The 71,193-nt window shown below is 50.9% G+C and overlaps 1 long non-coding RNA gene across 2 annotated transcripts; it reads right to left on the reverse strand.

Moving 5' to 3' along the window:
- Positions 1-20,550: 20,550 nt before the first annotated feature.
- Positions 20,551-51,420, reverse strand: LOC308053922. 2 transcript variants are annotated; one of them, XR_013923857.1, is made up of 3 exons: positions 46,483-51,420; positions 36,250-46,161; positions 20,551-36,173 (listed from the first exon to the last, which is right to left on the reverse strand). It is a non-coding gene; the product is annotated as an uncharacterized lncRNA (long non-coding RNA). The 2 variants fall into 2 exon arrangements; XR_013923858.1 differs by having other exon boundaries at positions 36,250-51,420.
- Between the last annotated feature and the right edge of the window lie 19,773 nt (positions 51,421-71,193).

A 71,193-nucleotide genomic window follows, 5' to 3' on the forward strand; every position in this document is an offset into this window, starting at 1 on the left:
AAAAAAGGCTCACCCTCACTTTTGGCATGGTCTCTCCCATGAATACTAGAAAGCCTTTTCCCCGAGATTTTGGTCCCCAGGGATCACATTCCCCCCGCAGACCTGCACCCCGACACCTTGGCTTCACACCTGCAGCTCGTTGGGAGGAGGCTGGGCTGGGCTTGCCGAGCCGGGAGGAAAGCCTATTTGACTTCCACTAACGACGCGACGAGGACGTGAACCACAGTTACCTCATCTGAGCCTTAAATGGATTTTTCCATTAAGAGGGGATTTTTTTTGTCTTGTTTTATTGAAAAGGAATTTGCAGTAATTAGCTCTTACAGGGGAATTTCACTGTTCTCTCTCCTCCTCTAAAGAATAAAACACTTATTACAACACATGCTTAACGTGATATCCACTCCCAGAGATTTCTCTTTCCTCGTGCAATGATCAAGCCCTGCCTTTGGACTTTAAGGCCCTAAATCTTCCTGAAGACCTGAGCTGTGCCCTGGTCCCCTCTGGCTGGATCCGCGTTTATCTTTTCCCCGCAGTCCTCCATGCAGCTGGAAAGAAGAGTGCTTATAAAATGAGGGTTGTTTTTTTTTGGTTTTGTTTTTTTTTAATTTCCCTCTGCTTTGTTGGATTATTGTTGGTAGGAACTTTCCGTGTCCACTTCCATGGTCACTGCGAAAGCAGCCGCCCATTGCTGAGCCACAGAGAGCAAATTTTCCCTACAAAGGGATACCCCTCTCACTGCCTTTGCCTTTGTTAGGCTGGCCTATATTTAGATTGTTGGGCTTTGTCTTCCTCCTTGGAGGGCGGGCTGGAAGCGGGGCAGGCAGTCCCTGCCCACTGGCTCCCGTTGCCCATGCTGCAGCAGGGAGGCTGGGGCTGGCAGGTGCACGAGAGGTGCTGGGGCAGCAGTGGCTCTGGAGGGAAGAAGTGAAGGGCTTGGACCCCTGCAGCTACCAGACACAGGGTCTCACAGAAGGACACCCCCAAGCAGGTGACCAGGGCTGGCCCCAGCATCTCTGGAGAGCGTGGGCTGCGCCCCCCGCCATGCTCTGCTGGACAGTACCGCTTGTGGGGGTCAGGATGGCAGAAATTCCCCAGGGGGGCTGGAGGAAAAAGTTGCAGCAGAGGGACAGTCCTATTTTTAACTGTGCCTGTTTCCACAACTCTTCAGGCGCTCTTCCATGTCTTTTTATTAATTTAAAGTAAGAGGCCTTGGAGAACTCAGGACAATTCACATAAAAGGGCTTCCTGTTCTTGCTCCGGCTCCGGCAGTGATTTGTCAGCCTTCGGCATCCACCCAGGGCTGCCGGGAGCTGGTACCAAAACCCACATGGAAAGGAAACAGTTGGTGGTGCTGGCTCTGGCTGCAGCTGCAGATATTAATCCTTTACAGCCCCCAGCCAAGAAGACGAGACACCATGTATGCACACTCTGGAGCCTAGCTGTCCGGGACATTGCTGGGAGCTGGTGACACATCCCCAGCGCCCATCCCTGTCGCTGGGCATGAACTGGGAGCCCAGACCTCAGCAGTATGTTCACACTGTCACAGGTGCCTTCTTTGAATATGCAGCACACAGCCAGCAAGACCCAAACCTTCCAGCAGCCTCTGGGACCCACAGCCAGCCACCCATCCCACACCAGCATTCCCTGAGGAAACCTGTCCTCCTGGAAACCCCCATTAAGACCCACCAGGCTGTCTCCCCTGCTCCAGGATGGCAACAGTCTCCCATTCACTGTGCTGCCCTGCTGGCAAAATGCCCCTGGTATTCAGACTGCATTATCCTTTTCCCATTTCCATGCCTTTATATTACTCATTACAGCCCCTTGGGCTAACCTAAACAGCTCGCCTGCCTCCTTGGCATTTCAGCTGTCAGGAGACTCGCAGATGGTTCTCACATCACTCCCACTATCGGCTGGCCACGGGAGACATAGTTTAGCTGTTAATGCAGTTGAGAGTGGTATATGTTAGCTTCGTTTGAGCACAAAGATGAAAAACACTATGTGCTGTGAGCGCTTATTATTGTTGCTATTAGGCAGCCCTTTTAAACTTGCCGTATAAATCATGCCCTCCAGCTCTTTGATTATGTTCCTGGTTCTCCTCTGAACTCTCTCCAATCCATCAGCATCGTTCCAGGAATGAGTGCAATATCGCAGGTGCAGCTGGGGCAGCCTTTCTCCAAGAACCTCTCATCCTCTGCAGGTCCCAGCATGATGCTGGGCCAGCGGTGCCCGTGTGTAGCCCAACCGGCATGCAGGGACCTTGCCAGGGAGGACACCGTGGCTGTCGAGGTGCCTAGCCCCATGCACCGTGCCTGCAAAATGATCATGTTGCCAGAGCAATTTCAGACAATGCTTTGACATTAACGGCTTCTCTGGTTGCACTGTCATTTCCCATTAGAGGCCTTGGTAACTAGCACTTCATGAAGCTTTGCAGAATAATTTGTATGTTTAATACACCTCAAAAGCCCGTGTTGGGCTGCAATTAAGGCAGAGGGGAGGGAGCAGAGAGAAGAGGAAAAGCCTACCTCCCACTGGTTGCAAAGAACCTGCTGCTTTCTGCAGAGGGCTGCTTCAACTGAGGATGCCAGGGAAGCTGGAATTGGAGGCAAAAGCATGATTTGTCATTTCCAAACGTAAGCCAAAGACCGGGCTGGTGAGAAGAGAAATGAGAGACCTGGGAGCTCCTCATGGGAAATCACGATTTAAAGAGCTGAGCTGCCCTGGCCTGCTGGCAGCTGCGGAGCTGGGCTGGGAGCCGGGTGCCAGGGACACGGGACCGTGCAGGGTGGCGAGAGGGGAATGAGCAGCCAGGCAGAGCCAGCGCACAGGTCACTGTGGACAAGATGCTGTAGCCTGAGCCAAAAACCAGCTCCACGCTCCATACGGGGAATAGGAAATCTGTTTTTCTGAGCACCACTAGGCAGCTTTCCTTTGCCTCTTTTTTGCTTTTGTTATATGCAGGTGTTAGAGAAAATAAACCATGTTAGAGAAAGATAAGCAATGTTAGAGAAAATAAACAATGTTAGAGAAAATAAACTTGTTAGGTAGAGACCAGTCTGTGCCCCCTCCAGCCCTCGCAGGAGCCAGGTTTCAGAGGCGCACACCAGCATTTATTAACTCATCCCATCGCAACAGAAAACCACCCAGCGACGCATTTGCAGGGAACCCGCAGAGCTCTCCTTACTTCAGTAAATGCAAACACTGCTTCATGTGAGGAATTATGAACTGCTGGGAGCAGAAAAGTCTTGAGTGAATTATGCAGTGTGAATTATTCTCTGAGCTCAACACCGATCCAGATTTCGCTGCCGATGGAAGAGTTTCCACTCATTTCAGCTAGCGCAGGACCAGTGCCTTGGCTCAAAGGCAGCAAATGCTGCACATGACCTGCTCATCACTGGGGGCAGAACCAAGCCCACGTCTCCTCCTCCAGTGGTCGTCACATGTGGACTGGCCAGATGTCCGTGGTGCAGGAGTGTGGGCAGGACAGGGACAGGCTTCTTCAGTGATAGGGATGCTACAGCTCACCCACGCACCAGGCAGGAGGGATTACAGCAGGAATAAAGCTGGATCCCCATTGTAAAATTGTGCAGATTAAATATTTTTAAAACATAACCAAAAGTAGCAGTGTGTGGGAGCCAGGCATCCTCAGAAGCTGTCAGAAATGTTCCCTTTTTCCTCAGGGGCTTCATCAGAGGGTGCCAGCTCCTTCCTCAGCATCCTCACTTAACTGTGTGGGAATTTGCCTCGGGCAAAGCCAACGCAGTTGTTTCAGAAGCACACAAGCTGTCCTGCAGAGTCCATCAGGAAACCCATCAGGAGCTCAGATGGCTCTTGAGCAGCAGAGACATGAGACCATTCAAAGTCAAGTTGTCACTGAGCCTTGCAAAACCATCCCAGCTTTTCCCACCACTCCTTCCAGCCCTGCCAGGCTCCCTAAGCAAAACTTAAAGCTGCCATTGCCTCTGCAATGTGCTTGTCATACTGCTGTGAGTTAAACTGGGACTCATCAGCCAGAGACGTAGCACTCCTTATCATGGTCCTGGGCAACCCACTGTGCTGACCCAGCCCTGCTCTCGCTCAGTGCCCCATGCTCACCCAGGCTTTCAGGTTTGCGTGTGAGTGGGATCAATGGGGATGAACCCAGTGTCAGTGTAGACTGCACCATGGAAAATTTGAACAAACCTTTTAACATGCTCAGCTTGCGCTGTACCTCACCTCTTGTACTTGGCACCTGGGTGTCAAAAACTTCGTTTCCACGGTTCATTTTTTATTTTCCTTTTGCTGTAGATGACAGCAAATGGGCATCTTCACTGAGTCGTGCCACCTCTGCCTTCTGCTGCAGCTGCCCTAGAAACACAGAGCTCTCCTTATTGGGGCCATATTTTACTGACAGAAGCACGAGCCCCCTTCATTGCCAAATTTCCCAGCTCAGCTTTCCAGGCCTTTTTCAGAAGTTGCTGGGGACCCAAGTATCCTAGCCCCAGCTAGCCCTGCCTCCTCCCTCGCTGCAGGAGCTCTCCTACACACAGCCCCTGAGGCTGGGGAGGCTTCAGCAAGGAGCTCCTGCCTTTCCCAGCAAAGCCTCCTTCTCCAGCCCCAGAGTCCTCACCAGATCTTGTCTAGATGGTATTTTTTTTCCTGTGCTCTACTTATGTCTGTTCCTCCCAGTTAATCTCTCAGGGTTGCCCCCTACAAATCCCCCGAGCTGTGATTTATGCCCTTCATATACTTGTAGATAGTTATCATATCTTGCCATGGATGTCGGCTAGCCCCAGCTAGGCAGGTTTAGCTCTTTTAATCTCTCTTCATAAGTCAATCCCTTCAGCTGCTTAATCATTTTTGTTGTTCTCCTCCAAATTCCCAACGAGATGGTTTGTCTTGCAAGTGCCTGATGCATGGTCGTATATTTCCCAAAACTTCAGCAGCTTAACACAGAAATAACATTGAACGGAGATTGTGTACTCGCCTGCAACCCAAAGAGTTGTTAAGCTCCTGATGAAATACCAAACGGTTCCACGTGCTGGTGTGGGTCAAAGCCCCTGGCTCAGCTGTGAGAGCGTGGAGATGGGATGGAGTCTGGTGACGTTGGATGGCTCTTGTGGGAGCTGTGTCTGAAAGGGCATGTGCACAAGTTATATCAAAAATCCTTTTATGGCCAAAAAAGCTCCACTGCTGCCCACACACGTCACCCATGGTGGCAAGGATATGCCCCATGGTGTGGCACGCCAGCGGGGGTGGGGGGGGGCAGCACAGCCTGGCCAGGTGACGGTCACCCAAATGCGAAGCCCCATGCCACACTCGCAGCGTTTCATCACTCTTTTCTAGATCAGCCCATGAGAAGATGTGATGAGGGAGCTGCTTCCTAATTGCTTCTCTGCCCAACTTTATTGCATTTCTTTTAGAAGTGGGAGGTCTGTGGAGAGTGTAGGAAGGCTGGGGAAAGCCACCTGGATGAGGGGCCCATCAGAGAGGAGCAGGGCATATGGAAAAGGTTCAAGCAGGCTTTGATCCTGGTGGAGTCGTTTGGAGGAGGACAGGTGGGCGGTGGGAGTAGCTAGAGTGGGGAGGGAGCGCAGATGGGCTTTGACCTCACTCTGAAACATCAGAAACATGTTTAAGGCTTCATGTTAAAAATATTCCTGCTACCCCTGAATTCCTCAGTTTGCAAACATGCTCGTGCTGGAGTTTACAACCCAGGAGCCACAGGCCGTGGGCTGACAGCACGTGCACCTGCTATTTTAATAGAATAGTCTTCACCGTTTTTCTCAGCCTCCAAAATGAGGAGGGGAAACCTCCCCATCTTAAAACCAGGTCACAGGCACCAGCCTGTGAAGCTGGGGGAAGAGCCTGATCTTTACAGTCCCTTCCAACACAAACCATTCTATGATATCAAGAGCCGTCATGTGAAGAAATGGGGTGAAGGAAGAGTGAGGTGTCCAAGCCCTGCAGACATCTGGGAGACAGGAGAAGATATCAGACTCCCCTAGGCAGAGGGGTTCCTCTGGTGCCTGTTCCCATCATCGTGAGCCTGTTTCCCACACCAGCACTGGGATCCTCAGCAAGAAACTCTCATAAACAAAAAGCATGATGAAAAATAAGGCTGACAGCAAGAGATGAAGTGTGGGTGCAGGGGGGTCCCTGGGGAGAGGGGCAGGAGGGATGCACAGCGTAGGGGCTCTGCAGCAAGTGTGGAGAGGTCTTGGAAGTGGCTCAGTGCACTTGGAAGGGAAGAAGGGAGGACTCTGGCCTTTCTCCCAAGTCCAGGCAGCACAGCACAGCAACAAGCACAGCAAACCCTATAGTCAAGGATAAGAGCGCTGGTCCCTGCCTGTCCCCACATCTCAGTCCAGGAGGTCTCCCTGGGGTGCGTGGGGCCTTGATAGGACCCCAAAGCTGTGGACTTCTCTATTTCAGACAGGGGTGAGCCTCTGAGCAGACCAGGGTTAGTGTTTCACCGATAAGCCCCAGCAGCTCTGGGCTGGCTGGGTGGAACAGTTTACATTTTTCAGTAACATCCCTCTCCCTCGTCCTTCCCTGTTCCCTGATACTTATTATTTCCCATCATAATGCCTTTTTCATCATGAGATAAAACTCTCCCACTCCCCCTAATTGGAAACAATAGCTGCAGAGCCTGCCAGCCTCCGCCGATGGCCTTGCTAAAGCTGGGGGCTTTAGTTGCTGTTACAGCCAATGGACTCTCCTCCTTGTGCAAAGTTCCATTTTCACGTCCCTGGGAATGCGGAAGGGAGTCAGGAGGGTGTCCGAGCCCTCCCCTGGCTGCTCCCTGTGTCAGGGCAGGAGCACCGTGCAGGGGCTGGGCTGCATGCACCATGGCACATCCTCACAGCTGCCCTGCCTGGGGTCTCTGCCCCGTGCTCTCAAATCCACCCCTGGTTTGGAGAGGCAAATTATTAAAAAAAAAAAAAAAAAAAAAAGGATCTTCCAGTCCAGGAGACCTTGCCTGGGCTTTTACAGCAAAGCAGAGCACATTAGGATGAAAACCCTTCTGGAGTAAGGTGTGTCCAGGTGTAATCCAGTAAATCATGTACCACAGCCCTTCAGATCTGCTCATCCACACTTGTACCTCCAGAGCTCTGCAGAGATCATTTAACAGGGGAATGATGGAGGTCTGGGGACAAGGACCAGTGTGTCCCATCACCGCCACCTTTCTCACTGGAGGTTTTGGCCCTAGCCTGTCCTTGGGACAAGGCTGCATGTCCCGACATCGAGAACAGCGATGCTGCTGTGCCAGGGCAGAGGCCCTGCAGCTCGAGGGCTCAGTGGGGAATGCAGAGGAGCCCTGCATGGCGTGTGCTGGGCTGCCAGGAGCCATGCTTCTTCTGCTTGGCTGCAGCCACCTTAGATGGGAACAGCTGGCCCTGAGCCGATCCCCTGCAAATCTCACTGCTGGCTGTTCCATTTCAGCTGCCGAGCTGTAAACCTGGTTCTCCCCCTGCCAGACATCAGTTCGAAGGTGTCGGTGTCCCGAGGGCAGGATAGAGCAGACAGACAAAACACAGGGCGACCTGGGCAGTGTGGGCAATGTGCGGGGTCTGGGGCTGAGCTGCACCCAGCACAGCAGTTGGGGACCTCTGTCCCTGGCGCCTGGGGCTTGCAGCCAGGGCTTCCTAGGCAGGTGGCCAAACTCCAGTGGGAATCCAAGCCAGTTCCTCCTTTCCCCAGAGCTGGCAGCAGCAGGCAAGCCTTCCTGCCTGCCTGCAGACCCTGCATGCTGACCCTTGGAGAGCACAGCAGCAGCTTGGGAACCTGCTCCTTCCTGGACACCGAATGGCCCCTGCTTCCCCAACCTCTTGGTCTAATGGAAACTCTATCTCTGCAAACACTTGCTCCCTTTATATCTTTCTCTTTTTTTTATGGGGAGGCCTTGGAGGAGAGGGAATCAGAGGGGGTTGGCACTTCCTCCCTCCCCCTTGTCTCTCCAAAATAAAGGGATGCAGCTGGTGTGGCAGCAGTTTCTGGAGCAGTATGGATGGGGTGAGAAAGTCATTACCTGCCTTAGGTTTCACTGTGGGAATGGCTGCACCTTTCACTGGGATATGCTTGTGTCTGGGGGGACTCGAGAGGGGGAAGCGAGGGGGAGGTAGGAGCAAAGGGGCAAAAAAGGTCTGTAACCAAAAAGGAAAGAAAAGAAGAGGATTTTTTTTTTTTTTTTTTTTGCATGTAGACATGTAGAGTCTGAAATAAATTACCTGTCTCCAAAAACAGTGCATTAGGAGGAATAATCGATTGAACACGCCACAAACTCTTATTTTATGGCTCTGTAAGCCTGACTGGTGCTGAGGAAGTGGGGGAAGAGAGAAGCTGTTAAATACAATAGAGGGGACACTTCAGGGGGATGATGTTTTTGTCTTTCCTTTCTTCTTTCTTTTTTTTTTTTTTGTTCCTCTCCTTTCTCATTTTGTGGTGGGTTTTTTTGTTTCGCTTTTTCTAATCTCTCCTTGGGGACTTTCCCCTTTGTTCTGTTGGGGGGAAGAGAACTGGATTGTGTTTCTCCTGCTCCTGACTGAAAGAAATTACATCAGCCCAATGTGTTTAAGCATCTTCTCCCTTCTGCACTCCCTCCCTGCCCCAAACTGCTTAGTAATTTAGAGTTTAATAAGGGATAATTATTTTTTTCCCCCTATTTGTGACTGTGAAGCACGGAAGCTTGGCATGGCAGCAGCAGAGAGGAAGCAGTGGGATGCATTGGGTTGGTTTCTCTCTACAGCTTGCAGCAGTCCCTGTACCACTTCTCTGGCACCCCCAGACACAAGCCCATCACAGGGACAACTTTCCTGAATCCCTTTGCAACAGGACTGCAAACTGCACCTGGAGCTCTCCCTGGCGAGGTGACAGTAAGACAGGCTCCTCAGACGGTTCAAGGGCCTGGATTCTGCATCCCTCATCCCAAGAGCTGTGTGGACACCTCCCCATGTCACTGGCTCTGCAGCCTGGTGCCGTACCCCACACAGCCGGGAAACCTTCCATGCACAGAGGGTGACCCCACTGCGCTCCTCCCCGTGCACCCTCTACGGCCAAAGCCATGAGAGCAAGCACAGGGCTGAGGCAGAAAGACACGAGAACAAAGGCGCAGAAATTAGAAGATGATTTCCAGAGCCAAAAATAAATATGTGAAAAAGAGCAAGAACATGGCAGCAATCGGGGGAACGTGAGGATTTCTGACAAGTTCCCAGCCTAATAGTGATGTTTGCCAGGAGGGTCATTAACTCCCCCAATGAGAGGAGATATCCAGCTTTTTCAGAAGCCCCTGGATCATTTCCTTGGGCTTTTCTACCTCTCTGCTACTCTGTTCCAGCACCCTGATGGGCCAGGTTTGCAGCTGGCCCTGCCCTGAGGCAGTACAGGCTGCAGAAGCAGATATCCACACTCCTTCCCCTGTTTCCCCGTGATTTCGAAGTGCTCTTAACAGCCATCCAAGGCTGAAGAGCAGGGTCTTGAGAGAGCAGTGGTGGACCCTCTGGTTTGCAGCAATTGTGGAGAATTCACAGCTGCAGTGGAAGTGCTAAAAGCAGCTGCTAAGAGCCAAGGCTCGGGGAAGGGCTCCAGCAAACAGTGATGTGCACTGAGCAAGCCCTGCATAAAAACAAATTTCTTCTGCGGTCTGCAAAAGAAAATCTGCACAGATTTTCCCACTTTGCTCAGTCAGATGGGCCACAAAGTGACCACATTTCAGGGGAAACAAGTACCAGGCAATTTCTAGCTATTTCAGCGAAGCATGGGTTTAGGGACACACTTGCCCGGTTGGGAAAGTCCCTCCTGCTGCCTGTGCAGAAGCACTCAGCTTGCCCGAGGGGACCGTGGCCAGGCGGATAGCCAGCCTTGGCAATGCATTACAAAAGCCCCAAATCTCACTAGAAGAACACAACCGCCTTTTTGAGGCCCAAAAGTCAAGGTGACACTGCGTACCTGGAGCCAGACATGCCAACTGCATGTGAGTCAGCGGTTCTGGGAAGATCCCGTGCCTTACCCCAAGGTGCTCTGTGGGAGACATCATTAACCTTAAGGATTCAGCCGACTTAATCCCCTGCTTGTGTTATCCATAATTAAAGTTGCACTGAGAAAATAAATCTTGTTCCTCACTAATATGGTGGAGGAGCGTGTTAAATTATGGCTCAGTTTATCAAATGATTGCCCAATGCAGCTACCTTCTTTAATAACTTATGATAAAACATGTCATAAAATGATCTGGGAATTAATACTTACTGGATGATGCTGTGACAAACTACTATAATATGTTTTGCTACAGGAAGGTGCGTGTTCTTGTTTTATTTAAAGAAGCTGCAAGTGGATTTAGTATTCATGTAAATAAGGGGCTGACTGACGGGCGAGGGCTTAAGAGAACCTGTGGGTGGAAGAAAAGAATTGCTCTCACAGCTTTGCTGGCATTACCTTCCAATTCTCCCCATTCCCATGCTTTTCCCCTGATGCCTGGTGGATACCCACGCCATTTCTGCCCTGTTACAGACCTTTCTCCTGCTTTTCCCTTTCCCTCTCTCCCCCACACCTCCCTCTGATAACCTCTGAGATGGCAGTAAATGAGTCCAGCCCCCAACGGGACGAGGCGGCCAGGCTCTGGGATCCACCTGCTTCATCCTGAAGTCATGTTAATCACTGGAGGTAGACGCCGTGGTTTCCACCTCACTCGGAAGCGTTTATAAGCAGTTTGAGGATCCTTGTCAAAATACAACTCTCGGGAACTGCCAAAGATGCCAAGCGGAAATTGAGAGAGAGGAGCAAATAAAAAATAAAAATAAAAAAAAAGAAGAAAGAACATCCTGTAAAAATACACTTTGTTACACAGGTCACATTTGATTATCTCCTATGAAAATTGAGTTCTCAGCAGGAGATGTAAATTTTTCACAGTGCAAATCTGCTGTCAGACTCTGCAGGGATTTCCCTGGAGGAGCTCTCATCACAAGCCCCCTCCCACTCCTTTCTAAACCCATCAGCAGCATCCCAGGGCTCTGCAAAGGTGCTTGCAGCCACCCCATGTCCTCCCAAGTGCCCAGCACCAGCGTGGCACCTCCCGGCTGGGAGATCGGGGGAAAGCTCCATCCTGCAGAAAGGCAGCGTCCAGGCAGCCCACCCTGTGTGGGCAGTGGGCAGCAAGGGCTGAGCTGAGCAGCAGCAGTGGCACCCCAGGTCCAGGCACAGGAATGAGAGGGAGTATCACAGCAAAAAGAAAACCAAGAGGTTTTTTTTCATCTTCCACCAAACTGGGAGTTTTAAGAGTCACATTTACCTTTTTACTTAGACACCAGTGCCACACAGCCTGTCGGCAACAAGCTGCGTCCACCTTCCTAAGGCAACCCATATGTGATGCCCAAATTGCATCTGCATATTCTGGCCGAGTGACCAGCATCCCTGCTACGCTGTGCATCTACTGACCCCCAAACACCCACCCAACTTCCCTCTGTGGGGCCAGAGGGGCATCCAGTGTCCCCCAGCTCCACAGTCACCTGCTCTCCTGGGCTTTGCAGCCAGCAAACATTAAATAACCCCTGGGAGCAGATCCTGCCGCAAAACCCCAGCTCTCCATCTCCAGGACACAGTGCTCACCATCTCTCCTGCCAGCCTGGGTCTCAGGAGGAAGGGGGAGGCAGGCTGCTGCAGCGGGGCAAGCTGCTCCTGAGCCCCCCGAGAGATGCAGCCCCCAGGGCAGTACTGGCTGCCAGTAGCACCCCTATAAAGTCGCAAAGCAGTTCTCATAATTGGCCCCTGTTTTCTCACTCTCATAAATGTCCAAAACATTTGCATTTTAGACTGAAATTCCCCATGTTTAATCTCTGCTCAAAGGAGAATGTCTGCAGGGAAAGCCTGAGCAAATTTCCTTCATCCATTTGCAATTTATCAGCAAAAAAGGGAGAAAACCAACTCTTTTTCTAAAGCAAAAATAGTCTAACCACACTTTTATAAAAAAATCATGGCTAAAACAAACCAGCAGAGTTTGTAACTTGAATCCTGGATAGAACCACAAGCTTTACAAGTTGGGGGGGGGGGGGGGGGGGGCATGCTTTAAAAATAAATAAATAAAATTTCCCACATTGTAAACCAAATTAGATAAATACCACAAAACAAATATTGCATGTACTGGAGTCCTCAAACAATCAGTTCAGACTCTGCCCAGTGTCCTGTTTTGCCTTTGTTAGCCATGAAAATTTGGGTAATTGTGCTTGCTGCCAGAAGTCTTAACAGAAACAGCTAGATTTAAGTAAATATTACAGAATATCCATAGGAAACACATTTCAAGTCGATAAGCACAAATATATGCGCTACTAACCTCACTCAACAAGTCACATTCATCCACAGGCGACACAGAAACACACAGCGTGACTTACTCGCCCAGTAAAGCTGCTTGAATTTCGGCTGCCAAATTCTTGAAGTAAATTGCTTACAAATGGCCCTGAATGGATGGAAGTTACTTGCTACAGTCACTTAGTAAGAAAAAAATATATTGTTGAATAACTACTTTAATTAAAATTACGCTCTGCAGACAATTCATGGGTGAGGAAAGCCCCCAAAGGGTAGGCTTGCTGGATGGGACAAACGAGATGTCACCCAAGCAATGGCTTCTCACGTGCTTGGGAGCCACCTCCCATGCACAGCCCTAGCAGAAAATCCTGTCCACCTGCCCTGGCAAGGACCAACTTCTCCTGCCACGCCTGGTGATGTTGCCCGTGGCCATCCTCTCTTGGTTTGCAGCAAAAATCAGGAGAGACCTGCTAGCCTGACCTGCTGGCTTGGATTCATCTCAGCCAGCCATGAAGACCCAACAAAAGCAGTTGCAGCCCAATCTTTTGATGCTTGAAACTCCCCATCTCCTGGTGAGCCCCGTGACTTGTCAGATGAGGGGATAGCTATGACATCAGGGGTGCAGAGGGGACTGGGGAAGGGAGACAGTGCCCACTCACTACTGCTGAAGGAGCTGGAGAGATTAATAGAATAATTTCATTTGGAAAAGACCTTTAAGATCAAGTCCAGCTGTTAACCCAGGACTGCCAAGTCCACCACTAAACCACGTCCCTAATAAACCACAACGCTGAAAGCAAAAGGAGGGGTACAAGAACTTACCAGCGTGATGGCAGGGGAGCCAGAGGCCAGGGTGCAGAACAAAGAAAGGGCAGCCGGGAAGACAAGCTGACAACAGTGACAGGGGACACCCATGAACAACACCTTTACTCCCCAAGGGATGCAAGGCCTTTCCCCCAGCAAGACACATGGACCACCAGCAGCTTGGCCTGGCAGAGCAGGGAGAGGAGCAGATCCTGCTGGTGGTGATGAGAGGGTGGTGGCTTCTTCCAGGCTGACACATCCTGGATTCAGTAGGGGACGTAGGATGCAGCCATGTAACTAGAGCTTGGTGTGATTTGCAAAGTTAGAAATTAGGAAGAAAATCAGGAACTTTTTTTTACAACTTCATCTGCCAGAAGAACCCTCTTCCCTCTGTTTTTCATCTGGGGAGAGGTTTGAATTTCCATGTACTCGTTTCCTTTTTACATTCCAGTCTCCTCTCTCCAGTCTGTGTGCTGATGCTCATTGCCCAGACGCTCTTGCAGCTTGTCTGACACATGCACTGCCTTCCCATGGGAGATGCAGCCCTGCCACCTGCCCCACTGCCTCCACTCGTGGCAGCCCCTGCCTCTCCCTTCCCTCCTCCTCTGCAGCCCTGGGGTGAGGCAGGACTGGGCAGAGTGGGAAAAGGAGGTTTTGAGAGGAGTGAGCTGGTCACACTCCCTGGGCAGGATGTGGGTGCTTGTGCCTTGCACATCCCATCCGCACTGGTCCCTGGGTACAAGGAGAGGGTGGATGCCCATGGGCAGGGGTGCTGTGAAAAGTGCAGGGAGGAAGGGAGGGACCCCCAGGCAGGACCCTCAAACCCTGCCGGGACTTCGTTGCCCCACCATTGCTCTTTTCTGCATCCAGCTGGTGAGTCCAGCAACCCTCTGCATGCCTCCAGCCCCCCAGTGGGGAGGTCACTTAATTCCTCATCCCCTTGAGTTGGGTGGAAGAGGCAGCCAGGGCACCAGCTCTGCAACCCAGCTAATTTCACAAGAGGACATTTGAGCATTGCCTAAGACCATTTAAAACCGGATATGATCCCATAAACTCTGCCTACCTTAACTCGTATGAAGTGGAATTGGCTGAAACTGTTGTAACCGAGCTGTAAGTCAGTTCATCTAGCTCCTTCCCAGTCTCTTCTAAATGGGGGCTTAGGGGAAAAGGAGCCATCAAGGAGCTCAAACTAGTAATAATGGTGTTATGTTGCAGTACAGAAAATTAAAATCAAACATTAGGGAAACCTTTATAACTCTAACTAGAGTTCAGACGGTGGAATAAGCTGCTCAGGGAGATTGTCAAATTGCTTTCCCCAGAGATACTCAGGGATAAGGCTAAATGCGCGTCTGACAAGGATGGTTTACCAGCCTTATGTGGAGGATAAAATGGAGCAGGTGAGCTGGTAGAGGTTCCTTCCAGCCGTAATAACTCCGTGTGATCTGTGCAGGGCCCCTCTGCACCGGAACATCATAAAACACATCCTCATTTTTCACAGTCTCTTGCATAGAAATGTGCCCGCAGAGCACTTTCCAGTGCTAAGTGACACAGAAAAAAGACTCCAGCACTGCAAGTACTAAGCGGCCAGTGTTCAGGAACTCAAGAGGGCTGCAGGAAATGTAAAAGCTCAGAACAAAGAAGTCCACAATAACACGTGTCTAGGGAAACTGCTGGATGATGGGAACACCTCCAGGACTTTAAACCTCTCTGTCCAGAAGGCTGCACTGCTGGGACAGCGGAAGCAGAACCAGCAACCCAGAGCATTTGAACCACTGAAGGTTTTCTCAAGAAAGCACTCTGACAAATATATAGTCCATCTGCCTTCCCAACTCTTTGTTTATAAGCTGCAAATACACAGCACAGGCAGAGGTCTGCTGGGGCCTGGGCTGCAGCAGGGGCTATTGGGGCTTGGAGGGTCTCTGCTCCTCTGGCCACAGCACGGGTCACCCCTCCCTTGAGTGCCGACTGCTTCTTGGGCCAGCAAGGGCCACTTTCCAGATTTGGGCTGCTCCATCTATTGGGACGGAGGGCATGGGAAGCCCCCCCTCATCACCGCAGTGGCTCAGGGTGCTGGTTAGAATCATTTAGGTTGGAAAAGATCTTTAAGATCATCCAGTCCAACTGTTAACCCAGGACTGCCAAGTCCATCGCTGTGGGGGTCCCCCATAAAGCCCCAGTGGGCTGGCACGTCATGCCGAGCAGAGGCGTGCCTCACTGCAACACCCACAGAAAGTCCTTCAGCTAGAGAGAGGGGGAAGAAGAAGGAGAAAAAGATGCTTCCCAGAAACTCACAGAGGAGGTGCGAGTGTGGGTCGGGGAGCTCCCGGCAGCCAGCTGGGCACGCCAGGAGAGGGCCCCAGCTCCCTTCCCGGGACCGAGCCCCGCTTCAGCCCACACCGTGCAGGGAGGTGGGGGCCAGCGATGGGGGGAAGGAGGCTGGAACCAACAGATAATCTCTCAATCAACCCTAGCTAATTTGTAAGGCATTACTGAAATGTCGACTGTACATATGTTAGTGTTAAGTCAAGTGGAAGGTATGCTCAAAATGTGATAAAGAAGTGGCTCAAGGAAAGAGGAGGAGCATGGCAGATAAAGAGAAGGACCCAGGGCCATGCCGTGCCATGACTGCAAGTGCCCACTGACAATGTGATGGGGGATCTTGCTCAGGGTTGCAGTCAGGATGTCTCTCGTTCCTTCGCTGTCCCCCACACAAGCAAAGCCATGGGGGATACTTGGACGCTGACGTTTGCCCAGTTTCTCCTGAAATTTCACACACAGAGAAGCATAAGGGGCAGCTGAGATGCAACTGAAGCGCAGCACAAGTGTGCAAGCAAATAGGGGTACGGCTGACATTTTCTCTTTCACGCTGCTTTGGGGTATTTCTCCCACTACAACCCCCCTGGTCCCTGCAGTCCCCAGCTGGACAAACCAGTGGCCTGAGCCAGGGTGCTCTGCGTCCGCTCCCCTTCGCCATAGCAGTACAGGAGCTCTCCTCTTGGATTTATCCCAATGCTGTGGCTTTGAAATTCTGGGAGAAAAAGAGGAAGAGAGAAGGCTTTGCCTGGCCAGCAGATCCCTCCCAGGACTTCAAAGCCTCTTGGATTCATCCCAAAAGAAAATAAGATTTCTTTAATTTTCCAGCAGGGTAGGGGGAGAAGCCTCCCTGGCTACCTATGCTGAGCACCTTTGCAGAGCCAGCAAGCTGGGCAGCTGCGCACTTCTCTTTCCCTGCACCTCAGAAGGGGAAAGTGCATCATCTCCTCCTACCTCAGCTAAAAGCAGATGCAGAAGATTGAATGCCAGAAAGATTGGCAGCAGGAAACTGAATTTCTTCTCTGTTCCAGCAATTTGATATATACACGTGCAGCCTGACTTCGATTTCGGTAGCACAGGGATCCAGAGGTGGGTGTGCAGCTCAGCTTCCAGCTGCTACAGAGGCAGGAGAACACTTGTGTTTAATGGCTGTCATATTAGCAGTTGCTATTTAATATTTGATGTTTAGTCTGGTTTGTCTGCTTTTCCCTTTAGGATCAGGTCTATTCCAAACAAACAGAGCCAAAACAGGCTTAGAGGAGAATCAGGTTCAAAGACCCAAATTGATTTCAGACTGGCCAGGCAGCTGAAGCTCCTTCCCACCTGAAAGTGGGGTTCAGTTCCTGGCTGGCATCAACTGCTTCTGGGATGCTTGGACATCAGTAGTGCTGTTGCAAGGGACAGTGGGCTCTGACAGATGGGAGACTGGGCTCCGAGTCCAAGATCCAGAAATGTTTCACCTCCTCATTTGAAGACTCACAGACCCAGAGAGGCACAAGGTGGAGCCGCTGGTGGGAAATGTCTCACTTGACTTGTCCTACCTTTGGGATGGAGTGACAGCCACCCAGCTTGGGGAACACCAGAGAGGCACAAGGTGGAGCCGCTGGTGGGAAATGTCTCACTTGACTTGTCCTACCTTTGGGATGGAGTGACAGCCACCCAGCTTGGGGAACACTGGTGGAGCCTGGTCCCTGCCAACGCCACAGATACAAGTTCCTGCAAAAGAATCACCACTACCAGGAATTCCCTTCAAGCTTTAGAAACCATGTAAAAAAAAAAAAATCCCAAACCACAAAACAAAAAAAAACCAATCCCAGTGTCACTGGCATCTCCTTGGTAAGGTGTGGAGGTGTAGCCTTAGTGTGTGTTTTACAGTTTGTGAGCTACAGACAGCTGGAAAAATAATTAACGTTCCTGTTTTGCATGCTCCAGCCTGGTTTCGCAGGGAGCAGGTCTAGCAGCTGAGCTCTGCCAAAACAGGCAACTGCAGGTATTTAACTTAAGAATGAGATCTGGACTATGATGCACCAAGGTTTCTGAGATTTCTTGACACAGTGGAAATCACAGGGAGGATCTGGTCTCAGTAGGCTCAGCTTTGAGGAATGAGATTCTAGTGCTTCTGGTTTAGAGTACAGCACGAGAAAATAGCACAAGGAGTAAACACGTGGATTTAAGGTGGTCCTGGATTACGGTACCTTCTGCCTCCCAGGCTAAACTACCCCTTGCTACTGCTAAAATGGGGCGTCTAGCAAAGAATAAAGAACAAGGGTAAATGTACAGTGTTGAAGGGACATACGCAGTGCCTGGGCTCTTTCAGCCTTCCCGGTGTGGAGCGGGCAACGCCAGCTGCCTCCCCAGCTTGCAGCCCGGGGTGCCCCGAGACCCCTCGTTCAGCTGGCTGTGGGAGAGCAGCCTCAGCCCAGACCCGGGGGTCCTGCAGCCGCGGGACATCCAACCCTGGAAAAAGACACCAACCCTTCGCAGATCTGCTCAGCCCCCTCTTCCCTGCCCCTGCGCCTCCTCAGACCTTGGGGGAAGAGAGAGGCAGACATTTTTTTCTTGCCTAAATGAAGAGCAGGGTAACCCTAAAGTGACCCCAGATGCCTGTGCTGACCTCCCCACCCAGCCAGCCTTCCAGAGCTGCTCTTAACCAAGAGCTCTGCAGCCAAGGCCAGACACCCAGGAGCCAGGGGGCGGCTGAGGGAGAATTAAGAGCCAAAATATCCCAATTCCTCCAGCAGTAACAATGCAGCAAGGATGCTGCTGGCTGCGCTGGGCTCCTCTGGGGTGGGAGTCCTGGAAGCTGTGCCTTGCCATGCAGTGTCACCACTGCCTTTGGGCTCGGATGGGGACAGCTGTACCGGCAGTAGACTCTGGGCTAAAACCCGTGCTTGTTGGCTGGTCAGCCAACCCCAAGCCTCAGCTGGTTCCAACTTAAAATGCAAAATCCAGCTGGCCTCAGGACAGGTCAAGCAGGGTGGGCATGTGGTTTTTGGTCTAATGCAGTATCCAGCTCACTTTAGTGCTGAGGGTGGGGGAGCCTGAAGTACAAGTCACTTTCTCACCCTCTCTCTGTACATGTAAGCTATTTATGCTTCTAGGGATGATGCCCAAAGCAGAAGGGAAGCCCTGGACAGCTGGCTGTGGTGCTTTGGGCAGCAGAAGCAAGGGCAGCTTCTTACAGTCTCCTTCAGATTACAGATCCACTGCAGTGGCACTGTGATCTCAGCTGCTTGTCCCAGTGTTCCTTGTGATCAGGCTGGGGAACGGATCTACAGATCTGGCTAGAAGTCATCCTGGTCAAGAGGGGGGGGGGGGGGGGGGGGCGGGGGGGGAAAAGGTTTGATGAGCTCAAGTGCCTGAACGAGCTCACAGCCTGACTGCTCAAACACTGTTGCCGCTGTGGGGAAACAGGAGAGAGGGGCTGGGGAAAAGAAATAGGTGGGACCAGCACTTTCAGCAAGAAGCATATGTCAGACATGCATGAGCACAGATCTGTGCGCTCCAGCTTTTAGCTTTGTCTCCTGCCCACCTCTCTGGGCAGCGCTTTTGTAGCCTTCAGTAGAGATGGAGGCGACCTGGTTAAGCACAGATGTTCAGCAGCCTCCAGCCCAGTGCCTTGACATCTGTCACTGCTGCCAGCCCCACGAGGATATAGCAAAAGGAGAAGGCACACAAGGGGTGGATTTTGTTAGTAATATCAACTATATGGGCAAACAATGTTCTTCAAGCAATATCACAGGACAAATCAAAACTACAGTGTGGATAAGCAGCACAAAGAGCCCTACAAGGCTCCAAAACCTGATTTAAAATAAAAGCTGAGCTAGGAAGCAACAGTATGAATCATGGCACACTGCAAGCAAGGATGGGATATATTTAATTTCCAGTTTATGAAGTCAGTTTTATTTATTTACGATTTATGCTCCAGTGTTTAGCTTATACACAAAGTAATGACTCATTTCTGAAGTAGCTACAAGTCATATTTGGAATAGTACATTTCCTCCATGAGGAAATGAGAAACACCAGTAGTCCTTTTGGTCCCATCATCTGAGCATCAGAGGAGAAAGGTTTGACGTTTGCACCAGAAGATTTCCCCTGCCACCATACCTCCTCGCTGCGGAAACTGCCTGTCCTCCGGGGTAGGAAACTCCTGTGTTGTTAACTAACTGCGCTGGGGAAAAAATGTGTCAGCAGTAACATTTGGCTTCTGAGCATTAAGGCTACAAAGCAGTCCCTTGACAGAGCACCAGCCGTGCCATAAATGGGACATAGTGGAGATTTCAGTGTGGAGCAAGCTGGTTTTGCTAGTGGACCAGATCCACAGCCTCTCTTGGGCCAAGGTCTGCAGCAGGCAGCTGACAGTATGGATGCATCTTTGGTGGCACAGCGTGAAGGGGAACGTGCCTCATGTTTGGGTTTATGCACAGCACGTGCTCAGTGCTTTTCTGCCCTGTGGTCCCAATGCAGTCCTTGTCTACAGGTTTTTGAATTTGCCCCTTTGGTTGCAACAATTAATCACAGGATTTCCCTGCCAATTAAACTCCATTATGAAAAATAATATTTTAATGAAAAAAACTTATGTCCTGTCACAAATATGATTTTCCCCCTGCTCTGTGCCACAGCCCAAGGTCCAGTGCATGTCCCGGGATGATGCAATTCATTGGGTTGAGCTCTCCCTTCTCAGCCTTGGTTCCACCTCTTTTACTGTCTCTCTTGTTGCCCCTGAAGCATATCTTTTTCACAGGTCTTGCCTTTTATCAGGGCTGTATTTTCAAGGGTCTGACTGCATTTCTGGAGATGCTAAGCTCTGGCACACAGAGATACCCATGCACTAGCAGGTCTCTGCTGCAGCGGGATGGGCTGTGGCTGCTGGTAGGGGCCAGCCCTGCAGCTGGGGATGCAGAGGTCCCTGGGGAGGCTGGAGAAGCCTCAGCTGTGTGAGGGAGTGGGACAAAGCCACAGAACCCTGGAGCAGCCCCCATAAATGCCTCAGAGGGTAGCAAAGGGCTGCAGACCCAACCTTCCCATGCCAGAGCTTGCTGACCATGAGGAGCTGCTTAAGGCACAGGGTGGCCCAGGTTTAAGGCAGTGCCCAGATGTCAGGAGGACCCCACAGCAAGGACCACCAAGCCACCCCAGCAAGCATTGCTTTTCCTTCCCCCCCCCCCTCCCCCCCAAGTGCAAAGCCAGGGAGCCAGCAGCCCTATTCCACCCAACACCAGCATCCCCAGCAGAACAGCCCCAGCTTGGCCAGTTCCCTGCCCCGGGGGCCCTGGTCTCCCCAGGGTGGGAGGGGGCTGTGGAAGCCTCTGGAGGAAGCGCAATCAGGCTGCTATTTCAAGCCTATTATCTCAGCTCTGCTACAGGCTTCCTGATAATTCCCTGAATTAGCCGGGCAGCTTTGTTCTCGAGTGTTTTTGTCAGATATCTTGGACTACACCGTGGGGAAGGGGGATGGGACGGGACAGGGCAGTGCGGTGGGGAGAGCAACAGGCACCACTGCTGCATGTTTACAAGTTCCCAGACAGGAACTACAAGGCTAATTAATTTCTCATTAAGGAAGAAGCTGAAGGATAAAGAAGCATAAAACCAGAGCTTTGGGAGATGCTGGAGTCCAAAGACACGCATACACGTCTTTCTCTTTCATCCATGAAAATGAGGCCCCTTTCATACTGCAAACACCTTGTTTCCTGGTTCTCCCTTTTATCACAAGGGCTCTGCCTCCCCAGGGCCCTCCTCCTCACCACCTGCGCTAGGGGCTGTGGGGCAGGGCAAACTGGGAATCACCACAGCCCCACAGGCCAGGCAAACCCAGGGGATTTCTGGAAAAAGCTGAGTCAGAGTCCCAGGGTGACACAGTGACAGTAGCTGGGCTCCCATCCTGGAATTCCCAGGGTGGATTCCCATCCCTGGAAACAGTCAAGGTCGGGTTGGACAGGGCTCTGGGCAACCTGGTCTGGTTGAAGATGTTCCTACTTATGGCAGGGGCCTTGGACTAGATGCCCTTTAAAGGTCTCTTCCAACCCAAACTATTCTGTGATCCACATCTCTGGGCATCACTGCACTGGCCATGGCGAGAGCAAGGCTTCAGCCAGCCCCATCCTTCCCTGCTGCAACGCATGGAATGGAGAGTGCCACAAGAAAAAAAAAGCTGGTATTGCTGCTCCACTGCTGCAGAGCGCCAGGGACAAGCTGGCAACCCTTCCTAGGTGGTGTCGTCCCTGTCCCTGCTACTGTTCCAAAGTCAGAAAAACTCCACGAACCTTGCATGTCTTCCACGAGCAGCATCTACTCAGGTTTGCACTTGAGTCCCCCCCCTACTGTACTTGTCCCTGGGGGTTCTGCTGCCCCCAGGGCCATTTACTTTGGCAAGCAGGGTTGCTTGCACAGGCTCTGGCAAATGGGGTGGTAAACAACTCAAGCAGAAGCAGGTACATCCTTGTTGCTGGACTGGGAAGACTTGGGTGCTAAAATAACACCCAGAGGTCTTGAAGTCTGGGGCTCATTTTAGATGAGATGACTTTATGGCCTCACAGCCCCGGGCGAGCTCCCGGGGGGCAGGAAGAGCTCACCCCCTCCCGCCAGCTGTGGGACCTGGTCAGGCCACCACAAACTGCACCACAAGCAGCCCCCAAAGCTGGTGAAAGGGACAGGCCACCCAGCAGGCAGCAAACGCCCAGTCCACCCAGCCCCAGAGGCTGGTCCCTGCCAACCACCCTGTCTTGTCTGGGGAAAAAGAAACTCTTTGCCAAGGTTTTATTTCACCTTTCTGTTGCAAATCCTCCATGAACAACCCAGGACCACCTGGCTTTCTGATGTGGCTGGAGGCCGTGGGCTGACACAAGCAGTTCACAGAGGCATCTTTTTTCTACATGAGGTTTGCCTCACACCATAGATTTTAAGTACTGTGAAAAATGGTCCATTTTGCCATGTTTGACAGACTGAGTATTTTATAAAACACCTTCTCTCAAGCAAATGAGCTAAGCCAACATTACATTGTATCAAGCGAATAATGAACGAGAGGGTAATCAATATATGTTTCTTACCTACACTTCTTGGAACACAAGTAGGGAAAGCAGGTGTTTCCTGAAGATGCAGTGTCATGAGGAGCTGATGGGGGTGGAGGTCTCCTGGGACTGTAGTGGGGATGGTGGCCATGCGGGATTTATCCTGGGGAGCTCCTGGCTGCCTGGTGGGATGGAGTAACATCCATCTTCAGGGCTGCAGGGGTGCACAGTGAGGTGGGGTGCAGCCAGCACTGAGCAGGAGGGAGGACTATGGGGCTTTCTCCTTCCCATCAGCCCCAGCCCCCAGGGCTCACAAGCGCATATGCAGAACTCATGGAACAATTTCTTCTTTCTGATTTACAGAAGGGTTTTTTTTCCCCCCAGCTTGGAATTCAGTTAGCTACAGTTTTCATGCACAAAGTGCCTGAATTGGCCAGAGTCAGGAGAGGTCCAGCCCTTCCCCACTCCCCCAAGGTGCTGGGGGAAATCACACAGTTCATTTTTTCTGGCTGCAGAATGCCTTTTCCTTTGCATTCTTCATCTCTCAGGTACTTAATCACCATGTTTCCTATTCACATGTCTGGTCATTTCACTTGTGTCAGGGCTCCTTAACTAGGAAATATCAAGATGTTTTCACCCTAGAAAGCCGAGAAGCATATAATTAGCCACCCAGGTAATAAATTACCTGTGCTCGCGACAGCCCACTGAGGGAACCTTTATTCTCCATCTCATCCTATTATGCTGAGCCAATTTAGCACATCTGTAGTTGTTTTAAAATAGTAATTTAGATGGAATCATAGCAAAAGGAAGCTTATTAACAACTTAGATGCCAAGAGAAAGATGGAAGGGACAGAGGCTGCCATGGAGGGAGAGGTTTGTTCCTGGCTGGAGGACAACACTTCAAGGAAAGACAAAATTTGCTGGAGCCTCCAGCTCCTTTGCTTAGAGCACCGTGTGGACAAAGCCCCACATTACCCCTCCAGCCTACTCTGGAGCCTCAGACAAAAGCTAACAGGGCTGGGGAACCATGCAGGCGTTTGACCATCGCATGATCTACACCTTCTGCACATGGGAGGGGACCAGGGGATGCTGATTCCTTCAACCATCATGTTGCTGAGCCCTGGACAGCCCCATGACACCGCTGCACTGCCCTGTTCCAAAGCCCCCATCACCTTCTCCTGCTTACCATGAGGACGAATGCAAGTCAGCAGTGACATTTAGCTGGTGAGTTTTCCGATGTCCCCAGCTGGCAGACCTGTCCCCTAAGGCTGTTGGTTCGTGGTCCCCAGCTGCATGGCCTCGGGGCTCTGCTCCTTGGAAAATCTTCCAAGCTTGGCACTGCTGTGTGGGGCACCAGGCTCTGCAGGTGAGAATTGTGGTGGACAGCTGAGACCTCAGGCCACCAGCCAACTACAAAACACCAAGAGCAACTGCTGGGAACAAAAGAGCAGCTCCAACACGGAGGGAGAAGAGAGAGAATTAGTATCAGTGCATGTGTAAATAAAAGCAGCCAGTTTCCGTCTCTATGCTGCAAAGCTGTAATCCCAGCGCAACCATCTAGGTCAATGTTTGTAATGAGATCATGTTCTCCAAGCTTCCATGTAACAGCCTCAAACACAGAATCGCTGAAGTGCATTCAGCAGAACCAGTGTTTGCTCAGATAGGCACTTTGTCAGCCAGCACCCTTCTCTAATGCACCCTGTGCATCGCCTGGGCCAGGCTTGCTTGGAGTCTTCATCATGATCAACAGTAGGGTTTGCTGAGCAGCAGCTCAGGTTGCCAGCACCAGCCATTGATACCAGGTGCAAACTAAGAGTTCTGTGCCTTGGCACCATCTGCTGAGTAAATTAACTGTTCATTTCACCAAGCCAGCCTTTCCTCCTTCCTCCTTGTTCTCTTCACTATCCATCGTCCAAGCCCTGTGTTAGACACTCTCCATCTTTGTTGCAGTGACCAGGACTCTCCCGAGAGCTATACAAGAGCTCTCCACTTCAGGCAGGAACAAGCGTGCTGCTGTGAAACCTCCCCATTCCACCTGCAGTCTGAAATTCATTCCCTCCCTATGCTATGGGGCATTTCACAGTTACAGTAGGATGAGGGGGAATAAACATAATTTTTTAGGCTATAATAAAGAGACGGAAGAGCGCCCCAGCTCCACTTTGAATCCCAAGCAGATGTTCATCTGGACATCACCATCCTATATCATTGAACACAGTGGGCTAGAGCCCACCCTTTGGCTCTGAGGCCCCTTCCACACCTCAGCCTGTCCATGCACAGCTGAGCTCTCTTGTCCTGCATCCATCTCCCCAATGATGAGCCTGAGCTGTACCTGCACAGAGCCTGGAGCTTCCTCACTAGTGTGCTGAGCTGGACGTGGGGACACCACCAGCACAGCAAAGGGCCACAGGCCAGTACCCTGGGGGCTGTCAATGCAGCCAGAACACTCGGGTCAATTGGATACTTCAGGAGTCCCTGTGACCTCTTAAGTAGAGGGGCTGTAGCTGAGACCCACAAAACTCAGGGTCTGGTTGAGGTCTGGAAGGCAGCAGGGCATGGAAAAGTCTGGCAGAGATATACCAGAGCTAGAATGGGCACTGGGAGCATTGGAAAACATGCCCAAGTCCCAGATCCTGCCTCCCTGCCCACCCACAGCTGGCTCCAGCTGGGCCCCCTGGTGAGGAGAGCTCAGGCATCCTGCAAGAGGCTGTTTCCATGGCCCTTTTCCAACCGAACAGTTAATCCTAGCCCAATTCCTTGCAACAAGGACGAAAACCCACATGAAAGAGACTGTTTTTCCAATTTCCTTCCTTGTCTGGTAGCCTGGAGAGCACATCTACTTTGAATAAAGCATCCTGGCATTTCCCTTGCCATCACCTAACCACTGATTGCTGCTTCAGCTCCCTCCCCACCTCTGCTTGCTGCCACTGGAAGCTAATCTGTGCAGGAGGACCTGGCCTGGACCAGCATTAGCCCTTACATATAAGTGGAGCAGACAGGGCTCTGAACTTTGTGCATCCTCCTGAGGCCACATGCTGTTGGTTTTTTTCTTCAAACCAAAACTTAGCACTGCTTAGTCAACAAGGAATAAAAAGGATTTGCAAAATATTTCACTGTAGCCCTCTCCAGAGCAATGCTACAAGATGGCACAGCGCAGCCACTGCTGTGAATTACTTTACAAAGGGATCCCCCACACCATGGAAACCGGATCATCCCCAGGCAGCAGCATAAGCATGAACTGGTTCCTGGCTTGCTGGGACACTTGGGCTTAGGGAGACCTTGGAGGTTGTGAGGGTGAGCAGCAGATTTGCCTAAAAAAGGCAGAGCAAAGCACATCAGAGGAAGCTGTCCCCTGCAGTTTTATTTTTCCTTTCTTATTTCTTATTTACACAGGTTTTTTGAGCTCTGCTCTCATATTTTTGCCCTTTGCAAATGGAAAAGTGTAACACAACATGCCAAAGTCCTGACCCTGAATAACTATGCACAATATCCCTCCATATCAACTCACCAAGTCCATATCCAGTTAATCAGCTCGTGGAAAACCAGGTCACATACAAACATCTACTCTCTAGGTTCCGAAGAGGATTTTTTTCATACATTTAGAGGCCAGCAATGCTTCTCTTCCATTTAATTCAGATGCCTCGGCCACATGCGTATCTGTGAAGTGAGGCCCCCCCACAGAAGACAAGCCATGTCTGAAGCCTCCAGAAGTTCACCTCCCATCCCAGAGGTGCCCGTCTTCCTGACTGGCACTCCCCCTCGCTCCTCTGGCCAGATGGCTCACTGCAGCAGACTGTCGTCAAATTACCACTTTCTGGAACCGCTCAGTGTATCATTTGCCTTATGCTTTCATTGAACGGATCATTGACCCCACTTTTCCTCATTGTCTTTGATTATCCGAGGACATCCCATTCACTGCCTTGTACAGAGTTCCCAAGAGGTTCCCACCCCGTCCACACATAAACCAAAGCAAACACCCTCTCGTTTTTCAGAAGTCTGGATCCATCCCCTCTGATGAATCATTCCCCTGGATCCACATTTCACTACAGGACGGGAAGTGGAGGAATGGTTGTGGGTTTAGTCAACTGTGGATTCATGAAAATGGAGGGGGGAGGGGGGGAAATTACTTGACTCAAACATTAGTTAGCAAATCAAATTACTCTCCACTTAATCTATATTTTTAAGGCTTAATTGTATTACTGGGGCTGTAATACAGTGAAAATACAATTATTGATGGAGAGATTGCAAGAATGGCATATTTAGGAAAGCAAGAAGAAAGGGCACTTAGCTGGTATCGATGAAGGAGGAGCTGAGAGCTACCCTCTGCTGAGACAAAGACTTTCCTTTTGCAGGGATTCTAGTTCATATCCTAAATTAGGTTGCAGCTGATGCAAGCTGAAGGCTCCCCCCAGTCACCAAGTTTTATTTGATATTACTAATCTGCTGCACAGCCACCAGTGATTTGGACGCTGTGGAGGACCTGAGTGAGGATGGGGATTGTTTTACCTGTCGGAGGATCTATCAAGCACCTCGCTTACCGTGCCAATAAACATCCTGCTCTTTTACAGCGTGCTGAGGACCAGGGAGCGTGTCGATCACTCTTCCATGTACAATTATTGAACCTACCATTGATTTTTCTGTCCAAACCACCATCGCACAAACCTTTCTGTCTGCTACCACAGGGGACAGCCTTCGTTACTTACTGCTGCTCAGGTGCCAGCAAGCCCAGGGCTGGTTCCTGCTCGTCCCGCAGTTATCCATGGGATCAGCATGCTCCGTGCCATCTCAACAAACAAGCCACCTGCCAAGGAGTGACACAGATTTACAACGGAAAAGGGCTTTGGTCCTGGAACCAGCCCAACTCCATGCTTGTGCCAGCACCTGTGAGGCTGCTAAAGTCAGAAGAGAATTTCCTTTTTGGAAGTTTAAAGACAAGTAAGGCTCAGAATAATTAAAATCCCTTCTGCAATGCCATTAAATATAAGTACAAATGGTGTTAATATCTCTGGTTACTACAAGAGCATTCCCAAGCACCGTCTAATTGTCTAATTAAATCACTAAGAGCTTAGGTTAGTGACAACGTAATCCTTAATGGTGCCTTGCTTGTACATTTATATAAGGTACTGTACAAGATTGTTGTTTATCTAATTAATCCCCAAGGTCAGATTTGGAGCTGGTCTGCAAGGTAATGTAATTTAGGTCCCTTGCATTTTGTCAGGCTTGCTCAGACCTACTTACACCCATTTGCTGCATCGAAGGAGGTGAAGCGATGCAGCCTATGTGCTGTGGAGTGGGAGGGCAGCCTCTGAACACCTTCACGGAGGACAGAGATCACCTTCTCCACTCCTTCCTTGTCCAGACTGCTGCTGTCATTGCTCCTCTCTCATCCAGGCATTCCTCTTCTCCAGGCTGCTGCTGTCCTTGCAGCAGCCCAGCATGGTCTGCAAGGGGAAGGGGCGAGCAGCACACAGTGCAGCTTGGGGCAGATGTCCCAAGCCAAAGGATGCGTTGAGGAGTCACAGACCCATCTCAGGAGCCTGTCACCTGCTCCCTTGCTGCACAGACAGAGCACACCATGCTGCATTGCCCTCACATAGGATCGTGATAGACAGAGAACCATGTCCTGCAAGAAAGTTGAGAGCAGAAGCAGATATTTTCTTACAGAAAGAGCTGAAAAGCCCTGTTGCCCCCATCCCCTCCCACAGCAGGACCCCAGGGTGCCCAAGCAGAACCCCGATCCCAGAGAGCACAGGCCTGGGAGGGGGCCCCTGAGGAGGAGGAGAACCCCTGGCTGCCTCCCTGGCTATGGGCAGTGCAAAGGCAGGGAGCAGGGCTCGGCAGAGCTGCCTGCAGTGCTCTGGGACGAGGTTTAAAGGCCAGACAGGAGCAGAGGGCAGGGGAAGTGCCCGAGAGCAGCACCCTGCCCCACTTTGAAGCATACCAGCTCCTGCTGCCCCTGCCCCCTAACACCCGCTGTCGCCAGATGAAGGCAGGCTCTAATGCCACTCGTCATAAATGCCAGAAAAGAGGCAACTTTTCTTTTATACCCTTTCCTTTGAAATTATGATTTCCCTCCCACCCCACCCCGCCTTTTCCCCACTTCTAAAGTTGGATCAGACAACGCTGATCGCTTTGGATAGTAACCGTTCGGTCTGAATTCCTGGGCAGGCTGTCAAGTTGTCACAGACCGTCCATGTGCAGTGAGTGGATGGTGCTCCATTGTCCACAAATCAGGAACAGATGTGAACATCCTGACAGCCACGGGCTCCTGCTGCAGCCTGCCGCCACTGAAATAAAAGAGAAGCCGAACTCCCAGAGACGTGGCGATTGCTGGCCCCCCCTCCCCACCCCATTTCTCACAATGAAATATGCAAAGTGTTAAGAACAATGGGCACATTATGAATAAAGATGTGCAGCTGGGCCAATAATAACCCCTTCCCAATTGATGCCAGTCTTGACCCAAAAATCATCCCCAAACTGGGCTGGCAGCTCTGCTGGAAAACCCACCCCAGAAGAGGGGAAGGGAGGGCTCTGTCCCCCCATACCCCCCCAAGTAAAGGGCAGCATTTCCAGCACGTGCATATAGCACCAAATTCAACGCCATCCTAATCCTGGCTCAAACCTGGGAGTCAACTGCAACAGATCTAACAAACAAGCCTGACACGATGCCACTAGTCTCGCTCACGAGAAGTAACTTACGGTCCCAGGGGCCCTGCTAGGAGACCTTTGATACGATAAATTCAAACAGAAGGCCCTATCCAGCATGAGGCACCAAGTCAAAATTTGGTCTGATATAAATGTAGCTCAGCCAACACTTTTAAGAGCTGTGGTGCCAGGGCTGCATCTTCATTTCCACGGTCAGGGGTGTATAATTCCCCTCTTACATTCCTGGGTTTTCTGCTTTCTTTTCATTTACACCACTGTAAATCAGTATTTGCTTCATTGAAATCTGCAGCAATGTAAACACTCTATTTGTGAGGAGAAGGCTGGCTTTTTTTAAAACTCCAATTGGTATCTTTTACCGGGACGCATAAAGCAGAGAACAGATTTCCACTTATATTTGTTGTATTTCAAACAGAAGCAAATGTTTATAGCTGGGCTGTAAACCACGATAATGTGGGACAGATACTTTACAGAAGCCACACTCACAGACAAAAGAAAAGTAGAACCCACGAGTTAGCTTGAAAGTTTGGCTTGCCTCCGCAATGCTGCGCCTGCTTTCGATGCACTTACCGAGCATCAGTCACATCCCACACATTTATAAAATTACACACGCACTGAAGTCATGCACCGACCAAAATACACATGCACTGAGTCACACTTCTCTGAAATTTAATTTGCATCCAGTCCCATATTTATGCAATTTCACACACTTATGAATGGAGATCCTGACAGCACAGAACCCATTGCACAGGAGCTGGAGCAGAGCTCTCCACGCCACTTGTGCCTCACATATTTACATTTAGCTTCAATCATCACCTCTGCAAAACAGGGTGCACACATACTCTTGCATTGCTCAAATGGGCATCAGGACGCTGGGAGATGGTGAGATCTTGCTACCGTCCCCCAGATCATAGCAAATGGACATAATTCCCTGTAAAGTGCTAGAAGGCACCAGCACCCCTCACACATCCCCAGGGCTTGAGCCAGCGCATCACTAATTCCTGCTGTCTCTTCGAGACCTTCTCTGACAAACAGTTTCCGTGACCCAGGAATGTTATCTTAGTAAATCAAAAACGTAAACATTTAGGTTCAGGACTGTGCTGAATGGATTTGAAAATGAGTTATGGTAGGAACCCGGTGAGGAGTCTGAGTTTGGCTTGGCAGTTGCCTCCTTTGCCTGGAACCTGCTTTTCAAGATTAAATACGATACTCTGCAATACATCCAAAATGTCAATTACTCCAAGTCTCTCAGGTTCGCAATTACAGAATGCAAGTCATGTTCAGCATTTTATGAAACTGCTTTTTTTGGCATGGACCATCTTTCTCTTATTGTAAAAAATAACTTTCAAATCAAAGCATTAAATCAAGGCACATACACTGGGACGGAACGCTGGTCTGAGGCTGCGCTGTAAACTCTTTCAGGCATGCAACTGGAAGGGAGCTGAGCGAGCAGGTTTCTGGCCGGGGAATGAGAGCACCAAGTAGCAAATCAGGGGGAAAGAATGTGGAACAGTCTCTGCTGAGGAACGCCTAATCCCACCATCACTGATTTAAATCCCACAGTCACCTTGTTATAACCCCCTGTGGGGCAGGGAGAAGTGAGCCTCGAGAAAACACCTCTCCCATCCCACTGGAATCCAATAAGTACTGTCATGGCTCAGGCTTTCGCCTGCTACAGCAGCAGCTGCAGGCAATTTCTTTCAGGCTTTTCCAAGCTTTAGGTCTTCTCTGCCAAAGGCACCCTGACCCCTTTCTTCCTCTGCATCTGTAGGGTGGGGAGGCAAGCACAATGAATTTGGGAACGCTGACCCAACATAGTACTTACAGTGCTGAGCCAGGGCAGGACACTTGTTTGCAAGTGGTTGCATCCTTTGAGTGCTTGATGAGCTGGGAGCAAGGCGCGCTTCCCTGCGAAGGTCATGCACCGCTCCGTACCGACACGGCCTGTATTGTTCCCTGGCAAAGTCGTGATTAGAAGGGAAACTATTTGCCTCTGGATGGGTGAGCCGGCTTTACTGGGCTTTACTTTGCCTTCTTTCCATTGTGATTTTACTTGCAACTTCCCAGCATTTCAAGGCACATCAGATCCTCCAAGGTCAGGGGAAACCCTCAGTGCTAGATCATTAAGGATGCTTTAATTTGTGTCACTCCTGAATGGAAGAGCCAGCAGACCTGGTAAAACCTGTGCTTCACGTGGTACCTTGGCCAGAAGCACAGTCAACCTCATGCAGGTTTTAATGAGAGTACGGACGCTGACACCCACCCTGCCTCCCAGCAGCCCAACCGGATTCCCGGCAGGGCTGGAGATTTCCCTCCTGCTCTGGTTTCGGTCTTGTTGATGTTCCTGTCTCAGCCACTTACGCCCTGTTCCTGTGTGGGGTTAAGCCGGGGAGGCTCCACGCCAGGACTGGGTGCAGCCATCCCAGGCTCTGAATAAGCACTTTTTCACCTGTGTACACATTTCTTTCTTTCTGACAAGCAGCTTTGGCATGGGGAGAGCTGCAAGATCGCAGGTTTGACGGTTCCATACCACATTTGGTTGCTAAAAAGCCCGCCAGCAGCATCCCTCTCTCCAAGTGCCAGCCTTGCACCAGGCATTAAAACCACCAGTGCTTTTGTGCAGGGCACAGAGACGCTGTCAGCATCCCAGCACTTCGCTGGCCCCTGGCTTCCAGAGCTTCCGCCTCGGTACTTTTCAACAGCACCAGATTCATTTACTGTAGGATAAGGGAAAGGGAACATGCATCTGGCAGAGGCACAAGGAGGCAGGAACCAGAAGCTGAGGAAGGACTGAAGCTGGCCAAAGAGTCTTAAAATTCCCTGCAGTTGGACTCAAGAGCACCATTCCTCCAGACCCTGCTGCGGGCTTGGGCCCCTTTTGGATGCTCTTCCCAGGGATGCAGGTGCACAGTGTTAAGAGATCATTTCCTGTTCGCGCTGCAGTTTCAGGGATGGATTTACCACTGGGCTAAGTTCACCCTCCTTTGCTCAGGGTTTTTTTTGTTGGTTTGTATTTTTTTTCTCACCACGTCCCTTTATTCCCCACAAGCACCTAAAAATTGGGCAGATCTTCTGCAACGCTAGAGACCATCCTGTTCAGCAGGGAAAAACCCAGATGGTCTCCCAAAAGGCATGGTTCTCGTCAAGGGAAGAGACAAATGGCTCCATGGCAAGGGTTTTGCAATAGATAAGGAACTGGGGGAATATTAGGAAATGCAAAAGGCAGAGTGAGAGACAAGCTGAAAAACAGGCAATAACTCTCCCTCAGCTGAAAAGGGCTTTAATTGCCAATCACACAAAGGTGATCAGTAAAACCAGCCTGAAGTGGAGAGTTCATTTGAAACACATGCAGCAACTGTTTAAGTTGCCAGTGGAAGTGCAATTAAGCACAGGAGCCGGGGAATGGGACCTGCTGGAGCCAATACAGATGGCCCCACATTACCACAGCTTAAAATAAAAACCTCCCTAATTGCACAAGTTGAGGGAAAGTGAGAGATTTGCCCTCTTGTAGGTTAGGATGGGTTTTTTTCTCCCCTGGATCAGCACTAACCTTTCAAAGAAATATGCCACTCTGAAAAACTCTGCTTACAAAGTCAAGTGAACAACTCAAAAATTAACAGACCCTTTGTCTACCTCTCAGAAGCCCGATTCCCTGCATCTCACCTGTAGCACATGTGAAAGGGGAAAGTAATGCTTATTCCAAAAGGGAGAGGTTTGCAGAAGGAAAAAAGGATCAGCCTCTGTGTCAGATGGACGAAGTTAGTGTGGTCACACACTCAGTGATGTCTCCTTTCCTCTCTGCCCTCTGATTTAACTCCACTCTTGTGCCTTCAGTTCTCCTATTGGGAACTATTTTCATTTCTAATTACCCAGACATCTGGAGTGCTTCAACCTGGTCACTCATCTGCAATAATGCCTCTGCATTGCAAAAGCAGCGTCACGTAATAACGAATATCTGATAGAAAAAAATTAATAGTATAATAGAAACAGATAGTATCTGTCTTTTATATCACCTTGTAATTTAGGGCATAGGTTAAAAAACTATTTTAAGAAGGGATACCATACAAAAGGAAGCATTTTTGTAGCAAAACTCATCTGAGGGCTGTTTGTATGTGCTGAGGGAGGAAGGGGTCACCCCATGTTCCCATTCTTGCTGGGGAAACATGCGTGAGTGCAAAGCCACAGAGCATCCTCTGGGGTTTTGGAGACATTGGTCTCTGTACGACACTGCCATCTGGAAAAAACATTTATCACCACTGCCCTCTGAGAAGAGGACAGGGCCAGGAGCTCCAGAGCCCTCCCTGCCTCTCCAAGCTCCACTGCTGCAGCAGGGCTGGACCTGCGGGGGATGAGCACAAGGGAAAGATTGGTGCTCTAGTTACCTTCTGGAAATATATTCCTGTGAGCTCAGGCTCCCTTTATGAGCAAAGATTCAAGTCTTAATGACAAAATGAGTTATGCTCAGAGGAAACTAAAACGTACAGTAAAACACAATTTTATCTCACTGAAAACCAGCCCCCCAGCAGGGCACAGACCAGCAAGCCCCCAGTATCTACAAGCACCAAGGGGTATTTCCCCCCACTCTGTCCCTTCTTTCCTCTGGCCAAGAAATTAGCGCTGGTGAAAAGACAACAAACCGGCAGCAACAGACATACTGACCCTCACCAATCCTGGCCGTGAGCAAACAGGTGCAACCCTCATAGACCTGCTCAGACACATGGCAAAGGATCAAGCACCATCGATGCTTATCAGCTAAAACAATAAAAATAGTCTGTCTTGAAAAACAAGCCCCCCCCCACCCCTGTCACCCAGTGCTACATAAACTGGAGGGCAGCCACCCATCTTATTTCAAAGCATGTCCCCTGACACAGAGCTGGTGACAGTGCATAGCAGGAAAAGCTCTCATCAGGAAACACCTTGAACTCCAAGTCTTTAATGTATAAATCTGGCTTTCTCCAGCCCAGCACACAGGACTGCCCGTGTCAGAGTTTCCTCCAGCCACAGTGCAGGGAAGTGGTGGTGCCTCAGCAACCTGCAATCAGCCTCAGGCTTACAGCAAGATGCTGGGAAGAATTTTTTCTTTGGTAGATGTTCCTACAGTGCAATTCGACTTTGAAAGCAAAACTCAGTTCCCATTCCACACTACATCTCCAGAAAGGCTGCTTACACAAAGCCTCCAGCCTCAAACCAGAGTTGAGGCAGCAAGACGAGTCCATCCCACCACCGCACACGTCCTTCCACCGTCATTGCCATTAGCTGTTGAACGCAGTCCAACAGCGCTCTAAGAGATGCCGAGAGCCTGTCACTTGCAGCATGTGCTCTTTCTCATTCACTCCCCAAGAGAGATAATTGTGGATGGAGTGGAAATCTTTCCGAGTAAAGCTTTTTAGTTTGTTTTCTGTATACATGTTGCTGTGTGTTTATACTGGGCTGGAGAGGGTGTATTAAAACTGGGGAATATAGCATGCGCTTTAAGCATGTAATTACTAGAAAAAGATATTGGTACACTGAGAAGAGCTTAAGGGGAATCCAGGCAGAAATGTTTTAAGAGCAGCATCTGCCTACTTCAAGCAAGCGGCAGCTAAAGGGAAAGATGACAGCATCCTGCAAATAGCTTGAGTACATAAACACTGCAGAGAAAGGAGGCTTACACTACAGGCTGCTGAGAGCAAGGGATCACGTTAATAAAAGAAAACTTAAGCTGAATATTGTTAAACTTCCTGACAGTGAAGTTATGCTGAGATACCATCTCCCTCAGGGAAAGACGCATGAGAGAGGATGTTCTGAGGTTTGCTGAGCAGCGTACTGCATCTTCTGTGCCAGGGCAGGAGACCTCTGGACCTCGGCCTGCAGGCTGCCCATCCAGGAGGGAGCTGAAGGGTTGCAGGCGTGCTCCTAGCCTGCAGCAGTCCTGCTCCTGACAGTGGAGGCAGTTTTGTTTTTTAATGACTAAAGTAATAACTTAAGGAGATGGCATCAGGTGAGACTATCAATGCCAGGTATAGAGGGATGCTCTAGTCCCCGTGAAAATTCATCTGTAATCCCGTGGTAAGCTCCGCTGCCAGGGCACGCATTTGCATTCCTTTGACTTTAGCACTCAAGAATAAATGTAACCCTTGAAATGAACCTTTGCTCTTAGCTGGGCATTTCTAACATCCATCTCATTCACAGCTCTTAAGGAAGAGTAAAGCCAGGCCACAGCTCTCCTGAGCAGTCAAGAGCTCCTTCCTTTCGCTCTTCATCCAAACGGCTCCTTTTATAAAAGGTGTAAATGCCTAATTATCTGCCACTCTTCTGCTGAGGGTTTTGTTTCAAATTCGCCACTAATTCACTAGATGTTAATGGCCAAAAATGCAGACAAAGGAAAGAGCCAGGGCTGAGGGAGTGCCCAAGGGCAGGGTGGTCCTTGTCCTGAGCAACAGCCCATCAGAAACAGAACTGCAAATGCTCGAAGACCCAGAGGGTGAGGTGACCATTTCTCTCTTCTGCTGACTTTTTCATTTCCAGCCCCCCCCCAATTTTAATAAATCACAAGTTCAATTTAAAAAAAAAAAAAAAAATTGAAGGGAAGATTTTGCACACTTGGATTAGAGAATGCCCACCACTTCCCAGAGGCAAAAAATGAAAATTAGCAATGCAAAAAACATGCACAACAGCAAAGCCACATTAAAGCATCATCCTGAGCCACTCAGGCCTTCCCAGGCCCTGCTGTCTGTCAGAGTCCTCGACTGGGTTATCATTTTGCTTTGCAATCCTACTCAAACTCTTTAAACACCATTAAGCGCAGACACCAATACTGATACAGCATCGCTGATTGCACCAAGGAGGGATGCACGGCCATTTAGGACCCTATTAAGTAAATACAGTGAAAGCAGGCAGTCATAACCAAGTAATTAAAAAAACATCAAATTATTTTTTTATAGTTAGAACTACCAGAAACTTTCTGTTCATCCCAGCACAAGTACTGTTCCCTGATGGTGAAAGGGTTTTTTTGGGTAGAGGAGGGAGAGCTGCTGTCCTTCACAATTAATTATGAAGATGGGTTAAGAATTAATCAGGTAAAGGGAGGGATCTGAAAACAAGCAGGACCAGGAACTACTAGATTTGTCCCTTAAAATAATTTAACTGGCTATTGAAGCTTGTCGGAGACGCAACACACACATCCTCACACAAATCCACAGCTCTCAAAGTGTTAATTTACAGCTTACTTTCTAACCTTAGACATGTAAGGATACAGGATGGATTAAACTGAAATTAGGCTACACACCCGGGAAGGGCTCCCAGGGAAAGCTGTAAGGCAGACCCCTCCTGCCCTGCAGAGCAGTAGGAGAGGAGAGGGACATTTCCCCCTGTCAGGTGGCAATTCAGATGTGCCACCCCTGGCCATCACCACGATCTGCTGCAGACAGGGGAGAAAGGCAGGTGAGGAGGGATCCCCACCACCTGCAAAGACCTTTCGGTATCTACGCCCACCACCTCCTCCCAGGAGCAGCATCCTGTACCTGGGGGGATCCTGATGCTCCTTGCTCAGCCCCACCAGCACAGCATCCTCTCTCCCTCCCACCCCACACACAATAAGGTGATGCCTGCAGATCCCTTCCACCCTTGTGTATTCACCGCAGGGATTGCCAGCTGTGGTGTGAAAACTGCTCTTCCCCAGCCAAAGTGCCATAAAAGCCAAACAAAATTTCAATCGGCAGCAGCAAAAAAATCAAAACCCATCTAACTGGCAGCCGTGCTCAGGAGCTGCTGGTGTCCAAGATGGGATTGATAAGATCCCTGGGAGGCCCTGCAAGACAGGAAGCCTGTGTGCCAAACACAGCCAATTAATGTCAGCCCTTTCCCATGCCAACCAATTAAGCTGTGTATACTTGTCACCAGCAATTGGGAAGGGGGTGGAGGGTAGAGAAGACAATTCCAGAGAAGCCTTGAAGATATAAAACCTGCTTAATTTATGGAGGGGAGGGTGAGGGCATAGACACCCTGCACTAATCCAAATGGGACCTGATTAATGTCTTAGTTAATTTAGGAGCTGCTTGGCTCCTGTGACCTGGTGAGGCTCTGTTTAACAGAAACCAGACTGGCATGGGAAGCAGAGAGCAACTCAACAATGTAAGAAACAACAGATGGGGTCTCCAGTTGCCTTGCCAAGCACCAAAACTGTTTTCTGAGTGCTTTCTCTTAAACCTCCTCCAAAAGGGAAAGAGTGATAATCACAACCATTAAAAAAATGTGTTGCTTACCCACTAAGCAGGCGGGCAGCACAGCTTCTCTGCCCCAGCAGTGGCAGAGGGCTCCTTGGCTGGGGAAATGATCCCCCAGCAGCAAAAGTGGTGCTAAGCCACCCCCAGCCCTGCTCCTCCCCTACACAAATGACAGCAGGAGGAATGACAGCTTTTGACCCATCTATGCCACTAAAAACCACGGGTTGTTGTGAGGCAGAGGAGGGGGAGAGGCAGTGAAGCACTTTAACAGCGTAGGGGGATCTTGCAGCATCAGAAGGGTGGCTTGGCCATGAAGGTGCACTGGCCAAACTGCTGTCCTGGGAAAAAAAAGAAAACCCAAACCAAAAAAAAAAAAAAAAAAAAAAAAAAAACACACCAAAAAAAACACAAACAAACAAAAAAAAAACAACCAAAAAAAAAGTCTCTCTCCTGACATACAATGCTTCAAGCTGCAAAGAGTGACTTTGGAACCACTTGCAGGAGAAAACTTCTCTGGCAGTTGTGGGGATTTTTTGCAATATCCAGCAAACCCCCTTCCTGAGGGCAAATAGTCTCCAGCTGCCTCCCCAGACATGCTGCTGTGGGTTTGCTTAATTGCATGGCAAGGAGTCTCAAGGCACAGGTTGTCAGCAGGCAATCAACATGTGGTGGCAAGTTACCTGGCTGACTACAAGATAGATTAAGAGATAAAAACCCTAGTTGTTGGTTATTTGCAGGAGGATGCAGGTAGACATGCATCAAGATGGGTGCAGATCCAGGTAGGATCACTTAGAAATGCACAGGAGTGGAAAAGTCAGGAGCACCCGATTTAAATGTTAGACAATCCATTTATCAGGCAGGGACAGCAGAGGCACTAGTAAAGCACCGAACAAAGCAAGCCTGTCTGTATCTGGAGCTTTTTAATAAAGAAAGAGTAAAAAACAAATAGCAGAGCAGCCCTGCCAACTCTTGCCAAGGGGTTTTAGGAATTGCACCTGGCAGAGGAAAGCAGCTCAAACAGAACTGAGTCTCCTCAGAGCCAATGCTTTGAAAAGAAGAAGGTATAATTCTCCTGTACACCCTATATATCAGGGTGTAGATGCAAAAAACCCCACCCAAAACAGTAATGTAGTCTTTTTCTTTTTTAGAAGTAAAAACTGCCTACTTTTTCACACAGAGAGTATCTATCTCCACAGATCCTGTTGTACTGTGTTCACTGTGATCCTTAGTTTGCATCCAAATAAAAATAATGACCACTGACGATCTCCTCCCTTTTAATTTTTTACAATTTTTATTACATTTTTTACATTAATAATGTAAAAATTAAAATCTTTACATTACACAATTTAACATACATTTCTTCATAAATGTATGTTAGAACCAGAAGACTATATGTATTGCAATTTCTTGCAAAGTCTTCCTGAAACAGCACGTAGCCTGAGGAGCACAACAAAAGCATTGTTCAAAGTCAGGTTCAGATACTTTTGCCTTTATTTGAACAGTGGGAGGGTTTATTCCACCTTTTCATATGAATGTTCTGGGACAGACAGAACAATGCCTGACATTTCTGAAGCTGGCACCAGGTCCCTTTCAAAGCCTAGTCTGCAGATCCCCGAATCTAAGCCAAGTCAGGGGGGCTGGGGGGAGAGTAAGTTTTACTTTTTCCCCTGGATATAATAGGCACAGCAAGACCAGGCAGCTTTCTCCTGAGCTTTCTGGTGTGGCAGGCACAGTGATGCTGCCATAACAGGGCTCACCTCCATCAGCTGCCTCCTGGACTTCGGTGTCAGGATGACTCAAGGGCTGCCAGACTATGGGGAAACATCTAAAACTCCCTGAGCTTCAGTGCCCAAGTTGCTGCTGGGCTCTGCTGACAGACTTGCTGAGCACCAGTAACCTGCACCATCACAGACCTGTTGCCCAGCCTCCTCCTTTTAGTCTAAGCACACTCTTCAGGCTCTTTTAAAACCATCCTTAGTATTTACCTCTTCCCTCCACAAATGTAAGTCCTTTGGCCTCCAAGGTCCTGCCACAAGTCAAGCTGTTGCATTTCAAAAGCTTGGAAAAAGTGACAAGCAGCAGCTGCCTCTGCTGGGTTTGCTAAAAGCAGGGACTGACATTTCCTAATCCTAAATGAGATGTATTTTTTAGAGCAATGGCAAAAATACACGGCTGCCTGATACACTCCCTAGAAAAGGGCACCATCTTTGCTAGCTGGATGGGAGATAAGGATGCTGTGGAAAGAGAGGGGAGTGTTAGCCAGGAATGAGGAATGGGCTACCCCTTCCTGCTCAGCTCTTAATTGATGGGGAGCAGCTCCTGGCAAGGGTGCCCTCCCCATGAGTTACAGACTTACCAACAGATTTATACACACAGGCTGGATAGCACACACCACCACAGACATACCTGGTGAGTAATTTACAGCAGGGAACAGCCAGAACACATCAACAAGCCCTGCAAATGAATTTTTTGTTGTTTAAGCATTGCCCGTTTCATCATGAATGGCTTATTAAAGAAGTCAGTGGCATTTCTCAGCACATGTAAAGTAGTTTGTTACAAGTGATTTATTAAACTGCTCTAACTTGTCAGCAGCCACTTGCAACATTCACTTTCCTTTTTTCCTTCAGGTTTGCTAATGTCTTTATAAATAACTGAATAAATAGATCTCCACCACTTATATCTGACTGTCATGTGTCAAACAATTGATACCAGCACAGATTAGGAATGAGGTGAGACTGAGCCCTCCCCACTTATAACCAGCCCCATCTGTTGAGGTAAATTGATGGGAGTGCACTTCCAAATAAAAGATAATTTTTTTTGCCATCTCACAGGAGAGCCAGACTTGACAGTTCCCAATTTCTCCCAGTTATGGCCTGTTCTGTGGGTGGTGGATCCCCAGGTGGTTGCTGCTACTGCAAGGCTCGCCTCCTGCATCTTTCAGCTGAGATGTTCATGGGCAGACCCTTCTGACTTTATAATCTACTAAGCTAATGGAGTTCAGATGCTTCCAGCTCAGCTCCTGCTAGATGAATCTTTCCAGCACAGGACCCCTTTCTATCATTAGTTTAACCAGTCTCAGCTCATCAGCCTTAATTTATGTGCTGCAGAATCACTGTTTTAATGGTTTACTCAGAGTTGAAATTCTTTCTGCTCCCTCCCAAAATGCTTTCCCATGGCAAAGTGGCCCAAGTGTTACTTCTGCTGGTGCCAGTATGCCGAGCCACCCGTCCCAGCTCTGCACCGCAAACCTTGCACAGTCAGATAGAGGGTTTGGTTTGGAGGTTTTTTTCTCCTGCTCCCCCTTCCCCCACACCCCCTCCCCGCGAGAAATCCTTAAAGCAAATGTACTAGTATAACCTCTCACGTACACTTTTTTGTTCCTAACTCACAACTGGCAAGGACAGAGCCGCTGCCCCCAGCCCCTGCAGCCCGTGGGTGCTCTCCTGCAGCCCTCGTCCACCCACCCTCCTGCCCGGGTGACAGCTCAGGCTTGGCAGCCACGTGCTCTGGATGTGCCTCTCTCCTCTTGCTCCCACTCGGGCTGAAGTCCAGGGAGATTCTCTGGGAAAAGCCACTTTTAATTTGTAATCTGATTAAGCCATTAGAAACGAATAGAGCAGTAACTAACACAAACTGCCGATCGTTTCCATCAGCAAATCCCCCCAATTAATCCTGAGATTAACCCTGATTACACGCAGTAATGGTGATCAATGCACCATAATGGGGTAAATCCGCCCACTCCACTGTCTTCCACATCCCAGAACGATCAATTTTAAATCAGCATGATTTATCTGGCAGGATCCGAGTGAGGCCAGCAGCAGAGATGGGGCACTGCCTGAATCTCCAGGAACAATCAGAGGAGAGTTAGCTCACTAAGCTAACTGCCTCCTCTGGGGATAAGAAAACCAAACTCGGAAAAAGAGCTGGATACAGTGAAACAAACAGCAGGGGAATGCGGAGGGCAGTAGGAATGCGAGATTTCATCTGCCTGCCTGCTGCACTCCCTCCCATTTGAATCCTCCCAGTGCTAGAAAGCTCCTGTGAGGTGATCAGACCAAACAGCTCAGAGCAAGGCTGCACTTCTCAGGGATTCCTCTGTCAAAGAGAGGAAGTCAGGCTGCAGAAGAGCTGAAAAAAAAAAAAAAAAAAAAAAAGAAAAGAAAAAAAACTCCCTACTTTGTGATCTGAGCTTCTGTTCTTTCCTTTGCTGCTAAAATCAGAAGTTACCCCAGGACCATCTTTCCAAGGATCCCCAAGCACTTTGCAAACTTCAGAGCCTGGCTTAGTTTTCACTTAGTTCTGTGTTATTTATAGAGCAGCTGATATCCAAACTCTTGCTTCAATGGGAATTTTGCCTTTGTACAGACTAAGTAAGAACTAAGTCAGAAGCTCAAGATTTGACCTTTGGTATACAGAAATCAATTCATCCTGCACTGAAATGCAGCCATCTCCAGAGTGAAATGCAGCAGTAGTTTAACAGTGCATGGCAATAAAGCAAGTTGATTTATAGAGCCTTCTCCTCCAGTGCTGCTTTCTCTACTTTAGGAAAGTTTGAGAGAAGAGAAGGCAAACTGCTGGAAGATGTGCTAAGCTCTGCCAGGGTCTCCAGCATCTCGCTGCAGCCTACGGGGCCAGCAGCTCTGGGCAGCTTTGTACCCAAAGGCTGGGGGGGGGGTGGGGGTGGGGTGCGTGCAGGACAGGAGAAATCACATAAGCAATGGATCACGGGGCCCCCAGCTGCCTCAACAGTGTGTTTTACAGGTTACTGTGCTGTGGGAAGGACCACGTTGAGGACTACAGGTTCCTCAAGCTTTGACCCAGAATCTGATCTGACCAGAATATTTCAGGTGGATCCTTCCGTAGCAGCTTGCTCTATGTTGAGACAGCTGTTCCTCTCTCACCACAGAGCATGTGTGCTAATCCCTGGGTTACTTCATCCCCAGAACTGGCTGTATTTTGGCAACAAGGTGAATCCTGCAGAAGGACTGTGGTTTATTAAATTCTCTGAGAGCTTTTGGGGCTCAAAGGTTTTAAAGGGTCATAAGCCATCATTAACACTCGGAGTTATTTAAGCCCCACGTTCAAACTCTGCCTTGCACCCCCAGTTGAATTATAGGACATCGTGGTCTGGTAGGAGCAATAATACCTTCCTTGTCCTTTATCTGATGGATGAGGGGACAGATGCAAGGGGACAACAGAGAATGGAAAGCTGCCACATCACCTGCTCTGCTCTTCCCATTGAGAATTAAGGAAATGGGATGGGAGCTGCTGTGAAGCCTGCTGTACCACCAAAGCCGTCCTCTCAAGATCTAGCCACACAAATACTGAGCTATATTTTCCATGGGAGCAACGGGTCTTTGCCAGCCTGTTGCATTTAGGTCCCAAGAAGCTGGAGGTGTTGGAAACTCAGCCCTGGCACAAGCATCACAGGAGGTCTGGACCTGCATAAACTGCAGGATCGCACTGAAGACACTGTGCACAGCCCCTGTGGCTCTGTTTGTATTGCAGGCCCCACACCTTGCCACACAAACTCTGCTCTTCATTATCTTCCACTAGGAAAACAGGGTCCTCCTCCCTCCTCTCAGAAACCCAGTGGGTATTTTTGTGCCCAGGCTGAAGCTCAGGAAAAGCATCTGTTTTGCTCAGCAGCTCCCTTTTCCCACATCGCCTGCTCCAGAAACACTGTCAGAGAAGAGAAAAACGCGCAGCGAGAGGCTGCCTAAGTATCAATCAGCAGCACAGTCCCCCAGGGAGGAAAGGTTTAGTTTCCCTGCAGAAGCAGTGGTCAATAAACATGGCACACGCTTTATCTCCTGTCAAGGCTGCCCTCTCCTATTGACAGACCTGACACCGGCCAGAGGAGGAGGGAGGCAGGAGTCCTAAACCCATCAGCAGCGAACCATTCCACCTTACCTTACTGGGAGCAGATTTGCGAGCAAGTCCTGCCTCCTGCAAGGCAATGGCAGATGACAGAGGGAGCAGAGGCAACCAAAAGCAGATCCCTGAGCTGATGCAGCACCAGGGCATCCTCAGAGAAAGACCACCATGCACAGCTCAGGTCCCACTAAGTGAAATACAGTTTTAGACTGGCCAGTTTTATGGTCTTAAGCAAAGCAGAGAGGTATTCTTAGCATTTTTCTCATGTTAAGCTAAGTAGCCTGGGCCACCTTAGGATTACCTACACAAAATATAGGGAAAACAGTAGCCCTGATGCTTAACAGTTCAGTATAATATATATGGGAACAGCGACACATCAGCCCAGGGTTGGTGTCCTGCTCAGATATGCCCTGTATTCTCCATAAATCCACACTACCCTTCCAATTTTGAATTAAGCTGGCAGTACACAGACTCCCCTAGTTCCACGGGGCAGGATCCTGCACCTCCCTCTCCTAGAGGGACCTTCCAGCTAAGGAGTGGGCAGACCTGACCCAAGAGCTCAGCCACAGGGTTGTCACTTATTGGGACACAGGTTTCTCCAGAGCCCTGGGTCTGCAGGCAGCAGGCTGGGTTTCATCTTTGCCCAGGCAGCCTGGGGTCAGCACTGTACAAGGCACACAGTGTCAGCTGTGTTTTCCAGCCACTGCTGCAATATCTGTCATCCAGGTCATGGAGGAGACCCCAAATGCACAGAGGTACACCCTGCACATTGCAGACTGCAGGGATGTGTTTTCCATGGCTGCCTGTTGCCTGGGAGATGTTTTGAAGCACATATGTTTTGGGGTGATGTGTGGGGGCCCCGGTCCTTCAGGCACCCCCACCCCCCCCTTCCCCTGACTCCTGCATCCTCACCGAGGGGCTCTTGGTCTCCTTTGATGTGCAGATGAATCGAGCCTCAGTCATGAGAAGCCCCGTGGATTTATGAACTCCTCCTCTATGATGTCTTTCCAATAGTATCCCCCAGAAGAGCATTTGCTCTCCCCTTCCTCCCTGGCTCCACCGAGCCAAGCATTCCTTTCTCCTCCTCCATCCCAGGCCCCTCTCTGCTGGCCCAGGGAGTGATGCTGTTCACCAGGAACACAGGCTTCAGCAAGAAAGCTCTGCTCCGCAAACTGAACCACTTGTCTGCTCACTTTATGTATTCCAGGAGGTTGGATGCCTCCTCATAGTCAGCCCCACGGAAGGTAATACAGGCTCACTTGACAGCCAGAGATGAAATACTGCAATTTAATCTACTCTCACCCCAAATCATGCCAGTTCTGCCATTCTATAGAAGTTGCCATAGACTTGAAAAGAAAGGGACAAATGACTGTGATGGAAACCATTCACTGAAGGCTTCCAGGGGAAATTATGCACCCACAAGGGGAAACAGGATCATTAATAGGTGACAGAAGAAAACATTTGCATTGCAAGTCAAAGCAGCTGGAGGCTAAGAGGGAAGCACTATGGTCACTGCCCTCCCCAGTCCAATTCAATCAACTCCAACAACTGGTAAACCCTAGAAGACAGGCCCTTTAGCTATTTGACCCAGATCCTCCCAAACACAAAAGTCAACCTCTGCCCATAAACAGAAGTGGAGTGTTGCAGAGGTCCCCAAAAGTTCACCTCTTGCATTAAGACCAAGCAAAAAAAAAAAAAAAAAAAAGAAAAAAAGGAAATCTATGTGTCTGTCTCCTTCTTAGCAGTCATCTCCACCTCGACAACTTCTGAGAGCCATAACTGCATGGGGAGATTGCTTTGGCAAACAAACAGAGATTAAGTGAGTTCACTGGAAACATCTCTAGTTTCTGGGCTGAACATGCTGATAATGCAGTGGCACATTTAACTTTTCGCTGCTTGAAACAAAGCACAAAGAGATGGCAGAGACAAAAATAAAGGAGAATTTATTTCTGGTCTGAGCATCACATCAAGACTCCCTGTCCCTAAATGCAACCCAGGCTGAGAAACTGCAGGCAGGTGGGTCCTGCACCCGCAGCAGTGGTCAGGGTGAGAGCCAAGCCCTGCTCCAGCAGCAAGCGCTCCACAGATCCAGAGAGGAGGCACGCACTCCCCTCAGGGAGACGAAGCCTTCACACCCCACCCCTCATTCTGCTGCCAGAGCATTAGCACAGACTTCCCTGAAACCCCTGAGAGGAGGTTTGAGGAACAGGGGTGATGAAAGAGGGGCTGAGAAGGGCCATCTTCCAGCCAGCTGGAGCAAGGACTCCTCATCTACCCCCAGGGAATAACTGGCTTCTCATTGCATCCACACACAGGATGCGCTCAGAAGCTTTTCCTAACATTTTATGTCAGCTTGAGCCAGAAGCGCTCCATTTGCGGCTCTGCCTTCCAGTCCCAGACTTTGGCTAATAAACACAGGGTGGAAGTTTGCAAAGCTGCCTCCAGTACGCCCTGATATAGCCATGCCAGCAGCACAGAGGGCTGGGCAAGAGCATTAGCAGTCTCCACACAGCTGGACCAGCCTGGAAGAGACAGTTGTCCCTGGTGGGCAAATAACAGGAGAGAGAGGAAGAATATACTCAAGTGACATTTGCACCTGCGTGCAATGATGTGTCGCTCATCGCAGCCAGTCCAAATAGCATCTCTGGGGCACCAAAATTACACAGCCAAGTAAATCCTATGAAATCCATCTTCCCTTTTCAATATTTGGTGATAATTAACTTCTCCAAGCTGAGATATTACAAAAGAAAGCTGTTAGTGAATCTGTTCAGCCACAGGTCTAGCTTGATGTGAGGGTTGGCAGCACCAGGGACACTGAAAGGGCAAGGAGGACATTTCACATTTCCATGCATTCCCAACTCCCTTGTAGGAAGATTACAAGGAAACACAAGTTATGAAGTAGGTCAGAAGAAATAAAGACCAAGGACAGACTTACCAGGGCAAACCAGACACCTCTAGCCCTCCATCAGTATCAGTCATCATTGGAGATGTATCCAAGCCCTGCTCATTCAGCAGAAAACCTGGCTGCAGGACTAAACAGAAAAATTAAGCTAAAAGCACACCTTTACCTAAAGGCAAAGGAAACAAGACAGAGCTTCTGCAACCAAAGCACAAGACCAGAGGCCCCTGATCTGAGCTCACGCTGACCACAGTCCCAGCACCTCATCTACAGCCCTAAGGTGACCCACAACCAAACCACAGAACCCTTCCCTCCCTGCAATAAAACAGCCTGCAGCTGGCCCAGCCCTCCCATTAGCAAATCCCAGTTGGGCCAGTTGATTGCAGCATTCCTTAGCCAGAGGGAGGCAATTAACGCTTTCCCTTCCACCATCACCCCAGAGCTATGTACCCACCACAGGATGATGCCAGGAAAAGCAAATAGGAGCATGATTCTGCTCTCCTTTCCAGCCTGCTGCTCTGCACTCACTTGTTCATCTCAAAAGGCAGGAGATGCTCAGAGGCGTGATGTGCCCGTTGCTGTCTGGGGGGTTGGCACTGTTCTCTGTGGGTGCATGAAGCTGCGGGCTGCTGCATTCCCCTGTGAAGCTGAGCAGCTGTGCAGGCTTATCTTTAAATTAAAAAGTGGGCCACTGGCCAACAAACAGGGCAGGAGGGAAAACACATGCCCAGAGTGACTGAGGGAGAAATGTGCAGACTGAGAGAGCAAGCAAGGGACGATGAGATGTGCAGAGCCTTGGGTAAAACCAAGGGACCTCCCCAGGCTGGAGACTTGCACACGCTTCTGCTACAAGTATGTTGCCTTGGCTTTGACTGATTTCTCTTAAAGTGTGGCACAAAGGGTGTGAATCACTCACAGGTACAACTCTGGGGCTGCGTGGAGAGCCAAGGTGCTTTACTAACACCAGCACTGCCCAAGTGCTGCCCAGCTCCCGACCCAGGGAGAGGGTGGTAGGAGGCTGTGTGCCACTTATGTATACCATGCTCCTTCCTCAGCCCACCGGTGTTCCTATCCAGACCTTGCACCCTGGAAAATCACAGCCTGAGGTCATTAGAAAAGAATCTGACAGACTCAGGATGAGGTCCTCAAACCAACCAGTGATGTTTTGATACTCCCTGCTAATTGCTACAGTTGTGCAAAGCTGGAGATCCCCAGAGCTGGAGCAAGGCAGATGCTTCCCGCACCAGCGACCCCTTGCAGAGTCGCTGCTTCCCATCTGCTGCTGCCTGTGCTGCCTGCACTGCCTTCACGGGTCACAGGGGCAGTAAATATTTGCACAGGGCTGGACAAGGAGAAAGCAAACAGCGTTCTCTTATTTATGGGCTTTGGCAGCAGACTCCTTGGGCAGCTCTGCAGTATTTCTGTCCTCTCTGTGCCCCAGCTGGGGCTGAGCCCCCACCATGCACCCCGGCCATGCTGGCTGTGCTGCCACCATGCCAGGGAGAGGTGAGGAACAGGCGGGTGGAAAGCAAAGAAGCAGGATAAGGATGTGAGGCCAAAGGCAGGGAGGACAGGGAGTAAGTGTGAGTGACAGAGAGAGGGAGAGTGTGAGAGTCTGAATTTGCAGGAACAAGTAAAGTGACATTGCATGGGTGTTTTTGAAGCTGTGTTTATTTTACCTGCAGGCTAGAAGTGGGGAAGATGGATGCATCTGCTGGTCTGGTTCCCTGGCAGTCCCAGGGACCCTTTCATCAGTATGTCAATGTGGCGAAACCCCCAGAAGGGTTGAACATTACCAAGCCCTTCCTTTCAGTCCTGGCTCAGAGAGGCTTCCAAGAAAGTCAGCAAGACAGTCTGAACCCTGCATGGACATGTATGTGCCTGCCAGGACATACACACATGCATGCATATGCATGTACATGTGAGATGAAGCTTGCATGGACCAAAGTCCACTCCCTGCAACTGCTGCTGCTGCTCCTGGCTCTGCACGGGCCAGAGCTGGGCACAGGAACCCTGGGAGGAAGCAGGAGATGTGGGAGTGCTCCTGGGGTCTCCGGGTGGGAGGTCTGTGTCTCCTGCAGGAGAAGCGCCTGGAGCAGAGTCCCGCCCAGTGCCTGCTCCAGAGACACAAACCATGAACATACCTTGAAACAGCTGGGTGTCCCAAGCGTCCCTCATCTGCTTCCCATCATCCACCCAGAGACGGATGGCAGGAGGCAGAGGGGAAGGAGCTCGGGGATCACTGACCCCTCTTTGTGCTGAGTGTCTGGGTTTAGCGAGGATTCAGACTTATTACAAACCTCCAGAGTTGTTGATTTCTTGGATTTCTGTCATGTCATGAGAAGCTTTCTCTGGGCTGAAAAGGGCAAGGGTATATATCTCACTCCATAAACTCCTCTGAGGTGAAGGTAAACCCATGAGGCCAAGGGCTAAAAAGACCCAAACCAGGCTGGAAATAATAATATGAAGGAAGAGGGAAGGAAGGAATATGTGAACAACAGGATCCTGGTAGATCTTCAGGAGGGGTCAAGACAGTATGATGGGGATGGATGATGTTTGCTATTGCATTGGTGTCCAGCAAGAGGAGTTGTGCTGAGTCAAGTCCTATCCCTAAATTTGCTAATAGCTCAGAAGGATAATCTGTTGTGGTCTGTCGAGCCTGGTGCTGCCCATTGATTCCTACAGCCCTGCTGATGGAGTGTTTTATTTACAAACCGTGACCAGCGCAGGCACTGGTCAGTCCATTGCTCACTCCAGCAGTAGCAGCAGGAGAGTTTCTCCTGGCAGAAGGATTGATGGCATCTGGCTGGATGCCACACATCTCCATGTGCTTTAGGATTCCTTTTCCAGGTAAACCATGGTGCAAATCACTGTTCCTTCAGGTGGTCATTTTGCTAGCCAACAAATACACGAGAGCGGGCTTGTGGGAGATAAAAGCAACCAGGACCATGCTGCAGAGGTGAAAAGGGAAAGCCAAAGCAGCATCCACTCTGCAGTGCCCACAGCCGATGTGAGGAGCCCACATCTTCCCCTGTCGGGTTTTAGGCATCTGTGAGGTCCCCACAGACCTCATGGGACTGCAGGTCAGTCCTCCAGGAGTAGCCCCTCACCCAAAGCAGGCTGAGAAGCACATGGAATGGTCTGTGCTGCTGCATGAATGCACAAACCATGCTACCTCCCATCCTTCTGAACCTGCCTGCATGGTGTCACTCACCCAGAAGTAGCTTCCAGCCAGGCCTGGATCTTCTGGGCAAAGTGCTCAGGGTATCTGTCATAAGGATGGAGACTGGTGTTTCCCCCAGGGATGAGGGAGAGCCCTGAAATAACAGTGGGAGCAGACCAGGTTGGACTGGAAAAGGTTCCTTTTCAGAACCTCCAAACTGACAGCCCTGGCTGGGTCTGACTCCCTTGCCTTGCTCCTTCTGCAGTAATTCATCCTGCAGCAAAGTGAGACTAAACGGTTACCATATGGATTCGATGGCACGCTGCACCTGTTTTCCACCATCGATAACCACATGTGGTACAGCGTGATGAAGAGGCAGGGCTGTGTGTAAGTGTGCACGTACAAATCAATCACAACGCCAGCCTTGGTGAGGGCTGGTGCTCCACAGGACTCCTCAAGGATGAGCCAGCCAGGGCTGCTGGAGCGATGCTCCTCCCTTATGGAGCTGCTGGACTTGAGGAGGTCCTTGGTGGTTTGATGTCCCAAGGAACAAACCCTGAGCCACACCGAAGTCCCCAAGGGGACACCACAAAGTCCTGCCCCAAGCTGCTACCGGGAGCAATGCAGCTGCCTAGCTGGGGTGTCCCATGGGGACAGGGACCATTCCTGCTGAGGGGAAACCTGGTAGGGCAGGGGACTGAAGCACCCTCTGTGACTACCAGTGGTAGGAGAGCCAAGTGCCCCATACCCACTGAGGAAAGAGGGAAGAGGAAAGAAGCTCATGAGCCACTTTTCTCTTGCAATTTACACATTTTCTTATAGGGAATGTAAATGTAAAATGTAAAAACAGGCTGCCCAAGGAGGTGGTGTAATCACCATCCATGGAAGTGTTTAAAAAACACATAGATGCAGTGTTTAGGGATATGGTTCAGTGGTGGGCTTTGGCAGTGCTGGGTTAACGGTTGGGCTTGATGATCTTAAAGGTCTTTTCCAACCTAAATTGTTCTATGACAGCCCCAGCAATCTCTAGGATGAGTTTACAGAGCTCTGCGCAAACGTGGCAGACAAGGCACAGGCTGGGGTCGGGACTGCTGCTGGCCAGGGAGGTGTCACGGCCCCTGCCTCTGTGCCATTTAGGGATGCCACTGTCCTGAGTGCATCTCCTTGACATGGAAAAGTCGCTGGCAGGGGACAGAGGGGCAGAATGATGCCTCTCCATAGGCAGTGCTGGAGCACCCCAACAGCAGGCAGGCTCCTGCCCTGAAGGCAAACCTGCCTCACTGGCTGCATACATGCAGAGCCCCCTTAACCCTGCCGTGCCTGAGGAGGGTTTGCTGACACTCACACTTTGGCTGACTTTTTGCAGTTGGAGGTCATTCTTTTTTTAAATGTCTTGCAGAAATAATGAGCCAAACTGATTTGCTTAATGCTGCAGAAAAGCCAACATGCATTTGCTCTCTTGCTGCAATGCACGGTGCTGACAGATGGAGCACCCGGCTGCATCCCAGCGCCCCACTCTAAGGGCAGGGGTAGGAGAGCAGCAGCACCGGGGTACCACGAGCCCCAGCACCCCTTGGGCAGTGCTGAGGGGCTCTCAGCAGCCCCAGGCTGGCACGACCCTCCCACTGCTCACCAGGAGCCCTGTGCCATGCCTGCCATCCCCTGGACAGGCTTTTGCTTACACTGCTGTGCCTGGGAAAGTGCAGCAAGCCATGGCATTGCTTAGGCACTGCTAGGAAGGACTGCATGCTTGGATGTGCCCCGCGGCTGTGGCCAGCCCTGCCAATGCAGCTCCTCCAGCACCCACGAAAGGGAATGGTCCAGGGGGTCGGGGGCTTCCAGCCTGACCCTGGTACTGGTTTTGCAAACCAGCCTGAGATCAGAAGGGGTTACTGGTCCTGGCTATCCCCAAGCCCCAGGCATCTGCTGCTTGTGCAGGGGTGAAGGCGTGGATGCTCCTGCTCTGCAGCTGGAGAGGAAGCCCTGTGGTATCTCCTGTCACCCATTTCCACTTCATCCCTCCCAAACACTAAAATATTTATGTCAAAAGTAGACATTAAAATTTAAGGAAAGCTAAATAGAAATTAAACTTGTGTATTTTGAGAGGAAATGAGTCCCGTAAGGTGATCGTGCTGCTATGCACAGATGATTGATATCAGTTTATTTATCTGCTACTGCTAAATGCTTGCAAAGGAGGGGAGAAGGAAACACAGCTGAGCAGCGTGGGGCGGTTGCAGCTTCAGCAATTTCTGCAGTGTCCAAGGTGAGAGAACTGGGCAGCCCTGATCAGCTGTGGTGACCAGCCTCAATAGCACAAAAATTTTGGAAACAAAGCTTTTGGACTTCCACAGCGCAGACCCGTGGCTTCTCCCCCTCCCAGCTGGCTTGTGCCTCCTCAGATCCAAACCCACCCATGAGCATATGTCCAAAGAGAGCCTGAGTGGTACAGAGGCCTTTGCTTGGTCTCGAGTACCGAAATGATCAGGGGCTGCTTTCTTCCTTCCTTTCCCTTTCCCTTTCCCTTTCCCTTTCCCTTTCCCTTTCCCTTTCCCTTTCCCTTTCCCTTTCCCTTTCCCTTTCCCTTTCCCTTTCCCTTTCCCTTTCCCTTTCCCTTTCCCTTTCCCTTTCCCTTTCCCTTTCCCTTTCTTCTCCTTCTCCTTCTCCTTCTTCTTCTCCTTTCCTTTTCCTTTTCTCATTTCTTTTCACTCTGCCCTTCTCCTCTCATTTTTTCTCCTCTTCTTTTTCCCATCACTGTCAAGAAAATCACTCTTACCCACCAGAATTGCCTTGACAGCTTTTACAGACCCTGCCCCGGCTGTGGCCAGCCCACCCCCCCCACCCCCCCCACCCCGCTATTTGCTGGCTGTGTCATTGTGCAGGTAATAATTGTGCAGGTAATACCTTGCTCTCCCCTGCCTGGAGATCCTGGAGCCACATCTGCTGGCTCTGTTCCCCTTTCCTCATGAAGCTGCTTTGTTGGCCTGGCTACTATTTGCATAATGGTGCCCATAATCACTTGAGGAGGAAATCATTTCCTTTCACTGGAACTGGGGACCTTTTCATTGCATTTATTTATATATATACATTCCTGAAAGCTATGCACTGACAGATGCTGGAAGCGGCCGCCCCTTTGCAATGCAATCAGACACCCCTCCGCCCGGGCCTTGCCGCTTCCTTTTAACAGGCTTTTTTTTTTTTTTTTTTTTATTCCGCAGAAAACAAGGATTGCTGATTGAACCGTGGTGCTTTTGCAAACGCTGTTCATTGGGTCCCAGCCATCTGTTAATGCGTTCAAGGTTATCCAGGGGCTGACTCACACTCATGTCTCTCTCTCTCTTCAAATCCTGCTCTTCCCAATTTTACACATCCTTGGAAAGAGATCTGTGACATGGTATGTTTGACACCCAAGGAAATGTTAGTCATTGCTTACTAGTTGCTAAGTGACAGTGTCCTCCTGCTGCGGGCTGCTCCTGGCCGCATGTCCCAGGGATGCCATCCCTTCCCGCAGTCCCTGCTCCGTGCAGCGGGCAGCTGCTGCAGGCAGCCAGGGAGGCCGGGGCTCAGCCCTGCTGTTGCGCCTCAGCTCAGGGAGAAGTGCCTCTCATGTATCACCATCCTTTTCCAAATCTGTTGCTCCAGTATACTTGTTTTGTGGGTAAATAAGTAGTTGTCTGGAAATGAAGCCCTGAGACAGGGCTTGCTGTCTTGCTTTAGCTGGAGCTGTTGCTCCAGGAGTGCACAGAGAGAGAAAAAAAGAGCGAGTAGGGGGAGAGAGGAAGAGGAGACATGAAGAGGTGTGAGAGGAGCAGTCCCAGCAAGGTGCAAATGGTGAAACAATAAGGCCACTTCTCAGCGCAAATGTGCAGACCGGCAGAGAGAAAGGTGCATGAGCGGTCTGCTCTGTGTGCAGCAGACCCGTGCTTAGAGGTGAGGCTCTGCCTGCCAGCCCTGCAAGGGAAGTCTAGCAAGAATCCAGCTGAATTAACCCAAAACCAGATGCCCTGTGTGCCCTGTGGGGTCAGCCCCTCAGGCAGAGCCTCATGGAGGACAGTCACATGCTGCAGGTGAGCACTTGGCCAGACCTGGCTATGTCGAAGGATGGGCTCATCCCAGCAGCACTGCATTGGCCAGCAGAGCTGGTGTGCAGGAAAGCTGCTGCCCACCCCGGGACATGCAGGGGCTGAGGCACCGGTGACCCACGAGGGTCCTGCCACATGCTCAAGCACCTATGGCACACACTGCTGGATCCCTCCTGGCAGGCAAGCCCAGCCCAGCTGCTGCCTCTCCCTGCTCCCAGAAGAGCCAAGCCGAGCAGGGAAGCTTAGAGCAGCAGCTGGGATGAACTTTTCCCAACCAAGCAGAGAAGATTTAGCATTGGTTTTGTTGGGGTTTCCCCACCCCACCCCACCCCACCCCCCACCCCTGCCTTCTCCCCCACCGGAAAAATGCTAATGTGTCAAAAAAAAGGGATTTTTTACAGGAATGTGCTAGTTTAAACTTAACTCTTTTCAGGAATTTGTGCTTAAAACTGAGAAGAGTGCTGCCGTGCCCTGCCGTCCCGTCCCATCCCACCCCATCCCATCCCATCCCCTCCCATCCCATCCCATCCCATTCCATCCCATCCCATCCCATCCCATCCCATCCCTTCCCACCCCATCCTGTCCCGTCCTTGCTGCCCTGCCAGTCCTGCACCCCGTTAGCTGCCAGCCCCATGGGGCACAGAGCTGGGGGGGACAGGACAAGCGCTGCTCATCTGGCTCTGCCAGGAGTCCAGCTGTCCAGGCACAGGGCTGGGGGCAGGTGAAGGGTTGCTCTCCCCAGGTATGGTTTTGATTAGAAAATTTTTGGAATAAAAATGAGCAAGTAAAGCACAAAACAGTCTCATTGACATCACTCTACACTTCCTGTAAAGGTTTCAATTTTGATTAATCAACATTCTTCATGAAAATCATCTCCTTCCCCCCCGCCCCTTAAAAAAGAAAACAGAGCTGTTCAAGATTGCCCTCACCACAGAGCAGGGCAGTGGGTTTAACCTCCTAAAAGGAAGGTGTGGGTGTCAGCACATGGCTTTTGTCCAGTGAAATACAACCCCACAGCATCTCTGACCAAGGTGCAGCAATGCCTCTGTTCTCCCATGCCTGGAGGAGCTGGAGCTGCTGCAATGTGGGCAGCAGAGACCCAGTTCAAACAGACTTTTCTGTGAGTTGTTTGCAAAGGGAAGGTTTAATGGTCAGTCCCAGTAAAGGAGCATCGTGGGGAATTCAAGATGTCCTGCAGCAGCTATCACCTGCATCCAGCCCAGCCAGCTCCCTTTCACCCAGGTCCAGGGGCCGAAGGGACCTCCCTGCCCAGCACTGGGCTGCCCACAGCAGCAACCAGAGGAAATCTGCAGCTCTTCCAACTCCACTTAAGAGACTCAGATCCTGTTTAATGAATGATCATTAACTGGGGACATTTCAGATGAGAAAAATGTTTTAGGAACGAGCAATTAAATCCTAATGCTTAGATCACGTAACTCATTTCTAATTAAACTCACTGTAAATTATAGCAACGGTATTTATTTTTAATGAGAAATAAAACTGAAAAGAAATTGCGGCCCTTCAAAAAAATGAAATGAGTGGGAGGGAGGCAGAGACGGAGCAAGTGATGGAGGGGAAAGGAGCAGAGAGCAGTGAGAGAGTTCAAAAGCAGGCAGAAAAGGGCCATTAAAGCCCTCCCTGCTGGACCCGAGCAGCAGCCAAGCAGCAATCTCCATTCCTGCTCTCTGTCTGAGGACCTCCTGACAACAGCTATTTATATTTCTGACCTTTCCCAAAGGTGGGTAAATCTCTGGAGCTGTGGCTCTCGGGGGTTTTGTCACTGGTAAGCGGACTTGCTTCCCTCTTTCTGCAGATACAGCTGTGGCATGACAAGGAAAAATGGTGCCCATATGGAGACATTAATGATCAGAGGTTCAAAGCAAGCACGGAAGGATCGACTGCTCTCTGAGCATATATTAATCGCATCCATCATGGCACGGCTCTGGGCAGCAGCAGGGGAGCAGCAGACAGCAGGGAAGCTCAGCAGCGGGACGGGGAAGGTTTGAGGTTTGCCTGAGCCAGGGGTCAAGGATTGTCCATGGACTCAGAAGTCTCCAGGAGCTTCTCCCCCTGGTGCCATGTGGTGGGACTTTGCATACCGGGCGTGGAGGAGGAGGAGGGGAAGCATCAGCATGTGAGCGTCCGTGGCAGGTGGAACCCGCAATTAACTGCATAGTTAGGGCAGACAGAATACATTCCAAGTGATTACTGCAAACTCAGTGAGGATGTGTAGCTGCATAATACACAACCACGTGCGAGCGTACCTCTGCTGCTAACTCGAGTAAATAGTCCCTTCCTACCCAACACACCAAAGCCCTGCAGACCAATTGCACAGCACCCTTGCAATCACACTCTGCTGGCATCTTTCACCCAAGGACCTCAAAGCACTTTACAAACAACAATTAATTCAAATCACTACCTTTCCAATATCTCACCCTTAATTTTCAGATGGGGAAACTGAGGTACAGGGCTGAGGTCTGACTCACCCACTGGTACCTGCAGGAATGGGGGCAGAGCCTGAGCTGCTGCTCTGGGCTGGGTAACCCAGCCATCCCCCAGCAACCTCCGTTCAGCCTCCCAGACCTCCCCGGGCACACCAACATCCCTGGCACAGCACCCTACGGCACTGTGCTGCAGGTGTGGGAGCTGTATGTAGGGATAGCCCCATTCCGTGGGCTAGGAGTTTATTTTTAGTGGAAAACATGCTGGCTTGCATCCAATAATGATGGGCTTAACCCCACAAAGTCAAGTTCACTCCAAGCCTGCTTGGAGATTCATAAAAGTTTAATGTTTTTCAGCAATGTTTCCGCCCTCTCCGTGCCGTCTGCATCTCGCCAGGATGGAGCTGGTGGTGCAGAGGAGTGGGCTGCTCTCCGGCTCCCCACCACAGCTGGAGCAGGAGCACACTGGGGGTCAGCCAGGCTCCTGCTTCAGCTGGACCCAGGTGAGCCCTGGAGGAGCGCAGGGTGGGGGCAGAAAGGGTCAGGGCTGAGCCCAGATGCAAGCCCAGCTCTTGTGCAACACGTGCAGTGGTGCTCTCCTTGCTGGAGCAGAGCTGTGGGTCCTGGCTCTCACCCCCGAGCTGGAGCTGGTGCTGCAGAGGGGAAGGAGCAACAGCTCCTCACCACCCCACAGCTCACTATCCCATGCTGGAGCTGTCCTGCCGCACCAATGCAAAGGCAAGGGGTTCAATTCCCAGCACAACCCCTCTCGAGTGCAGGACAGGGAGTACATTGCCAAGAGCACACCGAAAATGGAGCCGGAGCTTGGAGCAACCAAGCCTCCTTCAGCTTCCCGGAAACATTCCCGCAAGTCCCCAGGGAGATTTTCCTTTCGCACTGGCTCTGTTTAAACAAGCTCAGTGCCTCAGCACAATGGTGCATGCTCCTTCCCCGAAAGCCTCACTAATGACTTTTTAGAAGGGGCCCTCTCAGGCTGTTAAGTTAGCGTCGGATTTAGTGTGCGTGGTGTGGTTTGCCAGCTGTCTGCACACGGATTTAAATCTGATCGGCATGGAACAGCAGCAGCTCCGGCACCAGGCTTCGGACAAAAGTCATGATTATTTCTCTCCTCCTGACAAAGCTGCCTGTGTCCAAAAGCTTCCTGGCCATTGTGCCACTGCCACATGGGTGCCATGCTTCCCATCGCTGCTGGCACCGTCTGTGAAATAAAGGCACATGGGTGCTGGCATTGCAAACTTTCCTCCGTGGATATATTCTTGTCACACTGGGCTGTGACCAAAATACTGGCACCAAGTGGTGTCTGTGTTAGGTCAGGACAGAGATGTCAGCTGGGGAGAAAGAGGGCGATGGGCACGTCTGTCCTGCCAGCACCTGCCTCTACCCTGTTTGGGGGAAGAAGAGAAATCCTCAATATCTGGGGCCATGCACAGAGCATCTCCCTCCTGTAGGCCTAGTACAGTCCTTGTCCCTGGCTCTACCTTTGCTTCTTTGTCACCCCTGGGAAATCACATCACCTCTGTACAGGATTACAGGACAAATAGGGTAGGAAGGGACCTCAGGAATCACCTGGTCCCACCTCCTGCTTGGCGTGCCTTGACTTACCCCTGCACCCTCAGGTTGTGTCAGACCCCTAATGCTGTGGATCTAACACTTACCCAAACAGCTGGCACATATAAAGCTCTACGTAAAGCACCTGAGATGGGACCAGATCCAGCATTTGGTGTGCTCTGCTTTCCCCACCAAAAAATCAGGAAAATCGGTCAGCTTTTGGGGGGGGCTCAGGGCCAAGCTGGGCTGGGCTGGGGTTAGTGGTCAGCTGTTTGGGCACCACGCTGCCAAAGCAAGAGGCACCAGTGGTGGGCAGCAGGGGTGAGGGTCCTGTTCTTGTCTTTTTCCCAAGGTTGGCGTATTTGTGTTTGCAGAAACTACTGGAAATAAGGTCCCTGTTGGCTAGGCATAGACCACAGATAAACCAGGGAGAGATGAGCACATGAGGGAAATGGTGTTAACAGGCAAGGAGACTCTTGCTGCCATTCCGCGGGCTGGCACCCAGGTGGAAAGCAACGCATCCCAGCGCGGCACATGTAAGAAAGAAAGAACAGTGCAGAAGTAATCCCATCTCTGTTTTCTTTTTTCCCCTCAATAAAAGAAACATTGATCTGAACAATCCAAACCACCCACACGCCAAGTTCCAAGTGGGGCCGTTCTGACTCCCCCTACTGCATCCCTGACCCATCAGCCTGAAAACCTCTCAGGGGAATCTGACAAAAGCTGAAGGCCACCATTTTTTCATCATTCCCTTTTCTGTTTTTTCTGACACCAGATCTCAGGAGCAGGTTTTCCTCTCCTGTTGTAACACAGTGGTGCATCCCCACCTGGGACCAATTTTTTGCACTTCAGTATTGATGTTTTAGCTATGAAGGCTTGGAAGCCTGTCACCTGCAGTTGTTCTTGGTTATTTCCACACATGAAATAGCAAAGTCCTCAAGCTTTTCTCGGTCCAGCCACATTTCTACTCAAAACTTCCTCCTGTTCTGCAAGATGAGCAAGACAAAATGAGCATGACTCTCTAATATCTGTTCCTTGCCCTTGGAGCATTGAAGCCGCACACCCAAAGACAGGCATTTTCATCTGATGCCTTGTGGGTCACCTCCAACCCCAGGCACAACCTCGCCCATGTGCAGATCAAGGGAGGGGTGACTCCTACCCAGAGGCTTCCACAGGGATTGTGTGCACATGGACAGACTCTCCAGAGCAAGAGCTGGCCCCAGGAGTGTCTGTGTGTGTAGAAGGTGGCAGAGAGGCGTGCAAGCACCTGGGTCAGGGCGGGTTCAGGAGCGCACACTGTGCAAAGGAAAGGACTTCCCTGCGTTGGGGCTGCTCGGGGAGGAGCATCTCAGCAGGACCTGGACTTCCTCCTTGCTCAGACTCCTACCAGCTCCCCTCCCGACCCTGAAAGCCCGTGCTGTCACATGCATGGCTTTAGCACCTGGAGGTTATTTAACGGTGCTTGTTGTCTGTCTGCTTTTTAAACCAGGAGATTCACAGCAAGCAGCATTCATCCTGCCCCTGCTCCTCTTTTTCTTTGCTCCGCCTTAGATGGAGGCAGCAGGAGATACAGCCTGGCCGGCGGTGAGGTAGCCGAGTCAGCACTCCAGCTGCCGAATTTAGCCCCGCTGTTTCTGTCTGAAATGGCATGTGCACATGGGAGAGGCCCGGCTGTGGGCTGCCTAACCAGGTCAATGTTAAACACATGCCCCTTCAGAAAGATTATATGGAGCCTGTTTTCCACGGCCTCGGACAGCTGTGCTCTGGCAGTATCATCTGTCTTTTAACGGTGTCCTGCAGAGCTCTGAAGTTGCCACTATTTAGGCACGAGGGGAAGAAACAAAGCGAGCAAAGGAGCGGAGAGGCGGCAGCCGGAGGAGGCACCAGACCTTGCCTCCGCCACGTTTGCACAAGCAGCCCCTTACGCGGATGCTGCTGCTGCTTATCAGGGCCAGGATTGGCAGCCTGGTGTGGCAGGTGGCAATGGGAAGGGTCATTAGTGATGGAGTAGGATTTCTGCCGTTCACATGGTCCCCCTATGGAGAAATGCCCCGTGGAGCAGCCCTCGCCTCCACCAAACACCAGCCCAGCTCCGTAACCGGAGCCCAGGCAGGAGGACAGGTTGGAGCCTAATGACTTCCAACCCCTGCAGACTAAGGAAACGGCAATCAAAGGGCTCGTTACTGATATAAAGAGCTACTGTGCTGCCCTGACACCTTCAGCTCTTGAACTGCTTAACCACCTGCCTGGAGAGCAAGGAGAGGCTTTGGTACAGCGCTGAGTCTCTCCTGGCCCTGTTAGTGGGATGCAGCAGAGCACCCTTGTTGGGATGCAGGCTGCCTCCACCCTGCCACCAACCATGCATCTTGCAACCTCAGGACAGGGACCAGGAGGACAGCTCTGCTGGCAGCAGCCCCACAGGGTAGTGCATGGATAACCGTGCGAACCTATTCCCCTCCAAGGGTGTTTGTCCTCCAGGTTTTGCATCCAAGGAGATGGCAGCTGGGATGCTGAGGAAGGGGAACATGTGGAGGCAGAGTGATGAGAAGGGATGAAGACATCTGGGGAGTGGTGGGGGAGGAATTCCTCTCTGAAATGGATGATGGTATTAGATCCAGATCAACCCAGGAGCTAAAATGTCCACAGCTCAGTCTGTGGTTTGGAGCTGGGCCCTGTAGGAGCTGGAGCATTAACACCCACACCACCTTCCCACTCAGTAAGTCTGCCCATCCACATGTCTCCCTGTGAGGAGGCACAAGGGCCTTCCCCAGCTGTATAGAGCTGCCCCAGATAAATACCCGACAGCTGGAACAGAGAAAAATTGAGCTGGTTCTCTAACTGCCAGCATGAGCCAATCCATCACGCTGGTCCTGGCACCTCTTTTCGGAAGGGAATCAAAGGGCTCCTTAGTGAGAAGGGATGAAATGACAGGTAGAAAGGCCAGAGGATAAATCCTGCTGCCTACTGGGACTGTTAAATATTAGGAGAGATTAGTGTCTGACAGGGGAGAGTAGGGCAGCAGCTCTGCTAAACAGCCAAAGAAATGTGTGGAATTCCTGCTTCTTTGTCAGTGGGAACAGCACAACACTCAGGGTGAAATAAAAAGGAGAAGAAAAAATACCTTTCCCTGACTTAAATTAAGAAAGGAGCCAATGCAGAAGGCTGCTCAGCCCTTCCCAGAGTGGCCTGGGATGGGGCAGCAGCACGCAGGCGCTGCCGGAAGGGGAACTGGGAGGTGGAGCAGCACTCCATCTCCACACCTCCCACCCAGCATCCCATCCCCATCCTGCTTTTGCACATCACCTGCTTAAATCACAGCCCCTCTGAAGGGGAACCTCTCTGGGGAAGGTGCTGACAAGAAGGAAGAAGGGGAGGATGGATGCAGCCAGCATGGTACAAAAAGCTGCCCAGAGACATCTCCTTTTCTGTCCCTCCTCCCCATCTCTCCAGGTAGCTGGGAGCTTTCCTCCTTCCCCCACTCTGGAGGCACAGAGGTCTCTCAAAAGTCTGGGATATTCTCCCTGCTGACACTGAAGGAGAGGGGAACCCGCAGACATCTCTGCCCAAAGACCATTTCTGAGGAGCACACGGGCATCTCACAGCATTTTCAGCCCCCTCTCCAGTCTCTTTACACCCCATTAGAGAAGTCCTCCCAGGAAGTAATCACTTTTTCTCGTTACAGAGAAATGAAAGGAAGCTGTGCTCTCAGGCTGCAAATCAGATGCCTCATCACCAGCAGCTCCAACAACCGCTGTTCAGCAGTGGAGGCCACAACACCGCAGCATCCACTGGCCAAGCCCACGTGCCATGTTAAGGGGACAGTGGGATGAGTGGGTGGGGGGAAAAACAGAGAGCTCCCACCTTCCTTTCCTTGTACCCCTTCAGCTATTCCAGAAGGGGCTGCACCAAAAGATGGGATGCAGACAGGGTTTTCCCACTGCTTACAACTTTGTGCACCAACTGCACCATTTAGTTGTGGGTGCCCCATCCCTGGCAGCACTCAGGGCCAGGCTGGATGGGGCTGAGAGCAACCTGGGCTGGTGGGAGGTGTCCTTGCCCCTGGCAGGGGGTTGGGGCTCGATGATCTTTATGATCCTTCCAACCCAAACCATTCTGTGATTCTATGATTCTTTCAGCATGAGCAGCACTTACAACCCTGGTTTCTGTAGCAGGAACAGGTCCAGAGGGGCAAACCCCTGAATGGAGAAAAGAGAAAGGCCCCCTTTTCCTTGCTTGGGGGCTCCCCCGGCTCCTGTGTTTTCTGCCTGTCCCTTCCTTTGACCATCACCCTGTCTGGCAGGACATCAGCTAGGTTGCTAACATCATCCCCAGTGTCAGTGGTGGCAGGCACCCTCACTCTCTGGGTACTTTCCCCATCTGGTCTGCAGAGTGGGAGCAGGTGAGGGTGGGTGCTGGGAGGAGAGGGGGCCCAGCAGGGCTCAGGGAGTCAATCCAGCTCAGGCAGATTATACAAAATGATAGTTTCCATTTCCTTGCTAAGGCGTCATTAAAGCGCTTTGCTCAAACCAGTAAAGTATATGTGATGGGGCTTAAAATATTAAAAAAATGGCCAATTTTCATACTTTCAATGTCTGGCATGTCACAGCGTATTAACCAGCTGAAAAGCCTCTGTCGGGGACAGGTGAGTTGGGGGGGTGCAGTGCAGGGCTGCATGTGGCCTGAGTCTGTGCAACCAAGCAGGGAGGAGGAGATGAGTTTTTTATGAAGGGCTCTCCACCCTACAAAGTGCAGTGAGTCTTGGGCTAAGGTGGGACTTAGACAAGAGGGGCCAGACTGTCAAAGTCAGCCCCATCCTAAAATGAAATTCAGAAATTTGTCAGACTCCCATCTTGAACTAGTTATGTTTCTTCCCTCAATTACCCCATTGGACTGCTATTTTATAAACTCCCTCATCTGATGATTAGGAGAAACCTCCTTCAATTTTTAGCTGACATTTATTCACGACAGGTTTCTACCAATTTATGCTTATGCCAACAGTGTCCTTCCACTTACAGAGTTTCCTGCATTCCTGGGTGTTTCTTCTTCAACATATTTATAGGCAGCAATCATAAACATCTCGCCCTCTGATTTGTTTCTAGACTACACAAGCAAAATTCCCTCAGAACCAGTTGTCCTGTCTGTGCCCACTAAACCACATTTGCTCCTCTATTTGGGAAAAAAAATCCACAGATGACTTGTGTCAGCCTCAGATCAGTAAATCTCATCCCACCTCCTCATTTTCAATAACAAAATCCCAAATCCATTGGCCTAAATACTCTTTTCTAACCAGCAAACTGTGATATCTGCTAGCCTTTTCAAACATATTCAATGTGAGATGAGTGCTGAATAGCTCAACCGAAAACAGAGTCTGTTTACAGTAAGGTCATAGGGTTGAGCAGGGATTTAGCTCATGCACGTTGGAGTAACCAGGCTCAGCAGAAGGCTCTTTTGGAAAGGAGCAGCACCTTTCCTGTGAGGAAAGCCTGAGAGAGTTGGGCTTGTTCATCCTGGAGTAGAGAAGGCTCTGGGGAGACCTTATTGCAGACCTTTCAATACTTAAAGGGGATTTATAAGAAAGATGGGGACAGACTTTTAGTAGGGCCTGTAGCAATAGGACAAGGGGTAATGGCTTTAAACTGAAAGAAGGGATGTTTAGATTGGACATAAGGAAGACATTTTCTGCAGTGAGGGTGGTGAGACACTGGCACAGGCTGCCCAGAGAGTTGGTGGATGTCCCATCCCTAGAAACATCCAAGGTCAGGTTGGACAGGGCTCTGAGCGACCTGATTGTAGTTGATGTCCCTGGTTGTGGCAGGGAGGTTGGACTACCGGACCTTTACAGGTCCCTTCTAACACAAACCATTCTATGATTTGATGATTCTATGACTCTAAGGCTCTGCTGGGTGGGCTTGGATGAGGGGCAGAGCAATGCCTGCTCTTTGCAAGGCTGTTGGAGGGCGAGTGCTGCCTCCCAAGACAGAGGCAGGTAGCAGAAACCGTGTGACTCACACCGGAGAAGGAAGGGAACAGGGAACGACTGGCAAAGATGGCATTTACTGTAACCGGCTGTGACGGGCAGGACACCCTTGTGCCCACCTGGCCGAGCCAGCGGGCAGCCCTGGGCCGGGCGGTACCATGGACAGCCCCCCCCCCCCCCCCCCCCCCCCGCCGCCCCTGCTGCCCCCCATGCCCCCCATGCCCCCCCCCCCCCCAGCACCCCGGACAGTGCCTGCAGACCCCTCAATGGTGCTTTCCAGCAACATCCCCCCGCGGAAAACCCTGCTCAGGAGCTAGCAGATGATCCCACATGCCTGTGAGCCCAAGCTCTGGTGATACTGAAGGGTGGTGAGGACCCTCCGTGGCACAGGGATGTGAGGCCACAACACTCTCACCACCCTCCTGGGGCTGCTGTAGAAGCCCGTTGTGACTAAGACCCAGCCAAGATGCATCTCCCAAGGCTTCCAGCCCTAGAAGAATGCTGTCTGTGCCCACAGCGTGCAATGATTGCTGAGGCTGTGCTGAGGCATTTGTCAGGGGCACAGAGCTGAGAACACCCATCGGTGTTTCCTTTCCAGTCTATGAGCTGTCAGAAGCTGCTCAAAGTGGCAGAAAGGCTGCAGTAAGCCCGGCCCCATTCCAGCCCAGTCTCGGGAAGGATGTGCTTTGGGATCTGAACTTCTCAGTGCTTAGGAGCCCTAAGCAGGGCTGTCATCAGACAAACAGCAGCTTCTCTGAATCCTCACGTCGCCTGGCTCTGCGCCGCTTGCTCTGGCTGCAGCAGGTTATGTCACATGTGAGAGAGCAGGTAAAGCAAACACTTCCATTCTTAGCAGCTGGCAGCAGCCCCTGCAGGCAGCACAGCACCCGCGGTAGCTGCAAGCTGGCAGGTGCCCGGTCGTAGCCACTGGCATTGCCAATGTTATCTTTGGATGCAAAACCAGGGGAAAATTGAGCGCTTGAAAGAGGACAAGCTCTCCTGGGTCAAATTAGTCATTCCTCATTAGAAAAGCCCTGCTGGTTTCTTTGTTTCTCTTGCTCTCCAGTGTACCTAGATAAATATATTTTCTAATTCTCCAAGTCCCACTGAGTAGGAGAATGGCAAGGTGAGAATATTAAAGCTGCAGATTATCAAGTGCTTCCTGTGAATTGAGACTCTGGCAGAGGAATGATGGGGAGGGAGGCTGGGATGGTAAACTGCAGAGGGGGGGAAAGGACCAGGGAAGTGAAGGAGTGAGGCAGGGGAAGGAGAAAGAGAAGGATGAAGGGGGGAAGGCCAGAGGAGAGAGCACATGGAGAAAATGGAGAGGGGAGAAGGCTGATGGGGGAGAGCAGAAGGGGGAGAGCTGGTCTGTGGAGAGGTTTGGCAGCTGTGGAAAGTGCTACCCATTTCAATTTTTAATGATTCAAAAATACAACCATTAACATGTCAGAGGCAGAAGGTAAATGGCAGGGCTTTTTTACAAGCCCTAATGTCTTTGAAGAACAAATGCCTTATAAAAGGGAAGCTTTTAAAGCATTTTGGTTGCATTGTGCTACCTGCTCCCCTCCCTGCCAGGGGAGTGCTCCCCCTCCAAGGCTGATGATGTTTGCATCGTTTTGTTTTGGTTGGTTTTTCTCCTTTTTATTTTTTGTCCAATCTCTCGCTCTCTGTCTGGGATCTTCCAGTTCGCAACACAAACCTGTGAAATGAGGAGTGTTCTGCTCTTTGCTCCCAACATCCCCTGGCAAATGGATTTGCATCAGGTGCAGACAGTGACAAACTTTAAGCCATTGTTCCCAATTTCAGCTGATAAATTTCCCTCCTGCCTTGGCGATTCGGCTTGCTGCTTTCTCTGCCTGCTTTTCTCCAGGCCCCACTTGTTCTCCGCCTTCTCACCCTACTGCCCTGGCTGTGGAGACACTCACAAGACTGAGAAGAAAAAAAAAGAAAGAAAAAAAGCTAAAAAAAAAAAGCCAAGTTGTCTATGTAGGAAGGACTGTAAGCTTGAGAGGAGGAAAGGTGTTCCACTCCTGGTGATGCAGCTGGCTCCAGTGCTCGTGATGGCATCTTCCAGTGGCCATGGGCACTGGCAGCAGGTGCCATCGGCCAGGGCAGGTATACAGGTATTGCAGGTGTGGAAGCTGCCTGGAAATGCAACTGCACCCGGGGTGACAAGTAGCAGGTACTTACCTACCTTGTGACGCGGCATTCCTGCCCGACCTGAATGACCAGAGGTGCTGATCCAAGCCTCAGCACTTTGGAGGGAGGAAGAATTGGGGGAGGTGGGTTGCTCACATTTAATCTGTCTCTTAGGAGGTGGAAGCAGGAGGGGATGCTGGTCAAACCCAGTCACCTTGGTTGCTCTTGCCACCATTGGTTCTGGCACAGCAGAGTACAGTGAGCACTCCTGCCAGCTCCAGGGCATGTCTTTCCATACAAAACAAAAGACCCAATGCAAAAATAAATAAAAACCCACGAAGTGTAAAATAAGGAAAATGATGGCACATGCCAATCATGTATATAAGGTTCAAGTGACTTGCATTTATCCTGTGAAGGAAGCATCAGACTTTTAAAAGCTGTGTTATGGCCATGGGAATAAAACAGTACTGTTTCAGATGGGGAAGTTAACAGATCCCACAAATAGTCTCCAGGACACACTGAGACATCAGAAAAGAGCCCCTGTGCCTGTACACAGCATCAGACCTGTACCCTTCAAGTGCTACTGATGTGGAGATGTGCTGCGAGCAGACTTGCCCTGCCCTTGCAGGCTGCCGGCACTGGCTCAGGAGTAGACGACCCAGGCATCCCACTCTTAGAGCATGCTGCAGGTAGTCAGAAATCCGGGGTCAGCATCACCCAGGCAGGACCCAGACAAGGGCTCACCCAAGAAAACACAGACGTGGGGTAGCCCATGCAGTGATCTGCTCCCAGATGGAGCAGGGCCCCTTGCAGAGGGCAGAAAGAGAGCTCTTTCTCCCTCCTCCCCACCAACAGCCTTTTCCCCCCTCCCTTCTGCTGATCCTACATTTTCTGTTCCAGCTGGAAGCCTCAAAACAACTTCTGAGGGGTTGTTCTCACAGCATTCCTACCCTGCTCAGACACTCAGGAAGTGAAAGGAGCCTCCGGAGAGAAAACTTCCTGGCCAGAGAGCCTCACTGACCTCAAGGCTTTGAAAGAGCGGCAGCTGGGGGCTTTTGGGGGGAAAGAACCCCCCTGGTGCCTTGCAGGGCTAGCAGATGGACAGATATCTGGATCTTTGCACCTCTGAGAGAATTTCATCACTCAGTCTTAGACTGAATACATATTCATCGTTTATAGATTTCTTTTTAATGGATAAAATATCTTCTTTTTAAAGAGAAACCCTACTGCTGATGGCACAAACAGCTGTGCAGGGAAATATCGTCAGAGCAAACCCAGTCAATATCCCCCCCACAGGTGTCCTGGGGAATCTAACAGCTTTTGACTTGCAAAATGACTCTAAGTGCAAAGGAATTTCAAAGAGATGGCAGAAATCTTCCCCCATCTGCTCAACCACATCAGCCGGGCAGTCTTCCCACATCTATTCTCCTCTGCCCTGCATTCCTACCTCTCTTCATTGGGTCTGGGTCAAGGTCAGGCACTTTCACCCCCACCTGGTGTGGAGAAGATGTGGTGGATGCTCCTGTGTGTTGGGGAGGAAGAGCTCTCCCATTTTCACAAGCAGTTGACTCAAAGTTAGGCTTCCCAACTGCACCCCAGAGAAGGAGCTTCCTGAGCCCCCTGCCACCACTCCTGTTGAACCCCTATTGAGTTTGACATGTGTTATTCTATTCCTGATGGATCCCAGCCACTGGAATAACCATCTGATAATCAAATAAAATAGCCAAGCCCCCTGCATGCTGCATATTTTCTATGCTGCTCCCTGACTTCCATTGTTTCACATTGTTTAGACTATTAGTCAGAACAATTTGTCATCCTACCCCTACTGCCTAGTGGGATTCAGCTTGTTGGGGAGAAAGCGAAGCCCGTTCGCTGCTGCGTGTGCTGCCAGCGGAGCAGCCGGCAGAGATGCAATGCTCAGGGGCGGCCGAGACCAGCCAGACCCACACCGATTCATTACAGCTCAAACCCCCTCGCACCACGGGGCTGGTTCATGAAACATGAAGGGAGGCTGGTTCCCAGCCCCAAACATCTTGCAGGCTGAGAAAAACAAACCATTAGAGTAGAAGGTGAGGGGAGGAAGAGGCTGAAAACTATAGGAAGGAGCAGATGCCGAGAGAAGTTGTAGCTGGCTTTGGAGAGGCAAGGCATTAACTGACAAGGGTAGAGAGGGGTTTTCTGGCATGGCACTGCAGTCTGCGGGGGTCTGCTGTGCTCCCGCTACTGAGGAGCTCCTGTCATCTCCATTTCTCACTCCTCCTGCTCGGGGTAAGAGCCCGCAGACCAGCTTTGCAGGCAGAGCAAGCAGGCAGCTCCGCTGGCTGGGCTCCACGTGCCGGCTTACAGGCAGGAGTTCAAGCCCAAGCAAAGGAGCTTCTGTTCCCACTCCTGCTCAGATCCCTTCAGGGGTTCCTTACATTATAAACACCTCCTCAGGAGACAGTGATTGCTCTGGCTGCTGTTATTTTGTCTGTCAAGTTGCCCTGTCAGCTCCACTTTGGTGTTAGAAGCGGTACAATTCAGCCTTGGAGGGAGTCTGCAGGCAAAGCAGTAGCAGGGAGAAGGTGGCCAGCAATTAAGGAGGGACCCAGCCTGATGAGTTGTCTCGTCGTCCTCTGGTCCCTTCTCAAGGAGGCAAGGGGAGGATTTCCATGCCTGCCCAAGTCCCAGCGGGCCAGCCATCTGGGTGAGCTGGGAGTAGTGAGAGCCATCACTGATGAAACCTGTTGACCAGGGGAGCGAGTCCAAGAGCTGAAACCCAGCTCTATGCTGCTGAGTTGTGCCGGGGGTGTCTCCAGCCTCACACCTAGCCAACGCAGCTACCAGAGCCTCTGCACCTCCCATCTCTCCTCCCTTCTCCCAGCACAGGCTGAGCAGCCACAGTAGTGTCAGCCCAGGAGCAAAACTCAGCTGGTTTTCATCCAAACACGAAAACCTTCTCCAAAATTGTTCCTGGCCTTTATGACACTTGTTGCTGCCTTGGCTCTGCCCATCACCGTGATATCTGGCAGCCAGCGTGCTGCAGGCAGGAGGCTCGGCTGTGTTTGACAGAACCTGTCACCTGCCTGCTCATGACCTTTGCCTGCTGACATCTCACTGCGTGTTGAGCTGCCAGCACTAAGCGAGCACGCCGATGCCTGCCTCCATCAACTGCTAAACTCACTTACATCTCCTGTCCTGGGAAATCACCTCTGGCTGCCAGTCAAGCACCAGGAGCAGGGGCTTGGCTGCCAGAGGCAGCTGCACGGAGAAGAGGAGAACATGGCACAGGCTGAGAGCTGGATGGGCTCTGCACCCCTGACGTCAAGGTGCAGCCCTGCTGTGTGTTGGGCATCCCATTCACTGGGCAGCACTCACTGCCTGCTTGGGCATTGCGTTTTCTCCCCCTAAACACCTGGCTGAGCTACAGCCCCTGCACATGCGTCTGGTGAAGCAGAAATTGCTTCCCAGGCTGGACCCTGTGCTGGGGCAGGTAACGCTCTGCTTCCGCTGTCTCCCATCAGGCTGGTAACGGAGCTTTGGCATCACTGCAGTTGGTGGTGATTTATTTCAAGTCCTTGATGCTAATCTGGGCACAATGACTGCAAATTGCTCAAAAGCATCCAGTATTACACATGGCTATGTGTTCCCAGTTTATCTAAGCCTGTGCTGATGTGTGCAGCCATGGGACACCCTGCTGCGGTGGCCCTCCTTGGCGGGGGAGCAGCTCTGACGGCTGTGCTCCCTGAGCCTGCCACTCTGGACAAAGCTGCTTCATCATCCCCGCTGGCTGCGGGCTGTCTCATAGTTGTGATTTGCAAGACGTCCCTCCCGTCCCTGCCTGGCAGCTATTGCCTCCCAACAGCCACCCCTCTGCCTTGCTTTGACTCTGGATGCCTGCCTTGGGGTTATGTGCTACAGAAATTTGGAAACTCCTTGGGGTGCAGCGAGCTGCCCTGCACTGAAGACGTGATGTCTCCATCCCTGTTGGCACTGACTTCCTGTTAGACTCCAAGGTTGAATTTCAGGGGTTGGTTGTGACATGCAGAGCCCTTGCAGGGCTGGAGGAAAGGAGCCATTCCCTGCTGGGAATGGGAAAGGCTGGAGCTGGAGTCTCCTGGTTGCACAGGGAAAGCTGCCACCAGTGAGTCACCCCCCCGGAAGATTTCCATCATGGTGCAGCTGTGAGCAGTGGCAGACCTGAACGCCAGCCAGACCGTTGCCATGTGGGCGCTGGGATGGGGCTGGCATTCATGGGAGAGGGCTGGGGAGGGTCTGGCTGTACCCACGCCAACAGGGGAAGGGGCTACAGGGCCAGCCTGGGCATTGCTTCCCAGCCAAGCTGGGGAGGGAGAGGATTCTCCTGGTCATGAACTACTTGAGCATCCATGACCTGATGTAGGGCCACAAGGCTCTTGACCCTGGGAGGAGCTTAGTGAGGCAGGGGGACTTTGGCAGAAAAGTCAGTCTTTTGACCAACACCTAAAGCTTTGCAAAGATGCCGTAAAGGCTGGTTGGAGAGGAGGAAATTGTGAGGACCTGCCTTCTTTCCCAAACATCCATCTTACAGCAAAAATCTTTCGTCCAGATCGACCACTTGCAGTTGAGACTTTCCTTTTAAGCAGGCAGCTGGTCTCCTGGTTTCACCCCTTATCTCCAGGCTGCTCATCAAAAACCATGTGCAGCATCCCTTGGAGCTGCATCCTGAAGCAAACTGGAAATTCAGGCATTGCCTAGGAGGCAGAGCAAATCCTGTAAAACCTCTGAATGGAAACAGAAGTCTGTGTTATTTAAAAAAAAAAAAAAAAAGAAAAGGGAAAGAGAAAAAGAAAGAGAGGGAGGAACCTGCCTCCCATCCATGCACACAAACATGTCTCTATACAGCAAAAGCCCTTTGCACCTGCCAGATGGCCACCTTGCAGCACGAGCAGGGGTGTCCCATCCCTGTCCCTATGCCCAGATCCTCCCCAAGTGTGGTCACACTCTGGCCAGGCACCCACTCCTCTGGCTCAACCCGCCTGCGGCAGGCGAAGGGGTTAACTCCCAGCAGCTGCTCCCCAGATGCCGGTTCTGGAATTCACATTTGTGTAATAATAAACCTCAGGGTAAGCAGTGGTGATGGTGGGGGGGTCACTTTGTCCTCCCCTCACTCCCCTCTTTAAGCAAGCGGGCAGCTGCCAAGCAGGGCGGCTGGGAGGGGGAGAGGGGTAGCAGCCCAGGTGCTGCAGGATCCCTTCCGAGGACTCACAGGGAGATGAATTAGGGGCCCGCCAGCCAAGCCTGGCTATTTTTCATACTGCTTGCCCCCACTGTACTAGCAGAGGGCTGGGACATCCCAGGGGCTGACGTACCCTGGGGGAGGGCAAACCCAAGTGGGATGTCCCAGGATGGACCACAGTGTAATTTGTTTCAAGGAGAGAGGGGTGAGGAGAGACAGACATATTTTATTTAGAGGCTTTCTTTTTAATGGCTCCCATCGCCTGGCAGGGCAGCACACCTGCTTCCAATAGCAGCCCCAAACTTCTGCTGCTCACAAGTGCAGGAGGAGAACTGTTCTGCCATCACCACCACCTCTGCCCAGCCACGGGCATGCTTCCTAAGGCAGGAGAGCAGTTTGCCCATGCTTCAAAAGGGATGGTGATGCACAGCATCAAGCCCTGCGTTTTTCCTTTTCCTGGCATTTATGTTCCCCTCCCATCCCAGCTCAGCAGCCCCTCTCCTGGGCACCTCAGGGCTGGGTGAGCTCCCAGCTGCCTGCACAGCTCATTCCAGCAAGCACAGCTCATCCGGCAGGGATGCCATGGAGTCGTACAGC

Source organism: Falco punctatus, assembly GCF_963210335.1.
Source record: "Falco punctatus genome assembly, chromosome: 15".
Taxonomy (NCBI): Eukaryota; Metazoa; Chordata; class Aves; order Falconiformes; family Falconidae; genus Falco; species Falco punctatus.